At 44.2% G+C, this 71,702-nt stretch overlaps 3 protein-coding genes across 4 annotated transcripts; 2 read left to right on the top strand and 1 right to left on the bottom strand.

Moving 5' to 3' along the window:
• The first annotated feature begins 31,134 nt into the window (after positions 1-31,134).
• Positions 31,135-33,957, top strand: LOC123403079 (mitotic spindle checkpoint protein BUBR1). The gene is made up of 11 exons (XM_045097052.1): positions 31,135-31,422; positions 31,553-31,612; positions 31,760-31,904; positions 31,984-32,141; positions 32,560-32,638; positions 32,719-32,785; positions 32,871-32,928; positions 33,019-33,181; positions 33,351-33,436; positions 33,529-33,612; positions 33,715-33,957. Exons 1-11 carry the CDS (start codon positions 31,205-31,207, stop codon positions 33,773-33,775), a joined length of 1,179 nt encoding a protein of 392 aa, XP_044952987.1. The 5' UTR covers positions 31,135-31,204; the 3' UTR covers positions 33,776-33,957.
• Positions 33,958-37,303: 3,346 nt separating this feature from the next.
• LOC123404403 (brefeldin A-inhibited guanine nucleotide-exchange protein 1-like) lies at positions 37,304-45,935 on the bottom strand. Of its 2 annotated transcripts, none has more exons than XM_045098326.1 (12): positions 44,668-45,935; positions 43,676-43,993; positions 42,777-43,113; positions 42,255-42,677; positions 41,888-42,180; positions 41,529-41,802; positions 40,325-40,827; positions 39,915-40,236; positions 39,433-39,781; positions 38,689-39,338; positions 37,720-38,487; positions 37,304-37,643 (listed from the first exon to the last, which is right to left on the bottom strand). In XM_045098326.1, the coding sequence occupies exons 1-11, from the start codon at positions 45,648-45,650 to the stop codon at positions 37,879-37,881; spliced, it is 5,061 nt and encodes a 1,686-aa protein (XP_044954261.1). In that variant the 5' UTR covers positions 45,651-45,935; the 3' UTR covers positions 37,304-37,643; positions 37,720-37,878. The 2 variants fall into 2 exon arrangements, with proteins under 2 accessions (XP_044954261.1, XP_044954262.1); XM_045098327.1 differs by having other exon boundaries at positions 37,304-37,635.
• A 231-nt stretch (positions 45,936-46,166) lies between these two features.
• LOC123404404 (mediator of RNA polymerase II transcription subunit 18) lies at positions 46,167-49,077 on the top strand. Its single transcript, XM_045098328.1, has 5 exons — positions 46,167-46,254; positions 48,007-48,106; positions 48,209-48,266; positions 48,352-48,708; positions 48,811-49,077. The coding sequence occupies exons 1-5, from the start codon at positions 46,219-46,221 to the stop codon at positions 48,911-48,913; spliced, it is 654 nt and encodes a 217-aa protein (XP_044954263.1). The 5' UTR covers positions 46,167-46,218; the 3' UTR covers positions 48,914-49,077.
• The last annotated feature ends 22,625 nt before the right edge of the window (positions 49,078-71,702 follow it).

Here is a 71,702-nt window from a genome sequence, read left to right as displayed (position 1 = left end):
ATCACTGACAGAATCCTTCAATCACTGCCGCCAAGCTATAAAGGCTTTGTGTTGAACTACAACATGCAAGGGATGAACAAGTCTCCCGGCGAGTTGTTTGCGATGCTGAAAGTCGCAGAGTCTGAACTCCGTAAAGAGCATCAAGTGTTGATGGTGAATAAGACCACTAGTTTCAAGAGAAACGGCAAAGGCAAGAAGGGTAATTCAAAGAAGAGCGGCAAGCCTGTTGCCAATCCGACGAAGAAACCCAAAGCTGGACCTAAGCCTGAAACAGAGTGTTACTATTGCAAGGGTATGGGTCACTGGAAGCGCAATTGCCCCAAGTATCTGGCAGATAAGAAGGCGGCCAAAGAAAAATCAGGTATATTTGATATACATGTTATTGATGTGTACTTAACCGGCTCTCATAGTAGTGCATGGGTATTCGATACCGGTTCTGTTGCTCATATTTGCAACTCGAAACAGGAACTGCGGAATAGACGAAGGCTGGCGAAAGATGAAGTGACGATGCGCGTAGGAAATGGTTCCAAGGTTGCTGCAATCGCCGTCGACACAATTTCACTTCAGTTACCATCAGGATTAGTTATGAACTTGAATCATTGTTATTTAGTGCCTGCGTTGAGCATGAACATTATATCTGGATCTTGTTTATTGAGAGACGGTTACTCTTTTAAGTCAGAGAATAATGGTTGTTCTATTTCTATGAGTAAACATCTTTTATGGTCATGCACCCAATGTGAGAGGATTGTTCATATCGAATCTTGATAGCGATACACACATACATAACATTGAGACCAAAATATTTAGAGTTAACAATGATAGCGCCATATTTTTGTGGCACTGCCGCTTAGGTCATATTGGTGTAAAGCGCATGAAGAAACTCCATGCCGATGGACTTTTGGAGTCACTTGACTTTGATTCACTTGACACGTGCGAACCATGCCTCATGGGCAAGATGACTAAAACTCCGTTCTCTGGAACAATGGAGCATGCAAGTGACTTGTTGGAAATCATACATACCGATGTGTGTGGTCCGATGAGCGTAGAGGCATGCGGCGGATATCGTTATTTTCTCACCTTCACTGACGATTTGAGTAGATATGGTTATGTCTACTTAATGAAGCACAAGTCTGAAACATTTGAAAAGTTCAAGCAATTTCAGAGTGAAGTTGAAAATCATCGTAACAAGAAGATCAAGTTCCTACGGTCTGATCGTGGGGGTGAATATCTGAGTTTCGAGTTTGGTGCTCACTTAAGACAATGTGGAATTGTTTCACAGTTGACACCGCCTGGAACACCACAGCGTAATGGTATGTCCGAACGTCGTAATCGTACTTTATTAGAGATGGTGCGATCTATGATGTCTCTTACCGATTTGCCGTTATCGTTTTGGGGTTATGCATTAGAAACAGTTGCATTCACTTTAAATAGGGCACCATCAAAATCCGTTGAGACGACACCATACGAACTGTGGTATGGCAAAAGGCCAAAGTTGCCGTTTCTTAACGTTTGGGGATGTGATGCTTATGTCAAAAAGCTTCAGCCTGAAAAGCTGGAACCCAAAGCGGAAAAGTGCGTCTTCATAGGTTACCCAAAAGAGACAGTTGGGTACACCTTCTATCTCAAATCCGAGGGCAAAGTATTTGTTGCTAAAAACGGAGCTTTTCTCGAGAAGGAGTTTCTCTCGAGAGAATTGAGTGCGAGGAAGATAGAACTTGACGAGGTTGTCGAACCTCTCATCCCTCTGGATGGTGGCGCAGGGCAAGGGGAAACCTCTGTCGTTGCGATGCCGGTTGAGGAGGAAGTTAATGATAATGATCATGAAACTCCGGTCAAGTTTATGTCGAACCACGCAGGTCAACGAGGCCACGTGCTACTCCAGAGTGGTACGGTAATTCCGTCTTATCAATCATGTTGTTGGACAACAATGAACCTGCAAATTATGAAGAAGCAATGGTGGGCCCAGATTCCAACAAATGGCTAGAAGCCATGAAGTTCGAGATAGGATCCATGTATGAGAACAAAGTGTGGACTTTGGAAGTATAGCCTCAGGGCCGCAAGGCTATTCAGAACAAATGGATCTTTAAGACGGACGCTGACGGCAATGTGACCGTTTATAAAGCTCGACTTGTGGCAAAGGGCTTTTCACAAGTTCAAGGAGTTGACTACGATGAGACATTCTCACCCGTAGCGATGCTTAAGTCCGTCAGAATCATGTTAGCAATAGCTGCATTTTTCGATTATGAAATCTGGCAGATGGATGTCAAAACGGCGTTCCTTAACGGTTTCCTTAAGGAAGAATTGTATATGATGCAACCCGAAGGTTTTGTCGATCCTAAGAATGCTAACAAGGTGTGCAAGCTCCAGCGATCCATTTATGGACTGGTGCAAGCATCTCGGAGTTGGAACAAATGCTTTGATGAGGTGATCAAAGCATTTGGGTTTATACAAGTGGTTGGAGAATCTTGTATTCACAAGAAAGTGAGTGGGAGCTCTGTGGCGTTTCTAATATTATATGTGGATGACATATTGCTGATTGGAAACAACGTAGAGTTTTTGGAGAGCATAAAGGATTACTTGAATAAAAGTTTCTCTATGAAGGACCTAGGAGAAGCTGCTTACATTCTAGGCATTAAGATCTACAGGGATAGATCAAAACGCCTGATAGGACTTTCACAAAGCACATACCTTGATAAAGTTTTGAAGAGGTTCAAAATGGAACAGTCCAAGAAAGGGTTCTTGCCAGTTATACAAGGTACGAGATTGAGTAAGACTCAGTGCCCAGCAACTGATGAGGATAGAGAGCATATGCGCACCGTCTCCTATGCTTCAGCCATAGGTTCTATCATGTATGCAATGCTGTGCACTAGACCGGACGTTAGCCTGGCCATAAGTATGGCAGGTAGGTTCCAGAGTAATCCAGGAGTGGATCACTGGACGGCGGTCAAGAATATCCTGAAGTACCTGAAAAGGACTAAGGAGATGTTTCTCGTGTATGGAGGTGACAAAGAGCTCGCCGTAAAAGGTTACGTCGATGCAAGCTTTGACACAGATCCGGACGACTCTAAGTCGCAAACCGGATACGTATTTATTCTTAATGGGGGTGCGGTAAGCTGGTGCAGTTCCAAGCAAAGCGTCGTAGCAGATTCTACATGTGAAGCGGAGTACATGGTTGCCTCGGTGGCGGCTAAGGAGGGTGTCTGGATGAAGCAATTCATGACGGATCTTGGAGTGGTGCCAAGCGCACTGAATCCAATAACCTTGTTCTATGACAACACGGGTGCCATTGCCTTAGTAAAGGAACCACGGTTTCACAAGAAGTCTAGACACATCAAACGACGCCTCAACCTCATCCGTGACTACGTCGAAGGGGAGGACGTAAATATATGCAAAGTGCACACGGATCTGAATGTAGCAGACCCGTTGACTAAACCTCATCCACGGGCAAAGCATGATCAAGACCAGAACTGTATGGGTGTTAGATTTATTACAATGTAATTCGCATGATGATGTGAGGGCTAGATTATTGACTCTAGTGAAAGTGGGAGACTGTTGGAATTGTGCCCTAGAGGCAATAATAAATATAGTTATTATTATAATTCCTGTATCAAGATAATCGTTTATTATCCATGCTATAATTGTATTGAATGAAGACTCATTTACATGTGTGGATACATAGACAAAACACTGTCCCTAGCAAGCCTCTAGTTGGGTAGCCAGTTGATCAAAGATAGTCAGTGTCTTCTGATTATGAACAAGGTGTTGTTGCTTGATAACTGGATCACGTCATTAGGAGAATCACGTGATGGACTAGACCCAAACTAATAGACGTAGCATGTTGATCGTGTCATTTTGTTGCTACTGTTTTTCTGCGTGTCAAGTATTTGTTCCTATGACCATGAGATCATATAACTCACTAACACCGGAGGAATACTTTGTGTGTATCAAACGTCGCAACGTAACTGGGTGACTATAAAGATGCTCTACAGGTATCTCTGAAGGTGCTCGTTGAGTTAGTATGGATCAAGACTGGGATTTGTCACTCCGTGTGACGGAGAGGTATCTCAGGGCCCACTCGGTAATACAACATCACACACAAGCCTTGCAAGCAATGTGACTTAGTGTAAGTTGCAGGATCTTGTATTACGGAACGAGTAAACGAGATTGAAATAGGTATGCGGATATTGACGATCGAATCTCGGGCAAGTAACATACCGAAGGACAAAGGGAATGACATACGGGATTACATGAATCCTTGGCACTGAGGTTCAAACGATATGATCTTCATAGAATATGTAGGATCCAATATGGGCATCCAGGTCCCGCTATTGGATATTGATCGAGGAGTCTCTCGGGTCATGTCTACATAGTTCTCGAACCCGCAGGGTCTGCACACTTAAGGTTCGACGTTGTTTTATGCGTATTTGAGTTATATGGTTGGTTACCGAATGTTGTTCGGAGTCCCGGATGAGATCACGGACGTCACGAGGGTTTCCGGAATGGTCCGGAAATGAAGATTGATATATAGGATGACCTCATTTGATTACCGGAAGGTTTTCGGAGTTACCGGGAATGTACCGGGAATGACGAATGGGTTCCGGGGGGGCAACCCACCCCGGGGAAGCCCATAGGCCTTGGGGGTGGCACACCAGCCCTTAGTGGGCTGGTGGGACAGCCCAAGAAGGCCCTATGCGCCATAGGAAGAAAATCGAAGAGAAAAGAAAAAAAAAGGAGGAGGTGGGAAAGGGAAGAAGGACTCCACCCACCAAACCAAGTTGGACTCGGTTTGGGGGGGAGACCTTCCCCCCTTGGCTCGGCCGACCCCCTTGGGGCTCCTTGAGCCCCAAGGCAAGGCTCCCCCTCTTCCCCCTATATACACGGAGGTTTTAGGGCTGATTTGAGACGACTTTACATGGCAGCCCGACCACATACCTCCATGGTTTTTCCTCTAGATCGCGTTTCTGCGGAGCTCGGGCGGAGCCCTGCTGAGACAAGATCATCACCAACCTCCGGAGCGCCGTCACGCTGCCGGAGAACTCTTCTACCTCTCCGTCTCTCTTGCTGGATCAAGAAGGCCGAGATCATCGTCGAGCTGTACGTGTGCTGAACGCGGAGGTGCCGTCCGTTCGGCACTAGATCGTGGGACTGATCGCGGGACGGTTCGCGGGGCGGATCGAGGGACGTGAGGAGGTTCCACTACATCAACCGCGTTCACTAACGCTTCTGATGTACGGTCTACAAGGGTACGTAGATGACACATCCCCTCTCGTAGATGGACATCATCATGATAGGTCTTCGTGCGTGTAGGAAAATTTTTGTTTCCCATGTGACGTTCCCCAACAAGCTACTGGTACAAACCCTTAGCCCCGAGGGTGGACTACTCCCTACTCGTCATGGACTCCGCCGGGATGATGAAGATGGACATCGAAGATGATCTCCCCTACGGCAGGGTGTTGGAACGGGCTACCAATTGGTTTTTCGTGGCAACAAAGGCTTGCGGCGACGGAACTTCTCATCTAGGGTTATTTCTGGAGGTTTCTATATTTATAGAATTTTTGGGCATTGGAATCACACCAAGATTGGTCATGAGTGGCCCACTAGATACCAAAGCAAACCATGGGGGCTGGCGTGCCCTGGTGCCTAGCGGACACCAAGCTTCCCCCCCCCCTCTCGTGGTTCTTTTCTCCAATATTTTTCTTTTCTTTCAAACAAAATTGTCAAAAAAAACATTCGTCTAATTCCGAGAACTTTTATTTCTGCACAAAAAACAACACCACGATAGTTCTGCTGAAAACAACGTCAGTCCGGGTTAGTTCTAAATAAATCATATAAAGTGCATAAAAACATATAAAAGTATTGTAAACATAGGCAAACATGGCATGAATACTTCATAAATTGTCGATACGTTGGAGACATATCAGCATCCCCAAGGTTAATTCCTACTCGCCCTCGACTAGGTAAATGATGGAGGAAATCCTAGCATCATAACAGCAACTCTTTCTTATAAAACTCATCATGATAAAGTAGCAATTCAAAACAGAATTTTTGATGTGGAATGCTACCTATCATATTCATCGTATAGTCCTTTCTTTATAGCATGGACATATGGACCTGTAGATGATTCAAAGCAATAGTCTATAATTAGACATGAAAACTTTAATACTCAAGCATATCAACAAGCAACAAAGTCTTTCAAAATATCAATGCTAAAGAATGCTATCCCTAGCCCATCGTGCTCCATCATTGATCTATTCATGCAACACACCCAAATATTAGCTACATCCGATGTTCAAGTATGATAGTAGTATTCCTTAGTTGGTGCTTTTAAAGAGAAGATGGAGACTCGAATTCAAAATAGAAATTGCATAAATTAAATAGATAGGCCCTTCGTAGAGGGAAGCAGGGATTTGTAGAGGTGCCAGAGCTCAAAGTGAAAATTTTAGAGACAAGAATATTTTGGGTGGTATGCTTTTACCGTCAATGATAATGACTAAGAGTTTCCAATATATCCCATGCTAAAGAAATCATAGGCGGTTCCCAAACTGAAAATTAAGTTTATTCCTTTTTCCACCATTCTTTCACATTCCACGGCTAGTCGCATCCATACTAACATTTTTTAAGGAATTTATTATTTGACAACATAAAATAATTTTCTTTGCATTTTGGGACCGGGCATCCCTATTACCGCCATATTCTCGTGCAATGACAAGTGAATTAACACTCATCTTGAGAATAACCTATTTAACATGGAAGATACGAGCCATCCCTCGGGGCTTCATGAGAGGTAGAGGCACACAAAACAAAAATTTATTTTGAACATTAGAATTGGCCCTTGCAAATTTACTTGGAACGACGTTGAAATACCGCATATAGGTAGGTATGGTGGACTCATTTACCGCAACTTTGGGCTTAGGATTTGGATGCACAAGCAGCATTCTCGCTTAGTACAAGTGAAGGCTAGCAAATAGATTGAGAAGCGCCCAACAAAGGAACAAAAACCATCATAAGAGAACATTAAACATAACTAACACCGAATAATGCAACACAAGTAGGATGTAATTTCATACCATAATTATTACTTCATGTGCATGCATAGGGAATCACAAACCTTAACACTAATATTCTTACTAAAGCATGATTACTCATCAATACAACTCACATATCACTATCTTCATATCGCAAAACTATGGCAAATAATCAAGTTTAACATCCAATGATCTTTATGCAATTTTTTATTATATCTCCCCTGGATATCTGTCACTTTGGAACCAATTTAATTTAAAGGAAATTGCCATTGCTAATAACAAGCTCTCAAACAAATATAAGTGAAGAACGAGAGCACAAGTTTCTTTAAAATTTTCAACTCTCAAAATAATATAAGAGGATTTCTTCAAAGTTTCTACAAACTCTCAAAATAATCTAATTGAATCATGAGAGCATATTTCTTCAAAATAAGAGCACCACCATGCTCAAAAAGATATAAGTGAAGTACTATAGCAATTCAATCAAACTACTCTCAAAAGATATAAGTGAAGATCAATGAGTAGTCAAACAATTAAGTAGCCATGTGAGGACTCCCTCTCAATAAATATTTTCAGATATGATATTTTATTTAAAACATCAAAGAAAACAAAAGACTCTCCAAGAATATAACATATCATGTGGACAAATAAAAATTTGGGCTCAACATAGGCTAACCGATAGTTGTTGATGAAGAAAGGTGGGATGCGTAGCATCCGCAAGATTAGATGCTTGATACTTCTTGAAATATTTAATTAGGGTGCCTTGGGCATCCCCAAGCTTAAGCTTTTGTGTCTCCTTAATTTCTCTCATATCATGGTTTCACCTAAGTCTCAAAAACTCCATCCACACAAAACTTAAAAAGAACTAGTGAGATAGGTTAGTACACATAAAAGTAAATCAACACTTCATGTACTTCCAAGACAAGTTGCATAATAATTTTCAAACATTAGGTACTTTATACTATCGTTCCACAATTTATATCTACCAATATAAGCCATGGAAACTATAGGATAAGAAGATAACAAAACTATGACAACAATCTGTCTAAACAGGGCAGTCTGTAGCAATCTACTTAAAACTTGTAGTTATGTATCTCACAAAATTCTGAAAATTTAGGACATGATAAATAATTTGTATGACAGTACTTTTTAAAAAATTCAGAAACTTTCACATTCCAGAAAATATTATAATTCAAATCCTAGAGCAAAATTTTATATTTTTCTACAGAACACATCACACATGCAATTCAAGCATTCTAAAGGCCATTCTTGGAACTTTTTATTGAAAAACAAGATTATAAGTAACATGTACCAGAGAAAAACAAAGTAAAATTACGCTCCAGGCAAAACACATATCATGTGATGAGTAAAAGTATAGCTCCAAGTAAGATATACCGATAATGTTGGAGATGAAAGAGGGGATGCCTACCGGGGCATGCCCAAGCTTAGACGCGTGAGTATTCCTTGGATATTACCTTGGGGTTCCTTGGGCATCCCCAAGATTAGGTTCTTGCTACTCCTTATTCTCATCATATTGGATCTCACCCAAAACTTGAAAACTTCAATCACACAAAACTTAACGGAACTTCGTGAGATGGGTTAGTATGACAAATATAGATCATTCACTTAGGTACTGTCAACAAAAGATTCATAATTGTTCTCACATAATACCTACTGTATTCTATCATTCCCATAATTTATATCACTCAATATAAGTTATGGAAACACTAAAAAAGCAAACTATGCACGCAAAACAGAATCTATCAAAAGCAGAACAGTCTATGAATATTTGCATTAAGACCATACTTCCCCGACTCTAAAAATTCTTAAAAATTAGGAAAAAGCAAAGAATTATCATAAAAATACTTTTTACAAATTTCAGAATTTTTTGAAGCTCAAGTAAAATCAGAGAAATTCTGCACTAGACGCAAAAGTTTCTGTTTTGCACAGAATAAAACAAGCAAGTATGCACACTATCCCAAAGGATTTACTTGGCGCTTCATTGAAATAAAAGCTATAAAACATGAATAATAAAGTATCTTAATCATGTGAACCCTCAAACACATAAAGGGTAAATATTGGTTGTCCCCCAACAAGTGCTTTTCTCTAATGCCATTTAGTTGGGCATGATGATTTCAATGATGCTCACATAAAAAGTAGTAATTGAAACATGCAAGAGATAATAATGAAGCACATGAAAAGAACATTTAAGTATAACCCACTTCCTATGCATAGAGATTTTGCAAGAATTTTTTTATTGTAGCAAGGATCAATTTTCATATGGAGGCAAAAGAAGCATAACTTCAAAACTTTGAACACATAGGGAGGAAAATTGCTCTTATTACAATTCCTACAAGCATATGTTCCTCCCTCATAATAATTTTCAGCAGCATCATGTGGGAATTCAACAACATAACTATCACATGCAGCATGCTTTTCATGATGCACAAGCATATAATTTTTATTACTACCCACACAAGCAAAATCCTTACCATTCGTAGTAGTGGGAGCAAACTCAAAAAAATAGATATCATGAGACACTTGATTGGCATAATCCAAATGAAAATTAAAATCATGATGACAAGTTTCATGGTTATTATTACTCTTTCTAACATATATGTCATCACCATAATCATCATAGATAACAACTTTGTTGTCATAGTCAATTGAAACGTATTCCAAAATAGTGGATACATTACTAAATAAAGTCATGACCTATCCAAATCCACTTTTATCATTATGAAAAGATTCAACACCCTCCAAAATAGTGGGATAATTAGTACCTAGAGTTGACACTCTTCCAAACCCACTTTCATCAATATAATCATAATAAATAGGAGGCATGCTTTCATCATAATAAATTTTCTCATCAAAACTTGGGGGACTAAAAATATCATCTTCATCAAACATATCATAGCATACCCAAGCTTGTGGATTTGCATATCATTAGCATCATGGATATACAGAGAATTCATACTAACAATATTACTATCATGCTCATCATCCACAGAATTCACATTAAGCATTTTCATAAATTCTTCCTCTAGCAATTGAGCACAATTTCCTTTCCATCATTTTCAAGAAAGACATGATAAAGATGAACAATATGAGATCACCTCAATTCTGTTTTTTGTAATTTTCTTTTATAAAACCAAACAAGTGATAAACAAGAAACTAAAATATTTAATTTCACGATCTAAAGATGTACCTTCAAGCACTCACCTCCCCGGCAACGGCGCCAGAAAAGAGCTTGATGTCTACTACACAACTTGATCTTGTAAACTCGTGTTGGGCCTCCAAGCGCAGAGTTTTCTAGGATAGTAGCAAACTTGCCTCAAGTGGATGACCTAAGGTTTATCAATGCGTGGGAGGTGTATGATGAAGATTGTCTCTCTCACACAACCATGCAACCAAATAACAAAAAGTCTCGTGTGTCCCTAACACACCAAATACAATTGTAAATTATATAGGTGCACTAGTTCGGCGAAGATATGGTGATACAAGTGTAATAATGATATTAGATATAGTTTTTTGTAATCTGAAAGTATAAAAATAGCAAGATAGAAAGTGATAAAAGTGAGCATAAACGGTATTGCAATGCTTGAAAATGAGGCCTAGGGTCTGTACTTCCGCTAGTGCAATCTCCCAACAATGCTAATATAAGTGGATCACATAACAATCCCTCAACATGCGGTGAAGAATCACTCCAAAGTTCCTATCTAGCGGAGAACATAGGAAGAAATTGTTTGTAGGGTACGGAACCACCTCAAAGTTATTCTTTCTGATCAATCTTTCCAAGACTTTGTACTAAGATAACAAGTTATCCTTTCCGATCGATCTATCAAGAGTTCATACTAAAATAACACCATCGCAAATTAAGATTTAGAATACTCATTCCAACACAAAGAACTTCAAGGATCACACCAAGATTTCTATCGGTGAACATGGTATGAAAACGTGCAATCAACCCCTACGCCCATATTACCCCAATGTCACCTCGGGAATCCGCGAGCTCATGCCACAACATATATCAAGTGAATCACTTGAATACCCCAATGTACCTACAGGTATCCGTTGTTGGAAATATGCCCTAGAGGCAATAATAAAATAGTTATTATTATATTTCCTTGTTCTAGATAATCGTTTATTATCCATGCTAGAATTGTATTGAATGGAAACTCAGATACATGTGTGGATACATAGACAACACACTGTCCCTAGTAAGTCCCTAGTTGACTATCTCGTTGATCAAAGATGGTTAACGTTTCCTAGCAATAGACAAGGGTTGTCACTTGATAATGGGATCACATCATTAGGAGAATTATGTGATGGACAAGACCCAAACTATGAATGTAGCATGTGGTCGTGTGGTTTTATTGCTACTGTTTTTCTGCATGTCAAGTATATGTTCCTATGACCATGAGATCATGTAACTCACTCACACCGAAAGATTGCCTTATGTGTATCAAACATCGCAACATAACTAGGTGACTATGAAGGTGCTCTACACGTATCTCTGAAGCTGTCTGTTGAGTTAGCATGGATCAAGACTAGGATTTGTCACTCCGTATGAGGGAGAGGTATCTCAGGGCCCACTCGGTAATACAACATCACAATAAGCCTTGCAAGCAACATGACTAAAGAGTTAGCCACCGGATTTTTTATTACGGAACGAGTAAATAGACTTGCCGGTAACGAGATTCAAATAGGTATAGAGATACCACGATCGAATCTCGGGCAAGTAATAAACCGAAGGACAAAGGGAATGTTATACGGGATTAACTGAATCATTGACATAGAGGTTCAACCAATAAAGATCTTTGTAGAATATGTAGGAGCCAATATGGACATTCGGATCCCACTATTGGTTATTGACCGGAGAGTGTCTCGGTCATGTCTACATAGTTCTTGAACCCGAAGGGTCTGCACACTTAAAGTTCGGTGACGTTTCGGTATAGTTGAATTATGTATGTTGGTGCCCGAATGTTGTTTGGAGTCCTGGATGCGATCCTGGATGTCACGAGGAGTTCTGGGATGGTCCAGAGACGAAGATTGATATATAGTAAGGGTGTATTTGGCTTCCGGAAATATTTCGGACATTACCGGTAAAGTACCGGGAGTGAGGAATGCGTTCCAGGGTTCCACTGGGAGGGGCCACCCACCCGGAAGGGGACCAAATAGGCCTAAGGGTGGCGCACCAGCCCCTGGTGGGCTGGGAGGCCAGCCCAAGTGGGCCTATTCGGGCGAAGTGCAAAAGGGAAAGGAGTCCACCAAGAAGGAGAGTACACCTCCACCAATCCGAATTGGAGGAGGAGTCCTCCTCCTCCTTGGTGCGCCGGCCAAACCCTAGGGGTTTTACCTAGGGCGCCACCCCTCCCTCCCTACTATATATAGTGGAGGGTAGAGAGGCTAGCCACACCTCAATCCACGGCGTAGCCCCTCTCCCTCCACTACTTCCCGACACCCCATAGGTTATTCCGGTAGTGCATGGCGAAGCCCTGCCAGATTAGCTCCACCATCATCACCGTCACGCTCTCGTGTTGTCGGAAAATTTAGCTACTTCTTACTCTCTCTTGCTGGATCAAGAAGGCGAAGATCGGGATCGAGCTACACGTGTGTTGAACACGGAGGTGCCATCCGTTCGGCACTAGATGGTGATTGGATCGCGAGACGGCTAGGGATTTGGATCGCAAAGATGTTCGACTACATCAACCGCATTTCTTAACGCTTCCCGTTTAGCAATCTACAAGGGTATGTGGATCCGATCTCTCCTCTGTAGATGGTCATCACCATGGTTAGATCTTATGTGTTCATAGGAATTTTTTTGATTCCCATGCAACGTTCCCCAACAGTGGCATCATGAGCTAGGTCTATGCATAGGTGACATCTCGAGTAGAACACAAAGGAGTTTGTGGGCGTTGATATGCAGATTGCTTCCCCCTTAGTCTTTTCTTGATTCGGCGGTATTGTTGGATGAAGCGGCCCGTACCAACATTACTCGTACGCTCATGATAGACCGGTTCCATCGACTAACATCCAACTTGTTGCATAAAGATGGCTAGAGGGTGTCTGTTTCTCCTACTTTAGTTGAATCGGATTTGACAAAGGTGGTACTTGGAGAAGGCTAAATAGCAACTTGTATATCACCTTTGTGGTTTTGCGTAAGTAACATGCGATCATGCTAGATACCCATAGCAACCACGGAAAACATGCAACAACAAATTAGAGGACGTCTAACTTGTTTTGGAGGGTATGTTGTGATATGATATGGCCAAATACATGATATGATATATTTGATGTATGAGATGATCATGTTGCAATAGCCAAATATTGACTTGCATGTCAATGCTACGCCAAGTGGCAGGAGCCATAGGGTTGTCTTTAATTATTTTGCACTTGGTGATGCTTCGCTTTATTGCTAGTTCAGTAGATGTAGTAGGAACAACATAGTTAGCGCGACAACCTCGATGCCAGCATACTGATGGAGATCATGGTATGGCGCTGGTGACGATGGAGATCATTTCCGTGCTTTCAAGATGGAGATAAAAAAGCACAAGTTCATGTCCATATCATGTCACTTATGATTCGCATGTGATGTTAATCCTTTTATGCACCTTATTTTTCTTAGGACGATGATAGCATTATAAGGTGATCCCTCGCTAAAATTTCAAGATAAAATTGTGTTCTCCCCGAGTGTGCACCATTGCGAAAGTTTGTCGTTTCGAGACACCACGTGATGATCATGTGTGATAGACTCTACGTTCACATACAACGGGTGCAAGACAGTTGCACACGTGGAACACTCGGGTTAAACTTGACGAGCCTAGCATGTACAGACACGGCCTCACAACACAAGAGACCAAAAGGTCAAACATGAGTCATATAGTATATATGATCAACATAGATACGTTCACCATTGAAGCCAACTCAATTCACATGATGATCGGACTTGAGTTAGTCAATTTGGATCATGTGTCACTCAAATGACTAGAGGGATATCAATTTGAGTGGGAGTTTATTAATAATATGATTAACTAAACTCATTTATCTTGAACATAGTCTAAGTAATCTTTGCAAATTTTATGTTGTAGATCAATGGCTCGCGCAATAGCACCCTTGAGTTTTAATGCGTTCCTAGAGAAAGCTAAGCTGAAAGGTGATGGAAGTAACTTTGTTGACTGGGCCCGTAATCTGAGGCTTATCCTCCCAGTTTCCCAAAAGAACTATGTCCTTGATACACCGCTAGGTAATGCACCCCTCTTCCCGGCGGCTGAAGACATTATGAACTCTCGCAGTCGTGTGTGGATGACTACTCAATAATTCATTGTGCGATTTTGTATGGCTTAGAACCAGGACATCAAAGACGTTTCGAATGTCCTGGAGCATATGAGATGTTCCAGGAATTGAAGTTTATCTTTGAGAAGAATGCCCGGATCGAGAGCTATGAAACCTCCGATAAGTTCTATGCTTGCAAAATGGAGAGAACGGGTGTGTCAGTGAACATGTGCTCAAAATGTCTAGGTACTCTAACTTTCTAGCTGAGTTGGGAATTGTTCTCCCGCCAGAGGCAATCATTGACAGAGTTCTTGAGTCACTGCCACCTATCTATAAAAGCTTTGTGTTGAACTAGAACATTCAAGGGATGAATAAATCAGTCGTCGAGCTGTTTGCGATGTTGACAGTCGCTGAGTCAGAAATAGAAAGAACATCAAGTGTTTATGGTCAATAAAACTACGAGTTTCAAGAAAACGGCAAGGGCGAGAAGGGTAACTCCAAGAAGAGTGGCAAAGCAGTTGCCCCTCCCACGAAGAAACCCAAGGATGGACCCAAGCCGGAAAATGAGTGCTATCATTGGAAGGGGATTGGTCACTGGAAGCAGAACTGCCCCAAGTACCTGGCCTATAAGAAGGTGGCCAACGCCAAACAAGGTATATTTGATATACATGTTATTGATGTGTACCTCACCAACTCTCGTTGTAGTGCCTGGGTATTTGCTACCGGTTCGGTTGCTCACATTTGCAACACAAAGAAGGAATTACAGAATAGATGAAGGTTGGCGAAGGACAAAGTGACGATGCGCTTGGGAAATGCTTCCAATGTTGATGGGATCACCGTCGGCACGCTCTCACTTCAATTACCATTGGGATTAGTGATAAACCTAAATAATTGTTATTTTGTGTTTGTGTTAAGCATGAACATTATATCTGGATCTTGTTTATTGCAAGATGGTTACTCATTTAAATCAAAGAATAAAGGTTGTTCTATTTATATGAGTAATATCTTGTATGGTCATGCACCCAGTGTGAGGGCTTTGTTCATGTTGAATCTCGATAGTAATGACACACATATCCATAACATTGAAGCCAAAAGATGTAGAGTTGATAATGATAGTGCCACTTTCTTGTGGCACTTTCGCTTAGGTCATATTGGTATAAAACACATGAAGAAACTCCATGCTGATGGACTTTTGGAGTCACTTGATTTTGAATCACATCACACATGTGAACCATGCCTCATGGGCAGGATGACTAAGACTCCGTTCTCCGGAACAATGTAGCGTGCAATTGACTTGTTGGAGATCATACATACTCATGTGTGCGGACCAATGAGCATAGAGGTGCGCAGTGGTTATCATTATTTTCTCAACTTCACAAATGATTTGAGTAGATATGGTTATATTTACTTGATGAAACACAAGTATGAAATGTTTGAAAAGTTCAAGCAATTTTAGTGTGAAGTTGAAAATCATCGTAACAAGAAGATCAAATTCCTACAATCTGATCGAGGAGGAGAATATCTGAGTTATGAGTTTGGCACTCACTTAAGACAATGTGGAATTGTTTCACAGTTGACTCCGCCTGGAACATCATAGCGTAATGGTGTGTCCGAACTTCGTAATCGTACTTTATTAGATATGGTGTGTTCTATGATGTCTCTTACCGATTTGTCGTTATGAATTTGGGGTTATGCATTAGAGACAACTGCATTCACTTTAAATAGGGCACCATAAAAATTCGTCGAGACGACGTCATATGAGTTGTGGTTTGGCAAGAAGCCAAAGTTGTCGTTTCTTAAAGTTTGGGGATGTGCTGCTTATGTCAAAAAGCTTCAGCGTGAAAAGCTAGAACCCAAAGCGGAAAAGTAAGTCTTCATAGGATACCCAAAAGAGATAGTTGGGTACACCTTCTATCTTAGATCCGAAGGCAAAGTGTTTGTCGCTAAAAACGAAGCTTTTATTGAGAAAGAATTTCTCTCAAAGGAATTGAGTGGGAGGAAGATAGAACTTGATGAGGTTGTAGAACCTTTACTTCAACCAGCAAGTGGCGCGGCACAGAAAGAGTTTATGTGGCGCGTGTGTCATCTGAAGAGGAAGCTGTTGATGATGATCATATAGCTTCAGATCAAGTTGCTATCGAACCTCGTAGGTTGACAAGGGCACGTACTTCTCCTGAGTGGTACGGCAACCCTCTCTTATCAATCATGTTGTTAGACAACGATGAACCTATGAGCTATGGCGAAGCAGTGGTGGGTCCGGATTCCAACAAATGGTTAGAGGCCATGAAGTCCGAGATAGGATCGATGTATGAAAACAAAGTATGGACATTGAAAGTATTACCTGAAGGGTGAAAGGCTATTCAGAATAAATGGATCTTTAAGAAGAAGACGGACGCAAACGGTAATGTCACCGTCTATAAAGCTCGACTTGTGGCAAAGGGTTTTTCGCAAGTTCAAGGAGTTGACTACGATGAGACTTTCTCACCCATAGCGATGCTTAAGTCCGTCAGAATCATGTTAGCAATAGCTGCATTTTTTGATTGTGAAATTTGGCACATGGATGTAAAAACAGCGTTCCTTAACGGTTTCCTTAAGGAAGAGTTGTATATGATGCAACCGGAAGGTTTTGTCAATCCAGAGAATGCTGACAAAGTATGCAAACTCCAGCGATCCATTTATGGACTCGTGCAAGCATCTCTGAGTTGGAATCAGTGCTTTGATGAGGTGATCAAAGCATTTGGGTTTATACAAGTTTAAGGAGAAGCTTGTATTTACAAGAAAGTGAGTGGGAGCTCTATAGTGTTTCTAATATTATATGTGGATGACATATTGCTGATTGGAAACAATATAGACCTTTTGGGAAGCATAAAGGATTATTTGAATAGAAGTTTTTCAGTGAAGGACCTATGAGAAGCTGCTTACATATTAGGTTTCAAGATCTATAGAGATAGATCAAGACGCTTGATAGGGCTTTCATAGAGCAGATACCTTGACAAAGTTTTGAAGAAGTTCAAAATGGAACATTCCAAGAAAGGGTTCTTGCGTTTGCTACAAGGTATGAAGTTGAGTAAAACTCAATGCCTAATAACTGCAAAAGATAGAGAAAAGATGAGTGTCGTCCCCTATGCTTCAGCCATAGGCTCTATCATGTATGCAATGTTGTGCACAAGACCTGATGTGAGCCTTGCCATAAGTATGGCGGGAAGGTTTCAAAGTAATCCAGGAATGGAGCACTGGAAAATAGTCAAGAATGTTCTGAAGTACCTAAAAAGGACTAAGGGAATGTTTCTCGTTTATGGAGGTGACAAAGAGCTCGTCGTAAAGGGTTATGTCGATGCAAGCTTTGACACTTATCCGGATAACTCTAAGGCACAAACCGGATACGTATTTATTCTAAATGGGGGTGCGGTAAGCTGGTGCAGTTCCAAGCAAAGCATGGTAGCTGTTTCTACATGCGAAGCAGAGTACATAGCTGCCTCGGAGGCGGCTAAAGAAGGTGTCTCGGTGAAGCAGTTCATGACAGATCTTCGAGTTGTGCCCAGTGCACTCGATCCAATGACTCTGTTCTGTGACAACACTGGTGCCATTGCTCTAGCCAAGTGTGACAGCCCGATGCCGACGCCCCAGAAGATTTCCCCTTCTTTCTGTTTTCGTTGTGTGTCTATTTTTATTTTTCGCATCATCATCGCATCATGCGCATCATCGGCATTGCATCGGCATCTCCGTTGCCGCCAGTTTTCAAAACTTGCATCCGTTGTTAGTTGTCGGTTCTCGTCGTTGTCCGTTCTGAGCCCGACCGCACACGCACGCGCCCGTGGCATCGTCGAGACCTTGTTTTAAAATGTGCGTAAAACTTTCTCTGATCGGGGTGAAACTTGGCATGCGGTCATGATTAGATATAGCCAAACCGCCTGTCGAATTTCGTCGCGATCGGAGTTCGTCTCGTACCCGAACGGTCGACCGTAGCGGCACCGTCTTCGGTTATTCGTCGGACGTCTGTCGGTGATTTAAAAATCGTTGCCGCACCGCCCGTTCTCTCTTTCGTCTCCGGATATCCCCTCTACACGGCCGCGTACCCATACCCGCGTTCGGAATCGTCCGAATACGACCGCACGGTTGGATCCGAAACGAAATTCCGGTTAACCTAGCCCCCCCCCCCCCCCGCCTTGTCTATAAATAGACCTCCCCGGGCATTTAGACAGCAAACCCTAGCCATCTACCTCGTTTTCCGCGCCCACCAAACCCTAGCCACTCCCACCTGCTCTCTCCTCCCACCTCCAGCCGTCGGGCCCGCCCGAGCCCGAGTCAGGCCCGCACGAAGCCCATCTGGGCGCAACCCCGATCCCCATGCCCGAGCCCCGATCTCCTCCTTCGAGCGCCCTGCCCGGCGACCCAGCTGCCCCAGCCACCGGCCGCTCCCGAGCTGCCCCGCCGACCCCGTCGTGCCTCGCCGACGCGCCACCACCTGCCGGCGAGCTTCACCACCAGGCCGCGCCCGGCGCCCAGCTTCCGAGGCCATAGCCTCTGTCCTTAGTGCGTCTCCCTCACCTCCAACAGCTCCCCATGGCCGTCCCAAGCTCGTGCAAGCTCCCGGTCGATGCTCCCATCCTCCATTTCGGCGTTGGGAATGGGATCCCCTTGGTCAGATCTGTCTCCTCAGCACCTCGCTGCCGCCCCCCATCCATGGCCTTCGCTAGGATCTGCCGCGGCGTCGCGCCGCCGCCTCCCTGCACTCGGGCACGAGGATGGGGGCGAAGTCCTCGTGGACTCCCACATGGGCCAGTCTCGATCCAAGGCCCAGCAATCGCCCCGGCCCAGGCGCGCCAGCTCCTCCCAGCCTCCTAACTGCACCGCCTCTAGAGGCCCACTTCGCCCTCGGCCCAGAAGTGAGCACCTCAGCCTCCTTCCCCCGGCCAGCCCGACCCAAGGTGACCAGCCCCCCCCCAGCTTCTCTATTTTACGCCTAGGTGAGTTGTTAGTTATTTTACACCCCAGTAGGCCCGGTAGTTTAATTTCTTTTAGGAATTTTTGGAATTAATATAAATTCCAGAAAAATAGACGTATTTTAAAACGTCTGTATCTTTTTAACCGTTAGTCGGATCGCGATGAATTAGGTATGGTTTTCATGTAGTTTTGCGCGTAGAATCCGTTTATAAAACTTGTATAATTATTTGGCGTTGTTTGACGTGTCGAATGCATAGATTAGCGTGCTGTTCCAATAGGATAATGCCCATAATAACTTTTCGCGCAAGACCGGATTGCTCGTATGCCTTAGATAAAATGCCTACGTTTTTGGAACTATTTTTCCGTGAATTTTTAGAGCAGTCATTTGTATTTTTGCGTGTAGGGATTTGCCGGTAGTTTATTTTCCCGTGTATAGGTTATTATCTCGCATTTTAGTGTGGCTTTATTTTGTGTTGCAAACCCGACATATCTTATATGTTTCCGGGGTAGAAAAATCCATTGGATTTTCCTGTGCAATTAGTTTTAGCTTTTTAGGAAGTCAGTTCGCGCGATATTTTCCCGTGATGCTCTTTTGGTTATTTCGTAGGATTTATTCCGTGCGTCGTTTGACGGAGTTGTCAACTAGAGAGTTGATCTTGGATGTTTTGTTTAGCCCCTGGTATATTTTTGGTTGCAATAGAAATGCATGTTTAGGTGTGTTTTGCTTGCTCTCAAGTTGCTAGAAATAGTGCTGTTTTAGAGGAGCTGAAATATTTCTAAGTCTGGAATCTGTTATTATTTTGTTGTTGTCTTGTCTTGCCTGCATCTTGTGATCTGTAGCTCTTTTGAGGTTGGTCCAGTGGAGTTAGTTGTACCCCTTGTGTTTCTCTAGCATGCTGTAAAGTTTCATGCCATTTGGAGTCCTGTAGCTTAGGATTTTGCTGCTGTCAATATTGCTTCAGATCGAAAACTGCACTTTCATGAGGCGTAATTTTCACTAAGTCTGAAATAGTGTGTGAGATGCCATTTTGTGACTTCTTTCTCTAGTGATCCTTGCTGCCATGCTAGTTGTTGTTAGTTGTTTGTAGTAGTGCTTCTTGCCCTCTTCCGTGCCATGCCTTGCTTGGGCATATCGGAGTTGTGTAGCCGTAGTTGTGGGGCGTAGAAAATGCTATGTGGCTGATTTTGGCAGATTGTAGTGAGTTCTTGTTTTGCTCGTAGTTTTTGAACCGTAGCTCCGATTTGATCGTGTCCTACATGAAAGTTGCTTAGAATCTCGTGTAGTTTCATTTTCTCTTGCTGTTTGTATGTGTAGAAGTGCTCGTGACCGCCGTTGCACGCATATTGCATTCATGCCATCATATCTTGCGGTGCTTGTATCTTTTGATCCGTAGCTCCGTTGGAGATGTTCTCTACGTGTAGATTGCTTGCCTTGACGCATAGAATCACGTGAACCTATTTGTTTTGCTGTTTAACAACTAATTAAAGGTGTTAATTCAGATCTGGACAGAATTGTAAATTAACATGTGAGGTCGTTTCGGAGGTGCTATATGTCATTTCCGACCTCATTTAAAATGCCTAGGTAGGTAGATTAATTTCCGCTTCACGTCTTGCATGTTTAATCACATTTAACATTGCCGTGTACCTAATCGGGATAGAACTAAATAAATAGACGTGGAGTATCGTCAATATGCAACTCGTTGCATATTGAACTTCACTTAATGTGTAGAGTTTGATTGTGTGATTGGTCATGCCGTGACTTGCATGTATTCAGCTGCTCATGCATCATATGTGTTGTGCATAGTGTGGTGAATATCGTGTGTTGATGCTTGTTTCCGGTTTCCCCGTCTCGATAGAGTTCCGCAAGCGTGTCGGATGTGAGGACCCGTTCGACTACGTTGGCTCGTCTGCTTCACGGAGGCATTCTTCTTCCAAGTGGGATCTCAGGCAAGATGACCATTTCCCCAGATACCATTACTATCATTGCCATGCTAGTTTATCGCTTCTATCGTTTATGTCTCGTTGCCTACCACCTGTTAAATATCAGCCTCTCAACAATGCCATGATTACCTTCAACCTGTTCGACCTAGCAAACCACTGTTTGGCTATGATACTGCTTGCTTAATCCTGTTGATAGCGTTGCTAGTTGCAGGTGTAGTTGCTTCCATGTGAAAGCATGGGTTCCTTGTTATATCACCATATTAATGCTATTTAATTTAATGCACCTATATACTTGGTAAAAGGTGGAAGGCTCGGCCTTTCTAGCCTGGTGTTTTGTTCCACCTTTGCCCCCCTTAGTTTCCGGCTACCGGTGTTATGTTCCATAAATGAGCGCTCCTAACACGATCGGGGTTGTTATGGGGACCCCCTTGATAATTCGTTTTAGATTAAGGATGGTCTGGCAAGGCCCAACATTGGTACTACATTTGCCTAATCACCTAACAAAATTGCATAGGGACTTCCCGGGCCCCGAGGATAATTTAATCAACCCCCGGGCCAGTGCTCCTCATGAGTGTTGGTCGAAACAGAGCACTGTGCGGGGCCACCGCGAGGAAACTCGAGGTTTGGCACTTGTACACGTCGCTTATCCGTCGTGTCCTGAGAACGAGGTACGCGACTCCTATCGGGATCGTCGACACGTCGGGCGGCCTTGCTGGATTAGTTTTACCTTTGACGAGATATCTTGTGCATCGGGATTCCGGTGATGCTTTGGGTAATCTCAGAGTTGAGGTTTTCCACTAGGGAATCCGACGAGATCGCGAGCTTCGTGATTGAGGATTTCTATGCGACTTGTGGTAATTTGTGATGGACTAGTTGGAGCACCCCTGCAGGGTTAAATCTTTCGGAAAGCCGTGCCCGCGGTTATGTGGCAACGTGGAAGCTTTGTTTAACACTGGTTCTAGATAACTTGAAGTTAACTTAATTAAAATATGCCAACTGTGTGCGTAACCATGACTGTCTCTTTCGTAAGTTCCTTCTCCGACCGAGGACACAGTGGGGTTATGCCTGACGTAGGTAGGTGTTCAGGATCATTCATTTGATCGTCAGTAGCCACGACTGATATGCGTAGATCTTCCCCCCTCTTATTCCTGTACTCGTAAGTTTAGCCACCAAATATATGCTTAGCCGTTGTTGCAACCTCACCACTTAACCATGCCTCACCCATTAAGCTTTGCTAGTCTTGATACCTTTGAAAATGAGATTGCTGAGTCCCCTGTGGCTCACAGATTACTACAACACCAGTTGCAGGTACAGGTAAAGGTTACTTGACGCGAGCGCGTTGATTGTTCATTTGGAGTTGCTTCTTCTTCTTCTTCTTCATCGATCTAGGATGGGTTCCAGGCCGGCAGCCTGGGATAGCAAGGATGGACGTCGTTCTTATTTTTCTCGTTTGTTTTCATCCGTAGTCGGACCCTGCTCTTACTCTTGATGATTATGTAATGTACTGATGTGACTCTGATGTAACTTGTGGCGAGTGTAAGACAACTCTATATATATCTCTTCTTTTCAGTACATGTACTTGTAACGATATCCATTCTTGCGACACGACGAGATGCGCTTCTATCCCTGACGAGGCCTTCGTGCCAGATTGAGGATAGGGTCGCATCTTGGGCGTGACAAGTTGGTATCAGAGCAAGGACCGACCTAGGAGCCCCCTTGATTGATCGAACTTGGCCGAGTCGAGTCTAGTGAAAACTACTTTGAGTCTAGTTATATATCGGAGAGTAGGATTATTTTTTCTCCTCTTCTATGCTCTGGTTAGGGATCTTGACGTAATAATTTAATTCTACTCCTCTTCTCACTCAAAAAAATTTTAGGATCACGCGGATATTCTTGTGATCTATATGATGCCGATGTGAAGGAGTTCTGTCTTGGTGCCTCGTGTCTGACTTGATTTTCTTCCGGGGAGTTGAGCTCCAGGGGATTCTTGAGCACATCGTTATCATTCAGATTTCTTAGTATCTCAGGACGAAGGATGTTCGTAATTGCTTCAATACTAGTAGTGGCGAGATAACCCCGATGTCCCCAGTACTAGTGCAGATTGTTCGGAAGTACTGCCATACTTTGTATCGTTGTGATCACGAGGGTCTGTTGTAGATGAAGGTCCGAGATTCTGGTTGTGTGTTGACGGATGTGATACAGGTGACAGGTTAGTTTAGGAGTTGTGTGAAATACTCCTTGTATCTGTGTACCAGATTGCATGACCAGATATTTCGGGAATTCATAGGTGGGAATTCTAGTAGTTGCTTATAGGACAATCTTCCAACAAATGCATGATGTTAGGTTGGGGTTCGACATCTAGTGGATTCGTTTGTTCACGGTCGACTTACAGCGGTACACGTTGTGTCTTAAAGAGTCCTTGTAGCTTGCTACGACTCGGGGACGCTTCGTATGTCGGGTGCACTACCTTGCACTTGATGGCTACTGTAAAATCGAGCCCGTGTGATCCTGTCCACGAAAATATCGGACGAAATCTTTCTCATGAGTTTGTTCTGGCTTGTTTCATAAGCCTCATCCTTTGTTTTGTTGAATATGGTAATTTGTGTTGCTTCGATGTCAAGTGGTGATTTCATACCTTTCCAAGAGGTGTTCTCATATTTTTATGTGAATGCTAATCCTTTTGCTTAATCAGTTGTCTTGTCAATTCTTGTTAACCGGAGTCATCGTATCAATTCCATTTAACCGGTGTGCTTCTCTTCAGTGAATTCAATCCTCTCCAATTTTTGCAAGATCATTCTCTCATTTTATTCCGGAGTTCATCTCATCTAGTCCAAGTTGTCTTTGTTTTTCCCCGCCCTCCCGCCCCTTTCTACGATTACATCAAAGATTACATCAAAGAGGAGGACATAAATATTTGCAAAGTGCACATGGATCTGAATGTTGCACACCCGTTGACTAAGCCTCTTCCACGAGCAAAACATGATCAACACCAGAACTATATGGGTGTTAGATTCGTTATATTGTAAATCACATAGTGATGTGATCTAGATTATTGACTCTAGTGCAAGTGGGAGACTATTGGAAATATGCCCTAGAGGCAATAATAAAATAGTTGTTATTATATTTCCTTGTTCAAGATAATCGTTTATTATCCATGCTAGAATTGTATCGAATGGAAACTCAGATACATGTGTGGATACATAGACAACACATTGTCCCTAATAAGGCTCTAGTTGACTAGCTCGTTGATCAAAGATGGTTAAGGTTTCCTATCCATAGACAAGGGTTGTCACTTGGTAACGGGATCACATCATTAGGAGAATGATGTGATGGACAAAACCCAAACTATGAACGTAGCATGTGATCATGTTGTGTTATTGCTACTATTTTCTGCATGTCCAGTATATGTTCCTATGACCATGAGATCATGTAACTCACTGACACCAGAAGAATACCTTGTGTGTATCAAACGTCGCAACGTACCTGGGTGACTATAAAGGTGCTTTATAGGTATCTCTGAAGGTGTGTGTTGAGTTAGCATGGATCAAGACTAGGATTTGTCACTCCGTATCACACAGAGGTATCTCGGGGCCCACTCCGTAATACAACATCACAACAAGCCTTGTAAGCAATGTGACTAAAGAGTTAGCCACGGGATTTTGTATTATGGAACGAGTAAAGAGACTTGCCGGTAACGAGATTCAAATAGGTATAGAGATATCGACGATCGAATCTCACGCAAGTAACATACCGAAGGACAAAGGGAATGTTATACGGGATTAACTGAATCCTTGACATAGAGGTTCGCCTTATAAAGGTCTTTGTAGAATATGTAGGAGCCAATATGGACATCCAGGTCCCGCTATTGATTATTGACCGGAGAGTGTCTCGGTCATGTCTACATAGTTCTCGAACCCGCCGGGTCTGCACACTTAAGGTTCGGTGATGTTTCGATATAATTGAATTATGTATGTTGGTAAATGAATGTTGTCGGAGTCCCGGATGAGATCCCGGATGTCACGAGGAGTTCCGGAATGGTCCGTAGATGAAAATTGATACATATGAAGGGTGTATTTGGCTTCTAGAAAGATTTTGGACATTACCGGTAAAGTACCGGGAGTGACAAATGAGTTTCGGGGTTCCACCGGGAGGGGCCACCCACCTGGAGGGGGACCAAATAGGAGTAAGGGTGGCACACCAGCCTCTGGTAGGCTGGGCGGCCAGCCTAAGTGGGCCTATTCCGCCGAAGTGCAAAGGGGGAAGGAGTCCACCAAGAAGGAGAGTCCACCTCCACCAATCCGAATTGGACTAGGAGTCCTCCTCCTCCTTGGTGTGCCGGCCAAGCCCTAGGGGTTTTCCCTAGGGTGCCACCCCTCCCTCCTCCTATATATAGTAGAGGGTAGAGAGTCTAGCCACACCTCAAGCCACGACGCAGCCCCTCTCCCTCCACTACTTTGCGACACCCCATAGGTTATTCCGATAGTGCACGGAGAAGCCCTGTCGGATTAGCTCCACCATCATCACCGTCACGCTATCGTGTTGTCGGGGAGTTTAGCTACTTCTTCGTCTATCTTGCTGGATCAAGAAGGCAGATATCGTCATCGAGTTGCACGTGTGCTGAACGCGGAGTCGTCGTCCGTTCGGCACTGGATCGTGATTGGATCGCGGGAAGGCTTGCGTTGGTTCGCGAAGACGTTCGACTACGTCAACCACATTTCTTAATGCTTCTCGCTTAGTGATCTACAAGGGTATGTGGATCTGATCTATCCTCTAGTAGATGGTTATCGCCATGGATAGGTCTTATGTGTTCGTAGGAAATTTTGTGTTTCCGAGGCAACATTCCCCAACATCCGCGTGCAAGACATATATCATGTGCTCTCAAACGTGAATATTCAAGCCAACATAACAAGGTCTTAAAGACTCAATTCATCACAACAATACCATGGGACAAACACCATATGATCTAACTATATTAACAAGGCCCGTGATATAACAAGATCATGACATCTCAAGAACACGAGAGAGAGAAAGATAGATTAAACACATAGATACTCGTACAAACCCTCATCCCTGAGGGTGGACTACTCACTCCTCATCATGGCCTCCGTTGGGATGATGAAGATGGCCACCGGAGACGATCTCACCCTCCGCCAGGGTGCCGGAATGGGCTCCCGATTGGATTTTGTGGCTATAGAGGCTTGCAGCGGCGAAACTTCTTATCTACGGTTATTTCTGGAGGTTTATACATTTATAGGATTTTTGGGTTCTCGAATCACACCAAGATGGGCCACGAGTGGCCCACTAGATACCACAACGAGCGAGGGGGCTGATGCCCCTGGTTCCTAGTGGGCACCAGGGGGGCCTCTGTTGGTTCTTTGCTCCAATATATCTCTTTTCTTCCAAAAAATCGTCAAAAAGTTTCGTCCAATTTCGAGAACTTTTATTTCTGCACAAAAAGCAACACCACGGTAGTTCTCGTGAAAACAGTGTATGTCCGGGTTAGTTTTAAATAAATCATATAAAGTGCATCGAAACCATATAAAAGTGTTGTAAACAAAGGCAAACATGGCATGGATACTTCATAAATTATCGATACGTTGGAGACGTATCATCGCGCGCCAGTTGTACCCAAACTTTATCCACATAACGGTCATATCATTGGGGCATTTATGTCAAATCATGTCGGGATTGCTCCCATGCTATAAATAGCCGCCCCCATAACCACTAGCTGGTTGGCTGCTCTGCAAGAGAACTTGACACTTGTCATTTGAGAGCAACCCATTCCTCTAAGACTTTGGGAGAAAATCATCACGGAGGAAAAACCCGAAGCACCCAAACCAAAACCCAAAAACCCAAATTGATTGAGCATCACTCAAGAGGTCGTTCCTGTGTGGAACCGACGCTTGTTACCTTTGAAGACTGTGCATCTTCCAAACAGTTAGGTGTCACTGGTCTAGAGCATCCAGCAGTAAATTGTGGATTTATGGGTGACCGAGTTTGTGAGGGTTTGGAAGTTTGTCGTGAAGACTTACCACGAGTGTTGGGCGAGGACTGGTGTCCTTAGATTAAGGAGAATACGATAAGGACTTAGTGTCCTAGTAGTGTGTGTCCTTTGGTTTAAATACCAAGCCACTCCAAACCATACGTAAGACTGTCACAACAGTTGGAACTGGGACAACAAATCAGTGTCTTCATTGAGTACCTGGTTCTAATTCCTTAACCCTTCTATTTCCTAATTTATGTGTTGATGAAATTGATTATTACCATTTGAAGAATTTGACTAAAGACTTCCACAATTTCCTCATCTCAAATTGTTCACTTCACTTGTTCTGCACCTGCGTATCCTGATCACGCTACTCGCAATAAGCATCTGTTTCATTTCTTCATGACGACTATGCTTTCGTTGTGTTACGCTTACGCTTGAGTACTTATTCCGCTGCAAGCTATTCGTGACTAAGAAATTTCCTCACCAGCCAATTCCTCAGCGATGAATTCATAAAAATCGCATATTCACCCCCCCTCTAGTCGATATAACGCACTTTTACTTGGGCCCAACTAGTTTGGGACACATACTACAATGGCTCAATCCTACACGCCTCTGAACCTTGTGGTTCCTTATGGTGGCATGACCTACTGCAGCTCAACCCCATCTTTCGAGGGACTATCAATGTAAAATTCAATGTGGCACTTCGACTTTATTTTGGAAATATTGATGGAACCAAAACATCCTCTCTGAGGCATTCCCTAGAGCATTATCATACACCACCAAGGATGATTGGTTTCGTTATTTCCTCCTTACCACCGACATAACTGAAGTTTTTCATATGCCATTATCAATACAAGTACATTATGAGGTGAAACAAATACAAACAAAGGTCCTCGACACAAATATTTCTGTCTAGTCGCATAACATCTGGACATACATATGGGGGGCACAAATATTTGGACCAGCGCATAGTATGCCTTCTACTTCACAGGTGTTCAAGCTCATGATGCTTACAAGTGGTTGTGCAAATCCAGGAGCATACCATAAATTAAGGCATTGACTACTCTTATCAGATAGACTTAACACGCGAAACATGCTTAAAAGGCACCATTACAACATAGGTGAATGCCTTGACTGCCTCCTTTGTGGCTCACACATTGAAGAAACAGCGGAACACATTGTTTCCTCTACACTTTAGCACAAGGTGTTGGCAGCTAGCGAACATCGACTGATCCCACCATGGCGATAGATTACAACTCGTCAATCACGCTAAAATGAAGAGATCCACTCCCATGTTCGTGAACATTTGCTTAGGTGGTTGCTTGGAGCCTCTAGAAAGAACGCAACTACCATTATTTTCACGTCCATCCCTCGATGACCCATGTGTGGAAACAAAATTCAAGATTGATTTCGCCAGTTTATTACTACTCTTGTTAGAACCATTAATTAGTTGCAACCCTCCTGCTTTTCTTTAATCTCCTGAAACTTTCACACCCCATAGGTGGTGTTGCAAATATGTACTATCATTGAATCTTTAATACATATGCAGTAGGAGCCTCTCCTATTATTTTACCGGTCAAAAAAATTGATTATCAACACTGAGCTTTGACTACCATCCCGACCCCCTCTTGAAAAATATGTTACGGTGATGCGGATTTTCAACATTCACGATAAAATAATTAAAATGATCATTTATCAGTTTTTGTCAAAGAAAAACATTAACACATACAACTGTTATGTACAACAGTGTTTTCGGTGGGAGCTCCTAATTGGTGTTGCACGCGCTAGTTCCCCTAGCTCGCGCCCACAGACCATCACCCCGTGGGCCGGCCCATATAGGAGCGCTTGATCGATCGCTGGTGGGTTCGCTCCATCGATCGCTGGTTGTTCACTCCGGGTCGAACGCTCGTGAGCTCGCTCGAGTCAACTGTTCATTAAATATGAATAAATGAAAAAATCGCAAATAACAAAAAAATTGTGAGTTCAAAAAGTTTCTGGATTTTCAAGAAAAAATCAAGAAGTTCTAAAAAGTTCACCAAATTTAAAAAAAGTCCGTGCAATTATGAAAAGTTCGTTGAAATTTGAAAAAAGTTCATCGGATCTGAAAAAAGTTCATCAAATTTTAAAAAATGTTCATCTAATTTTAAAAAAGTTCATCGAGTTTGAAAAAAATAGTTCAGCAAGTTTCAGAAAAACTTCATTAAATTCAAAAAAGTTAATCAGATTTTAAGAAAGTTCATTGAATTTGAAAAACAGTTCATGGATTGAAAACAGTTCAACGCTACTGAAAAAAGTTCATCATATTTAAGAAAAGTTCATAAAAATGAAAAGAAAACATTAAATTCAAAAAAAAGTTCATCCATGTTAGAAAGTTCATCGAATTGAAAAAAGGAACAAAAGTTCTCTGTTTGAAGAAAAAAGTTCTCGAATTAGAAAAAAGAGAGGCGGAGAAAAAAGAAAAAGAAACAGAGAAAAATGAAATATGAAAAAAAAATGTAAAGAATAAAAAAGATAAGAAGGAACAAAATAGAAAAGATATCTAAGTAATCACAACAAATTGAGGTGGTCGAGTGGTAATCCAGTCTTAGAGCATCTCCAACAGCCGCGCAAAAAGGCGCGCGCGATAAACATCCATTTTAGCGCGCGCGGTAAACATCTATTTTAGAGCATCTCCAACAGCCGCGCGAAAAGGCGGCAGCTCGCGCGTCATTTTTGCGGCGCCGCGTCCCGCGCGCCTATAAAAGCGCAGCGCGCTGCCGCTCCCTGCGACACCGCTCCGCTCTCTCTCTCTCTCTCTGCCTCTGCCTCTCGCGCCGCCGCCGCCCCAGCGCGCCGCCCCCGACGCGCCACCATGCCGCCGCGCCGTCGTTCTGCGTCGGGCTACCGCGGCGTCCGCCAGCGCCCCAACGGCGGGTTCTACGCCGAGATACGCTCCGGCGATCTCCGGCTTAGCCTCGGAACCTACGACACGGCGCACGAGGCCGCCCGCGCGTTCGACGCGGCGACGTGGCGCCTAGACAGGCCGCGCCGCCAAATGAACTTTCAGGACGTCCACACGCTCCAGCAGGCGTTAGACGTCGCCCCGCCGTCTCGTCTAAACTCCGCACAAGACTGTGCGGAGCACACTGCGCTGCAGCGCCGCCTCGTCGTCGCCCAGGAGGACGAGCGGGTCATGGCGGAGTGGCGCCGGCGCCACCCGGAGGACGTCGCCTACGAGCAGGAATATTGGGCAAGGCGCCGCGAGGAGGACACGCGCCGGCGCCGCGAGGAGCGGTTGGACAGGCGTCGGCGGAAGGCATTGGCGAGTGTGCAGGCCGACATCGTCAATGCAGTCGGGAGGTCCTTCTTCACTGAAGAAGATGAGCGTTGGTTGGACATCTGGCTGTCAACCTCTGACGACACCAACGACAATGATGATGGTGCAGATGATTGGAGCGACTGGGATTAGTTTTATGTTTTCGAACTATCTAGAGCTATCTAGTTGCAATCTATGTAAAATAACTTTGTATCCTTTTTATTTTAATGCAATCTATTTATTAAAAAATGTTGTACGCGCGCTGCATTATAGCGCGGCTGTTAGAGCCAGCGTCTATCCTCGCGCTAAACCAGCCGAAACGTGCGCGGCAAACGCATTTTTGAACGCGGCGCGTAGCGCGGCTGTTGGAGATGTTCTTATACTGGACACCCATGTCTTTGGTTTAGAATCACCGTTGTAACAAATTGAGGTTGTGATTCGGTTCGAATCACCGTCACAACTGTTTTTTCAGTATAAAAGAAAATGTTTTTACAAAATGCACGTTAACCAGCGCCTGCAGCGTCAGATAGCATTTTCCGTTTTCGGCTGCATGAAGAAAAACATATCATACATCAGGTGGGCCGTAGATCTGGGCCCGTGCACTTTCAAGCCCAAAACTGACAAGAGCCCACCCATTGTATATAACCCAACCCTGAGCATCGTCCGCTCCTGAACGCAACGGTCTAATCGACGAGTTTGAATCCTATCCCTCGCCCAACGGTAGGCTTAGGAGCGGCACACATGGCGGCGGCGGGAGACCTAGCGGCGCTCGACGCGGAGACTCTGGCGCTGCTGGGGGGAGGGCTCGATATGGCGCCGGTGGCCGTGTGCGGCGAGTGGGAGACCTTCAAGGAGAACGTGCGGCCGCTGAAACGCGGGCGGAACGTCGGCCTCCTCAACCAGGCCCTCAAGGCGCACGCCGACCCCGCCCAGCGTGCCGCCCTCCTCGCCGAACGCAGGTACGGATCTTTCTCAGCACGGGCTTTCGTGGTTCTTGGATGTATATTTTTTTCCCTTTCTGGTCGGGGTTTCTTGGACAAGTGTCTGATAATATTGCTTGTACGGTGTTTGATGAATTGACTGATCCAGGAGGATGATCGAAGCAATCGATGAGTACCAAGGGGAAGATCCGCTCCAGCCGTGGGTAGAGTAAGTTCTACTTGATCCATCCTCCCCTTTCTGCACAGGGTCTCTTGGAAGCTCTAGCTAGAACTTGGAGTGCAATGGTTGCTCCTTGCATCGATTCCTACAAGCCCGGTGCTCATAGCTCTTCTACTCCGCTTTGCCTGTGTGCAGCTGCATCAAATGGGTTCAGGAGTCGTTCCCGGCCGGCGGGGAGTTCTCAGGGCTGGTCGTCATCTACGAGCAGTGTGTGCGTGCCTTCTGGCATGACGAGCGGTACAAGGACGACCTCCGGTACCTCAAAGTGTGGTTAGAATACGTGAGTTGCTGACTGAATTCGGCTTGATCTATTTTGTAATTCCGAAGCGTGTATATTTGACCTGCAGTTTGGTTTCCAGGCTGGGAACTGTTCGGACGCTGAGGTGATATTCAGGTTCCTAGAGTCCAACCAGATTGGTGAGGGCCATGCTGTTTTCTACATTCGCTATGCGTTGCTAATGGAGTCGAAGAACAAGCTTAAGAAAGCTGACGAGATCTTTGTTCTTGGAATAGCTAGGTGAGATTCTTCTTATGAGACACCGGCACTTCTATGTTTCGAAGGTTCTTGGATTTGGGATTACTTTGTAGATTCAAGCACCCGTAAAAATATGTCTTGCAGGATGTATTAGTCTGCTATAAGACCAATTGCTAATTTCGTCTAAAAATATCAATTGCTAATTTGATAGTCTGAGAGTGTCGATGTAGATGTTTGTTACGTATCAGTTTCAAGTCTGCAAGTGATCTATCCTGAATTTCTCGGAGTCCTGTATTTTACTGTTCTTCAGGTCCAGATCGTATGCACCATTACACACTTTACCTACATAGTACTTGACTTATTATTACCTCATCTCTCTTCCACTAACTATGCAATTGTGTATATAATTGACTGCGCTGGTGAAATTTTATCCTTGGGTTGTTCATTCTTTTTCCATCAGGAAAGCAAAGCCTGTGGAGAAGTTGGAAACTACATACAGGGCATTTCTTCGGAGATCAACCAAAAAGAAGGGACACGAGGTGCTCTATTTGTATTATTGCGACCTCTTTTTTTTCTGATCACCACTCTTCACTGAATTGTTTATTATCTCTTGTAACAGGATGATACGGCAAGTGACAATCAGCCAATACGCAAATTCGGTAGTGACTTGAACCGTGGTGACACCAGTAAGCGTGTTGTGTTATTCTGTCATTAAACATCAACTTCAAGTGACTGGCTGGGTGTAAACTAATCTTGACTTCGATGTGGCAGGAGGTCAGCATGCAGAGAATTCACACCTGTTGGCAAAGCCTAGGGTAACGCTGCAAAGGTTAGTACCATTAGCATGTAATCAGACAAGCTATCTAGCCAAACCAGGAGGGTTTCTTGACTAACACTGATTGTATTGGCAAATTCTCAGATTCGATTTTAATACGCAAATTTCAATTTACAAAGAGAACCCATTACCAAGTCAGGGTCTTGAGAGAGCTAGGAGCAAAGACAAGACCTGGAACACCCTTGGAACACAAGCAGATAGAAACAAAGAAAATAACATGATGCCTGCCAGATGGACTTCCCACAAGGTATTTTTGTAGAGCCACTAGAATTCTTCAAAGAGCAGATTCAGATTACTATTTGTGATAGTGATACTTTTCTGAAGGACAGACTACTATCCGTTCAGTAAATTTAATGGAAAAGAGACTGTCATGACCTCTTCCGTTCACAAACTGATGATGACATTTCATTGATCAGATTCCACCGAAGGTAGCAGCACGGCCAGCAGTTCCGCCAGCTCGTGTCAGCTCCATTGAGGTCTTCATAGATGACGAATGTGCCGAGTATGTTATACGACATCCTTAAGTTATCAGATTTCAGTGAGTCACTATACAAACATAAAAAGTGTTTCTAAATTCCTTTTTGATCATCTTAGGGAACCAGCCCCGCCTCAAGTGCCCAAGAGTCCAAAACCATCTGTTCTGAAGCTTAGGCAAGCAACAAGCAAAAACCTTAAGAAGTAAGAATAGTTCACTGCTGCACCTTTTGTTTCCACGCAATAAGCAACAAGCAAATGTTTTCTTTGTCAATGTGTGACCATGCTGTTTTCTTCTTTGTACAGGGAAACAGAATTGCTTAAGGAGAACCCACTGCGCAACTTCCCGCTGAGCAGCCTTAGATAAGTAAAAGTTTTTTTTTGGATGACTTGTTGTTTGAATCTGTGCCTTTATGACAAATAAGCTTTAGACTCTAAAGCTTATAGATGCACCAAGCATGTAGGCTTGATTGTTGTGATCCATGTACTAGTTTGATTGGTTAATCCCCATCGAGGTGAGGATTGAATAAATTTTCAGTGTTGCATGAATTGTTGAGGCTTGATCACAAGAGTACACTGATTTTGTTTTGTTTGGATGTCTATATGACATAGAGGGGTTCACAAAGTAATTTAATATTGCCAGCTTCTAGTGGCACCTATCTCTTTATTTTGTCTGAACATCCAGAGATGTCAAATTGATGTGGAGACAGCCTGATTATTTCCTAGCAAAGAAAGAACACTAACGGCATTAGATTCTCCAAATAATACGCAAGTGCCATCACAAACAAAACGTGACTTGATGCAAGTGGGTACATGACACATTGGATCAAGTATTTTAGTCATGGCAAGCCCCCATTCTCAACAGCTCCCATGTCTTGTACTAAGCTTGAGACATTTATTTTGGAACGAAAAAAAAAACATGATTTTCTTCCATGGATCTCCACTCCATTGCTGCAAACTTCATCGGGTCCTGTCAAGCCCCGCCACAGGGTACAGAAGAAGGCGACGAAGCCGAAGCCGATCATTGTTGCCATTTGGGCCTTGTTTCCCGAAGGATCTTGATGCGCCCAGGACGGGACGGGACAGATCAGGCGTGTCAAAACTCACAAGCCCAAGATTTTGAATAATGTGTGTGCGTGCGTGTGGTTTTGCTCTTATCGTTATTATTGTAATCTCCATCTCGCTGAACTAACTAACAAGCATGAACGAAACCGTGGAGGGGCACACGGATTTCGTTCCGATTCAGTTAGCAGCGCATTTTACAACGCATCAGCAGCAGCAGCAGCCTGCCTAGTACACGACAGGATCAAGGGCGCACAGCATGACATGATGAGAGAGCATTCCTCCGAAAGAGGATGGAGCCAAGAGAAATTTTCCAGGCAGAGAGTAGTTTTAGTTTATGCAGGCGATAACGTATTTAAAAACAGCGGGCTGGCCGCATCCTTGCGTCACACAATGTCTTACTTACTGTATATCACCTGACCGGCGCCATTTTTCATCCATAAGCTTTAAAAAACGACAAGAAAACGACGGGCAAACGCTCGGCGCTTACTGTAGAACCCTCGAACCCTTAAATGTAAAACCAGTTTTAAGGGTTAAGAATTGCCCATTTTTGACACTTTTAAGGGTTGAAAAACAGGGGCAAAGACTAGAACCCTCAAACCTATAAGGGTTGGGTTTGAGGGTTCTAGTCTTTGCCCCAACCCCAACCCTTAAAACTGTCATTTGGCATTGCATAATTTTCACAAGACAAACATAATAAACCTTCAAACAAACACGGAAATAAAGATCATTGATGCATGGTTTAATAGTTTTTACATAACACAATCATCATCTTCCCCCTCTCATCGGCACCATCACCAAAAAGTTGCACTTGGCGCCATTTCCTAGACCACTTGCACGTCCATCAAGCACCTCCATTGGAGTCATCCACACCGCCATCGCCACCACCACTTATCGAAGTGTCACCTCGAAGAGTAGAGGACGCACCACGGAATATCCTCTTCCTCTCTGCGATGTCCTCCTTGTAGTCCTTCCACCATTGCAATTGTTCTTCATCCATGTCCTTCTTCCTCAACCTCCTCGGTGAATGCCTCCTCCCCTATCTCGGCCACCTCCTCCTCGTCATCCCCTTCATCCTCCTCATCTTCCTCAACCTCCTCACCAAAGGGTTCTAGAGGCGGAGCCCCGAGGTCCACCTCCGCGTCTTGAAGGAGGTCCATGAACGAGGTTGGGGTTGCCATTTCCTCGAACACCTCGTGCGCGGCGGGAGGAGGTTCGGCGACGGCGACGGTCGGGGCCGCGGGCTTCTTCCGCGCCGCGACCTTCTTCCGCTTCGAGGATGCGTCAGCGACCTTCGAGGATGCCCCTCGTGGCCCACGCGAGGAGACCTTCGACCGGCTCTTCTTCGCGGGGGGCGAGCGCGGTAGCGGCCGGGGCGGGAGGAGGCGGTGCGAGGCCCGCCGCCGCTTGGCCCCGACGTGGGTCGCCGCCACCACGTCGGCCACGGTGGCCGGGGCGGGTGTGGGGGCGGGGGCGGGCGCGGGCGCAGCGGCGCGGCGGCCGGGGCGGGCGGGGCGGCTGGCGCGGGGGCAGCGGGCACGGCGGCCGGGGCGGGCGGGGCGGCTGGCGCGGCGGCCGGGGGCTCCATGGCAGCGGGAGGACGCGGGAGGAGCTGGGAGGCGGGGCGGTTTTCGCTCCCGCGAGATGTGGGAAGTGGAGTGCGGGTTGGGGGGAGTTTTCCCTCCCAACCCTCAGTTCTACAGGCTGGGAAGGGGTTTGCGGGTTAGACCTTTAATTTTTTTTACGGGTTTAAGGGTTTTAGTCTACGTCGTTTTGTCGACGAAAATTGTAAAAAAACGGTTATTTTTAAAGGTTTGAGGGTTTTAATAGAGATGCTCTTACCGGTGCGCCGGCGCCACGCCTATATAACACACCGCGCATACATACACAACACAAGCTCCGTTCAGGCCAAGCAGTGCCAAATACATACACCAGGCGCAAATGGTCCATCAGGCGAGGCAGGGCCGGCGAGGCCGCCGGCTGCGGCACGTCCGGCTGGGGTCGCTGCTCCGGCTGCGGGTGCGGCTGTTCCGGCTCGCCGGCCTGGTCGTCCGATGCATGGAGGAGCTCAGGTGCTGCCCTGGGATCAGGAGGCGGACCACGCCGGGATCAGCGGGACAGCCGGCGGCGCTGCGGGGGACGGAGAGCTCGGCTTCGTTCCATGCGGACCAGGCCATTGCTGACTGCTTGGAGTTCATCAAGAGGTCCTACCTGCAGCAGCCTGTGCAGGATGATGACCACCATACGACTTTCAGCTCGTAGATGGTAGTTTGTTTGTAGTTACCCCTTCTTGTGGTGGGTGCACGAGTTGACTTTGCATGTCTCACTTTTGCTACCTGCTGCCACTTTCTTGTAATGCTACCCCTGCTTATTTCAAACGTGGACAAATGTTCTTTTTTACGCCTAAAAGCAAATGAACAGATGTAAGAAAGGCATGCCTGGAACTGATTCTTGTCACATTCGTATAAGTGAAGGGAAAAAAAACTGTGAAACTCCTACCAGAATAGTTAATGTTCTATGCCATCGAAATGTCATTTTCTTGGTCAATAACTTGAGTGTTGATGGCTCGTTGGGCGGTAGTTTTCAACAAGTCGGTGAACTTAGAGTCATGGACAGTGATCTCCAAGTGTGTATATATCCAACCTTCGCTTTCCAGAGCAGTTAGCTACTTAGCCATAACACAAAAGAATTACAGGATGACGGCAGCTCGTGTCATATACCTACCCTTTCAGACATGTCTATTTCGTTTAAACCACAGATTATTCATCTAGCTAAATCTTCATTCTTATTGCCATGAAGACACGGTGATCACAATTCAACGAGGGCAGGAAGATTAGGAAAATGAAGAACTTGGTAGATGACTCTTTATTTTAGTCTTGGTTCAAAAGAAAACCCTATACAAGGCTGTTGTTAAAAGGGAAAAGGAAGGCTACATCCCAAAATTTTGGTCACTGATGAACAGACCACTCCCTGGTAGAAGTACTCCAAAGCTGTTGATGCAGGACCTCCAAGTCAGACATACTTTGTTGCAATACATCCATTTGCCTTCAATGCCAGCAGCGTCGACGATAACCCCCATGAATCGAAATTAATGTTAGGAAAAAAGGGCAAATGCCCTTCAAAAGGTCTCCTCCCTCCAGGTATCTGAGTCCATGTTACATGACGCTGCAACACTGACACAACTATATTAATATCCTGCACTATGCTTGAAAATAAGTTGATGTGCCAAGAAACAGGAAGAGGTTTTACCTTCAACACCAGAATGCTAGAGGAGCAGGTTTGAATCATTTACGGCACTGTCAAGCTGTAATCTTTTTCTTATTCCATATTTCTATGTAACCATCAACCAAGTTACCCTACCAAGATGGAAGTGACAAAATTGTACAGTTGCTGAACCATCAATATATGCTATACGGAAATTATAGGGCCTACTGATGACTGAAAGATATCATACAGTGCAACCTGAACCTCTCTAGAGCTATGCTCGCAGCGAACAAGATTAGCTAATAAAGGGAAAAGGAGAGGCAAATTCCTCCTAAAGCACTCCCTCTCTAGACCACCAAGTAAACGCATTACATGAAGGACCAATGGGGTTCTAGCAGACAGTTCCTCTTTCTTAGAGGCGCATAAAGGCAGCGCCCAGTGTACAACTGGATCTTTACAAGAAGCATCCTTCGATGGTTCCTGGCCTGCACAGTTCAGATACTTCCGTAGAATTTTCACAGAAACAAGCATAATTTGTGACTCGATGTTCATTTCTCGTGACAAAGATGGGTTGTCATGAAGCAAAGCTTGCAGAAGTTTGAGGTAGCTCTGGTAAGACTCATTCTCGAAATGGATGACTGCTGGCTCAGATATCTCCAGAAGGGAGCATGCTTTGTGGAATTTGATGTGCAGGGCAAATTCAGAATTCACTTCACTTGCATGGGACGTAATGGCTGATAGCATCTCCAAAATTATGCCCATATGCTCAGCACAGAAGGATCTCCTGTGTGTCTCATACAACTTAACGATTCCCTGCAGAGAAGCCACAGAATGGTGAGTGTGATCTTATTGGCATGGCGAACACAAATCATGAAGGCAAACTTCCTGTTGTAATTTATTTGTTCTAATTCTTGGGTGTGCAAAGCAAAGCAGAGTATTGAACAAAATTTACAAAGAAGGACATGATATACAAGCGATCAGCATCAAAGTAAACTGGCACAAGGTTTGAAGTACCTGAACAATTAAGAGTTGCAGAGACATATGGTTCTTCATCTTGACAATAGCATAAGACGATGTTTCCATATTAGCTTCCTCTTCATCCTCATTGTATATCTCAGGATCTGAATATTTCTCTGCTTCAGAGTAAGACTTGTTTCTTTCTGGAATTTCAATATTTTGCATCATCTTAACTATTTTGTCGAAAACAACCAATGTGTGTGCTGCTGATTCTTTAAAGCATAATAAGATCCCTTTCCATTCGTCCTTAGAGAGTTTGCTTGCAAGCCCTTCTGTTAAACGCTGAAAAACAGACATACCAGTGCTAGCAGATTGTCTATAAGCGCTTCTGATAAAACTGGTAACAACAGAGGTAACTCTAGTGAGTTCTGGCCGCATCACATCAAAAAATGTAACATACAGATCCACTAAACATTTCACAGCGACTGTTTTAGTTTCAAAATTCCATGAATCATCCTCGGTGCTACCACTTTGACCATTGGGTGTACAGATTTCACCATTAAATAGAGGATAAATAACAGATCCAAAGATATTGGTCCAAAAGTTCTGAGAGAACAGTTCTCCATGGTCCTTCAAAATGTCAAAGAGTACTTCTACTGCACCTTTTCTGATAGTTGGCCGTGTGTCGGTTGTCAATCTAGCTAGACCTGGAAAAGAGAAAATTCAAACAAGAACTATGTTACGGATGTGATGCATTTCCAAACTGATATACCAGTCTCTGTGGAAGAAAAGGTAGCCTACCAGCAAGCAAAGGAACCCAGAAGTAAACATGATCATCCTTGTGGGCTATGGCATTCCCCTCTGAAGAATCCAAATTATTTGATTGATGGTCGGTATCCTTGTCATGACAGACAAATCCTTCCTCGGCAAGTTTCACAGCACAGAACCGAAGAAAAGCAATAGCATTGAGACTGGCATCACTGCTAAATTTACTACTTGTGAATGTTATAAGACATTTAACACAATCAGTAAATGTTGTGGTTTCAGTCTCAGTTATGTATGGAAAATAGTCCCGGACAATCTTCTCCATAGTTTCAAATGCTAACAGAACAATACTTTTTCGATCATCAGCAGCAGCTGCAGTAAAAACCTGCAAGATGAAAAGTCATAATTATTGCGTGGTAAACTAGAAATGTTCGATTTATTTGTCGAACTAGCTTCTATATGAAGTTATGCTCAATAATCAAGGCAAACTAAGAATAACCATAGAACACCATACGCACCGTGAAAACACTTTTCCATCCTGATTTTATGTTGTTAACGCGACTCAAAACCATTTGGGAGACACATCGAACCACAAGTTCTCGTACTTCTGAAGCATTGCTCTTCTGCATAACCACCGCAAAAGGTCGCAGGAATTCATTCTGGAAATTATAATTTGCCAGTTCTTCTCTTTCAAGAAATTTCATGGCTAGCTGCCTCAAGGAGTCCATAACGAATATTGCCACAGAAAGATTTTCTGACGACCCAACAGACACAAAGAAATCAGATAGAACTTTCCAAATACGAGACCACACCAAACGTATGCGATTCATATTGTAATGCCTGCACAAATCAAGCTCTGAGTTAAACACTTCAAAAAATGTTGATGACATAACTTTATTTCTGGAGATAGGCGTTGCAAAAATCTTACGCAATTTCCACTATCTTTGTTAGGCAGAAGATACGAGGATCTGTAGGTGATTGCAACTCTGTGATTGCGACCTTGCAAAGAGCTTCCACAAAAGCAACAATTGCATTACTATTTAATCTTTGGCTATGAGCAAATATATGATTCAACTCAAAAATGCCAATCTGGTCTAACAGATTAATGTTTGATATGAAGTTGTTAATCTGGTCAGGAGTAACTAAAGGTGAGGCATTATTTTTTGCTGTCGTGCTGTCATAAGATCCGCCTCGAACAGCAGCCATGACAGCTGGATTCTGAAGAGCGTTAGTTCGTTTTGAAGCTGTGTTGGTACTTGATTTCTGTGTTTTTTCTTCTGAATCAACCAGAGGTACTGTCAAAAAGGAAGCATCCGTAGGTGCCCCTTCTCCAAGAAGATGCAAATGCTCAAACCGTGAAAGACATGTTAGCACATGCTCCCAAGCTTCCTGCAAATAATCACCATCTTCGATTGCAATGGATATTATAGCCTGTGAAAAACATAAAGTAGAAAAATTATGACTATAAAATGGACAAATAGGTCCTACTCATACTAGATTCAAGTATTACTTCATACATTCGTTGACGATAAATGATAGCTTAAGAGTATATAATCCAGTGCACAGCGCATCTATGCAAGCGTTCAATTGTTCGATAAGTTCAAGCTCCTACATACTTCTGAAGTCATGAAATCATGGCATCAATGAAATTAAGAGACTACATATGCATACACATTTTATTCTTGAAAATTTCAAGATAGTGCAAGTACGGAAAACTAAGAGCAAAGTGGTCAAAAAGAACCAAATAATGGGAGAAAAAAGCCTCTGCAGAAAACAAGTTTTAGTAAGACTTGTAATGTACTGTGGTATTCCTTCTGCTGCATAATTTTAACACATATAGTTTTAAAGCTCTGTTGTCAAATGTAGAGTGTGGGCGTAAATGTATTTATTCATTACCACCAAAACAAAGTATTCTCTATCACCTTTCAAAAGCAACCTAGATCATGTTTTCTCAGTGTTCTAAAAAATGAACCACCTCATTTATCTTTGTACAAATTCAAAATACATGCTAAACTGATCAACAGAAGGCGTGCCTGATATGCCTTGCATAATATGGTTCTTTTAATCATGTTATGGATTGGTTGAAAATTGCAAAAGAACATCAACTACTGTTTAGCCATCCAAGTTCCTACCTTCACAGCATCCACATTCTTCTGTTTCATATCAGCCACACAATGAAGGTATGTGAACTTGGCCACAGATGTCACAAAGGCATCTCTTTGCGTCTGCATGCACATTACAGAGGTGACATGCACTGCATATCTGAATCCCTGTAAACACTGCGACGTTGCAGCCTTATCATCACATTGGTCAAGCGTCATGCTGAATGCAGCCATCATAGGGGCCCAACAAACCTCCATCATGAACCGCAAAATGGTTGTATCGGTTATAACATAAAATACAGATCTGCACATAGCACAAGATTAAATTAATTAATTATATAGCAACGGATGCAAAACTATTGTCTATAGAAGACTATTGTCGGTCTTACTCTGATTTCCCGCTCTTTGCTTTGAATTTCTCCTGTATGTTCTTGATGAGTAAGTCATTTGCTCCAAGTGCCTTATCTTCAGCCTGTTTCCAGTTGACAAGGTTTATAATATTGTCTAAGCCCAAGAGCTTCATTACACTACTAGGTTGCTTATTTTGTGGAATTGATGAATCAGCGCTCATTTTGATCTCATTTTTTACAATTTGATCATACAATGTACTCAGATAAACTTCAGGCAAATCCTTCCCATCATCAATTCCTCGGTTGTTTCGAATGAAGTCAGATCTAGACATCTGCATAAGGAAAACCCTATCAATGAGCATGCATGCTATTACTGACAACAGATGAAAGTAATCATTTGGCAAACCTTATCCTTGACCATCATATTATGAGCATCAGTATTGAGCATGATTACAGAATAAGCAAGAACATATGCAGTATCTGCACTGGTAAAAGAATTTGGGTTGCACTTGCAGTATCGTTCAGCAAACTTTTCCATGACCCGGTCGATTTTCTGTGCTTCCCCAGGCAACCTGAAACCTCGCAGGTAATATCTAATGGCTTCACCAAAGTCCATACCTTCGAAATTCAGTGCATCGACATATGCATGCATAACTTTGATAGGGAATTCATCTCTTTCACCCAAATAGTCCCCAATCATTGTTGCATTTAAACCAGCAGTGTTTCTCAAGAAAGAAGCAACATCTTCTGGGGATTGACCTATTTTCTTGCTTTTAATGAGAAAATCAATACCCTTAGAAGGTTTTCTGTTAAACATGGAAATTCCTTTCTGCAGGATGAAATATAACATCAGTAACTAGGAATGTGCTCCCTCAAAACACACTACGGGTGGAGGGAATATAAACCAAGCACACAAACATTTATATACCTGAAGTTCTATTTTATAAGCACGGCGTTGCTCAAGTGAGGAAGCATCAGATGTATCTGGGCTATAAGACTCGGTTTGCAGTTCATAATCAATTCCATTCCCATCTTCTCCAATAAGAATGTTAGGACTGTCTAGCGAATTTAATGAGACCTCGGAAACTTTGGGTGAAAAATCACCAATTCTCAACTGTTGGTCCATCCATGAACCCATTGATTTGAGTATGGTAGCAAGGCACTTGACTGACTCAGTCCGAAATGTTTGGTCTTGGGCTGGGGTTAATGTTGTTGTGGCTCCAGGAGTAACCCCGAGAGCAGTCTTTAAAAGTCCATTGACAATCCTGCAAATATCTGCTGGAATTAGAAGTGCTTTAATATGTGATGAAAAGAGAGAGAACCACAATTTTCACAGGACTGTGCTCTCGCCTTAATGCAAGGCTACCCTGGCCCTCTATTGTTTATCATTTTTCTATAACTTGCAACATAAAAGGAATTTACTACTCGTCAGAAAGATATTTGCATACCTTTCGAAAACATTTGGTGCATCAACATCACAATCGTAGCTCACAGAGATATCAATAAGAACCTCGTTTTCGTGGTGGTTAAGCTAAGACTACAAGGTTCAGCTGAGGCAAAACACATATTCTTTTTTCCAGGTTCTGTGAGGGTAAACTGAGACTGAACTGCCGCTCGTTTACTTGCTGATCAAGGAGGTCATTTCCACTTACTCTAAGCATAGAAGGGAGAAGGTTGAAAAACTAACAAAAAAATTGTCTTCAGTCCTACTTACTTTGACTTGCCCCAGGAAACTAGGTTCAGCCCTCTATTGTTTTTCATTTTTTATAACTTGCAGGCTTGCAGCATAACTGGAATTTACTACTTATCAGGAAGGTATTTGCATACCTTTCGAAAATATTTGGTGCATCAACATCACAATCGTAGTTCACGAAGATATCAATAAGAACCTGAGACTCTTTACAGATGTCCTCCAATAAATTTAGAACTGTCATTTTCTGCAGAAAGCTAGGCTGATGTACATTCTCAAGAACCCTTAGGACAAGCATGGGAAAAAATATTCCAATTTCCTCTTTCAGCCCAGATCTAAATCTTGACAGCAAACCCACAAATATGGAGCACAAAAGCTGGAAAATACTCATTGCTGACAAGGCACTGTTTTTCAACAAGGACAAACAAAGATACTGCTTGATTGCTCCAAGGTACCTGCAGGAAAAGGAAAAAAAAAACTTCAGTATGTAAGTTTTTACTCACTTGTCAAGATCACCCTAAATTGGAATGTTCCTTTATAAAAAGAACTAAAGAAAACCTAGTAATCTCTCCTACATAATTTTATATTGACCAGAATTTGTGTGAATAGTGATATTCATATCACAACCTCAACCACACAGGCTTTCAATTGTTCTGTTGGAATTATTCCTTGCCATTTTCATGTATACACGTTCATAAATGTTAAAAGTTCCATGTGCGCTTGCAAGAAGTTCGCTGAACAAAGAGCATATTTTTACCACCACCACTTCTCCACCTTGTATTAGATGATGATCTTCTATTGTACTAGATGATGAACATCTTCTATTATCATGTTGATTATACGTATCAAAAAACTCATAAAAACATGTTGGGACGTACATAAGCAAACCCCACCTGGATCAGGGAAATAATACTATACCCTAATAAATGGGAAGGTGTGAATTCATGAGCTAGTACTAGTGTATGTTTCTGCATTGCCTATTTTATGCCTTCCTTGGCATAGTTGTTTGAGCCATCAACAATCTTGCAATTGACTGCAGTAGAAATACTTGTGCAGATAGAAAATGCAACAAGTTGAACTGTTGTTAAAATGCATATAATAAGTGAAACAAGAGCAATCGTGATCATACTTTTCATTGATTCTCCAGAATGGGCCAGCATTGTCCACGACCATCTTGAGCAACTCGAGAGATAACACCTTCCCCCGCAACAGCACCTGGTCCTCGGGGTTATCAGGTGTTGAGAACTTCATTGACAGCTTGCAGAGGTTCTTGAAGAGTGCTAACCCATCCTCCCTGATCTTGCTCATCCCCTCATCATCCTTCTCATCCACCTCAGCCATCGCCACCGGGGTCCCTGGCTCCGGGACGTCACTCCCCTCCATGGCATCATTTATAAACCCCTGTGCCACCTGCACGATGCCTGAGTCGTTGAGGCTGCGATCAGACACGTCCATCATGTCCGTGATGGACACCGTGGGCACGCGGACGTCCATGGAGTCCACCTCCACGCGCGCGAACACGATGACCAGCACCTGGGCGAGCGCCAGCTTGGCGCACATCTGGTTGGCGCCGCTGCTGCTGCTCAGGTATATGTTGTAGCAGGTCTTGAGCATTTGGCCGAGGCCGTCGCCGCGGATGGCGATGGAGGGGCAGCGCGCGGCGGCGACGAGCACGCGGAGGGTGGCGAGCTCCATGGCGTCGTCGTTGAGGGCGCCGCAGGAGAGGACGGCGGCGAGGAGCTTGGAGGCGGGGGAGTCGTCGGCGGCGGCGCCGAGGTCGCCGAGGAGAAGGCGGTGGTAGAGGAGCTTGGCGACGCAGTCGAGCGCGGGGTCGGCGACCTTGGGGGAGGCGGACTCGAGCGCGAGGATCAGCGCGTGGAGCGAGGCGGCGGCCGCGGCGACGGGCAGGCCGAGGAGCGGCGAGGGGTTGGGCGAGGTCGGGTCGGGCGAGTGGTAGGAGGAGGAGGAGAGGAGGTCGAGCGCCGACTTGGCGGCGGCGACGAGCGCCGAGTGCTTCCGCCACGCGGCGTTTTTGATGATGCGGTCGAGCGCGGGGCCGAGCACGCGGCCCGACGGGGTTGAGCCGCCCAGCGGCGCCGTGGGGGACGCCATGGCGGGAATGGGGCGCTCCCGGAGGGGAGAGAGAGGGTGGGAGGGAGGCCGCTACGCGCTGGTCTTGGCCGCGGCGGTGGTCATTGGAGGCAGAGAGATCTGAGAGGGACCGGGGGAGGAAGAGGTGTGGAACAAATGGGAATGCGAGGGAGGGAGGTGGTGACGGGCGTGTCCGTGCGTGCGCGTGGGGTGGAATGGAAGAGAGGAAGGAGGAGGGGTAGGACTGGGATTCCCGCCCCCCGCGAGGGCCACTGCCCAACTTTCCTGGGCGGAGCGTTACCCGAACTTAACTAGTGCGGTTTAGCACTCTGCTCCCTGCACTTTCTGGTATTCTCGTCGCCTCGGCTTCTCCCCTCCGAGAGTCAACCCCCTCGTGCCCTAACAGTAACAGCGGCCGCCGTGCCGCACCTCAGCGTCGCCGCCGACGACGCGCTCCCGCCCCCGCCCCCGCCCCCGTACCCTTCCCCAGCGCTTACGCCTCCCGCCCGTCACGCGCTTCGTCCCCGTCGCCGCGATACCCCGCTGACGTTCGCGATTTCGGGGTGCCGCCTGGATCCGCCCCTGGCCGATGGAGTGCGTGGTGCAGGGTATCATCGAGACCCAGGTACTGTGTCTCCTTTGTCTGTTTTGTAGAGATTCATTCATGTGTGCAGTAGCTATCCATTGCTGTTAGGGTAGTGCAAGTGAACTCTACTTGTTGCCAAAAACAAAAAAACATGTGATGTTTGACTGTTTCATACGGAATTGTAACTTGTCAAGGATGCTGTAATGCATGACTGATTTGAACAAGGAGCGGGAAAATCATATGTCAAAGCATAGGCAGAGCGACGATTTATGTGTGGTATTCATCTACTGTATTATGATTCGTCGTAGGATGGCACATCTTCTTGGTGCCTCTAGTGACATGCGCCAACTTTTGTTGATGAGACTTGGCCTTTTGTGCTCTCTTCTTGTATATGTATTTGATAAGAGTTTTGGCACACAGGCCCTTTGGCCTTTCAGGTTGCAGTCATGATTTTGGATATTGATTTTTTTTAGATGTATCCATCGCTTATGATGTGGTATCTAGAATTTCATCTTTACAGTTAAATAAATTCTCTTAGTTTGTTTTGAATATTGATTTGTTGGAGTTGTCACAACAACTATCTCCACACACTAATTTATTTATTATCTTCTCATGGGGAGGGGTCCCTTTAACTGTACTTATGTTAAGATTTAGGCTAGAAGGCGGCAGTTGCCGATCTCAAACCTGGTTAACCCTCCCTAATCTGTTCGGAAGAGGATAATTAACTTCTATTTCTTCTATAAACATGAAGTGGCATCAGAAATTTATGTTCATAAATAATGCTAGTATTGTTCATTGATTCGTTGTCTCCAACTCCCCATCACAAATTGTTAGTCACTTATCAGAATGAAACAACACGACACTTTTAACAAAAATGTCACAAAGTTGGTATTTAGATCATGCTGACCACAATATGTCCATTGCTCCACTTTGAGGGCACTACTTCTTGTATTATAATATATTAGATAGATTTGATGTACAGTTGGAGAAATCACATAATCTGTGTAGTTTGTTTACAGTAAAGGGAAATTCAGTTCCACATATTTGACTCCATTCATCTAGGGTATTTATTTCGGGTTGGAGTTGTCAGTATAACTATCTTTCTGCATTAGTTTATCAATTGCCTTCTCATGAGAAGAGTCTCTATAGCTGTAAGATTTATGATATCCCTTTATTAGGAAGAAAAAAGATAAGATGTATGCTAACCCTGGGTCCGTCAGCTACCTCGTGTTGAACTACAATTACATGTAAAATCCATTCACCTGCTGAGTTTATTTATCCCTCCTTAATGTGTGCTCCCTCCGTAAAGAAATATAAGAGCGTTCGGATCACTACTTTAGTGATCTAAACGTGCTTATATTTCTTTACAGAGGGAGTACTTAAGAAGATAATAAAGTTGTTATTTCTACCTTAAGTGTAAAGTGATATCTGAATTTCATGTTTATAGGGAGTAGATTTTTTATTGGTTCATCATCTCCATCTCCATGACAAATTTGTAGACACTCAGCATGAATTTCGAACACGAAAAAAGTATATCACAAAAATGATGGGTAGATCATGCAGACCACCATATATGGTATGTCAACTGTATTTCTCCACTTTGAGAGCACTACTTATGATATAATATAAAATAGTGCTGTACAGTTGGACGAATCACATGATTATATGTTGTTTATTTACAGTAAAGGGTGGTTTGATTCATCTCAACATTCATTTAGGCTGCATATAGTTTTTATATGTGAATGTCATTACTCTTAACTCTTTTTTTTCCTTTGGGTATGCACTATGCAGCATGTTGAAGCTCTGGAGGTTCTTCTACAAGGCCTCTCTGGTGTCCCAAAGGAACGTGTGAGGGTGCATGAGCTCTGTCTTAAAAGTGTGCCAATGCTAGGTTAGTTTTTATCTTTCTGTTCTCAGGATCATAAGCAACTGTTCATTTTTTAGCAATAAGCAATTGTTATTTTATATCTGCTGACATCTTTCAGTCGTACAGGAGCTGTCCCATCAGAGGTTCGTTTGTTGTGTGATTTAGCTCAGCCTACACCATCCTGGTAACTGATTGTGTAAAGCTGCTGAAATTTACCCTTCATCATGATTTTTACACTGATCTGTAGCTGGTAATGTTTGTATGTATAGGACCATAAGGCATGTTGGTGGCGCCATGAGAGGTGCCGGTGCAGAGCAAATCTCAATTCTCGTGCGTACAATCGTCGAAAGCAAAGCCAGCAGCAATGTGTTGCGTTACTTCTATGGCATCGGCTACAAGTTAGATCATGAAATTTTGAAGGTTGGCTTTGCATTTCGCTTCCAGCGAGGTGCCCAGTTCACCGTGACTGTGACTTCTGCCAACAAGATGCCAAAGCTCCATGCAACCGATGAAGCTGTGCAGGTCACTCCTGGAATACAGCTGGTGGAGATCACAGCTCCAGCCGCTGCTAACAATTACAATGATGTTGTTTCAGCTGTCACCTCGTTCTGTGAATATCTGGCGCCGTAAGTACCCTTGGCCTGAATTTTGATACTCCAGTTAGATGATCCTCACGCTTCTTCTTTTGAATAATTGCCACTCACGTGTGACCACGAACATTGTTGCAGGCTGCTGCATCTCTCCAAACCAGGTAACTCAACTGGAATCGTCCCTACCGCTGGCGCTGCCGCTGCCTCGCTCATGTCAAGTGGTGGTGCGAAAACATTGTAATCTTTGTCATATGTAATCCCTTGGGCGGCATGCTGTTCTGTACTTCTAGTCAGTTGATTACAAATTTACAATGCATGAATAGCACTATGATACCTTGGAATGGTATGATGTAAAAGTAGTATTGTTCCTCCCCACTAAAGATGGCAACCCCGTCTGCTGCTCAATCGGAAACGAGTGGTGATGTGATGGGGCCTAGCGCTGGTGATTTGGATGATTTCTTCGGTCAGCTCAATCTAGCTGAGGAAGAGTTTGACGATCTAATCATTGATGAGGCCGATCCAGTGATTAACGAACGAGTTCGCTGGCTGGCATTGGCCAAGGTGCATACGGAGAAGACCTTCAGCCATGCAGCTTTCTTCAAGGAGATGAGAGCGGCGTGGAATCCGGCGCAACAAGTGAGGTCCAGGGCGGTGGGTACGAATCTGTTTGTTGTCCAGGCGTCCTGCCTTGGGGATTGGGAACGTATGATGAATCAAGGTCCATGGATTTTCAGCCTTGGGGATTGGGAACGTATGATGAATCAAGGTCCATGGATTTTCAGATTCTGGGCTGTTCTGATGCATCCATACGATGGTATTAGTCGGACAGAAGATATTCAGATCGTTCATATGCCAATATGGCTGCAGATACATAAGCTCCCTGATGGCTATTGTGATAAAGCAATCATGGAAAAGTTGATAAAGAAGGCTGGGAAGGTGTTGGATATCAGACTGAATGGAAATTCCCGTGGTGACTATATTAGGGTTAGGGTTAAACATGATGTGAGAGAGCCCTTAACTAAAGATGTTAGTATCATCAGAGGGAAGGAACGGCAAGTTCTTGCAGTGAGGTATGGAAAACTAGCTCGTTTTTGTAAGGCTTGCAGCAAGATTGGTCATGATTTTAAAGAATGTGGTACAGGCATCCACTTAGCAAATGATATGAAGTATGGAGACTGGTTATATGCGGATTTTTCAACAAGGCCACGATCTGAAACTCGGTCTGTACCTGGTTCTAAAGGGGCTGGCCCGGAAAGCAAACCATCAAGTTCGGCAAAGAATGCTAATGGAGGAGAGGATGACCTGAAAAGTACTACATCTAATCCACAGAGAAACGCAGGTATGGATTTGGATATGGAAGCACCAAAGTGTGGTGTATAGCAGCAGGGGGATAAGATCATTCGTAAGCGCCCAGCCTTAAGTGTTGACAGTGAGGTGCCGGCCGCTGGGCTAGCCCCGGTGGTACTTGCAATTACTGATGGCTCCGGCAAGGATCTAGAAACCTCTCCAACGTCTAGTTCGAGCAGCAAAAGGGCAAAGATGGAGAAGAATAAGAACTGTGATATGCATGGATCGGCGGGCTCTCCTGAGGAGTGCCGCCGGGAACAATGAATCTCTTATTTTGGAACTGCCGGGGGATGGGGAACCGCTGGACTATTCGAGAGGTTTGGACCCTCGCAAAAGCCAATTCCCCAAAGCTTGTCTTTCTAAGTAAAACAAGGCAAGCTTCTGACAAGATTGAAGTGTTGAAGTGGCGTTTAGGTTTGAAAGGTTTTCATGGCGTTTGCAGTGATGGTCGGAGTGGTGGTCTAGCTTTATTTTGGGACGAGTCTCTTTAGGTCTCGGTTAGAGACTTGTGTTCTCGGTACATTGACGTGGATGTGATGGATGGGAACATTGGTTCAAGTTGGCGCACAACTTTTGTTTATGAAGAACCAAGGGTGGTAAACCGGCATTTGATGTGGCAGCATTTGTCAAGGTTACGTGCTAGTTCATTAGACCCATGGTTAGTTTGTGGTGACTTTAACGAGGCACTTTGGCAACATGAACCCTCATCAAGGATGCAACGAGCAAAAGTTCAGATGGCGGCGTTTCGTGATTGTCTAACGGTGTGTGAGCTGGAAGATTTGGGGTTCTCTGGCATGCCGTATACATATGATAATGGGCAGCATGGTGATCTCAATGTACGTGTGCGTCTGGATAGGGCATGCGCGGATGAGAAGTGGAGGGACATGTTTCCAAGGTCCAGGGTTGTAACGACTAAGATGTGACACTTTTCTTATTTGGAGCGAGGCATCAAAAGGGGAAAGGGTCGCATCTAAGCGTATCGCAAGCAGGATAACATTGCCATTACAAAAATAGATAGATGAGTACAAGATTCGGCTTACACTCGCCACATGCTAGATTACAATCCACACAAGCATTCATCATTCATACATAAGACAGGGTCCGACTACGGACAAGATAAACGGCAAAATAATGTTATCCCTCCTTGCTAGGCCCACGATCACGACCAAGCGCTCTAATCCTCGGGATACGTCGCGTACAGCCTGCCACTGTCTTCGTCGAACTCCCATCTCAGCTGGGTATCCTCGGGGACATCTGCATCTGGCGTGCCTATACCTGTGGGTGGTTGTAGTAAACTGTCAGTCGCGAGGACTCAGCAATCCCATGACCTTGGTATCGAGTCTAACTAAGTTAATAGGTGAGGTAGGGTTAAGTGTTTGAGTTTGCAGCATCCTAAGCATATATGGTGGCTAACTTACGAAGAACAGAATAAGTAATGGTGGACTACGTAAGACGGTCGAGGTCTAAGAATGATCACTAAGTGATCTTGAACACGTACTTACGTCATTCATAACCCCACCGTGTTCTCGATCAGAGAAGGAGCTCTGAAAGAAACAGTCACGGTTACGCACACAGTTGGCAAGTTTTTATTTAAGTTACTTTAAGTTATCTAGAATCGGATGTTAACAAAATATCCATGGTTGCCACATAACCGCGGGCACGGCTTTTCGAAAGATTTAACCCTGCGGGGGTGCTCCAACTAATCCATCACAAATTACCACAGGCCGCATAGTAATCCTCGACCACGAATCTCGCGATCTCGTTGGATTTCTTAGAGGAAAACCTCAACTCTGAGAAGACCCAAAGTCTCACCGAATCACAATGCGCAAGATATATCGTTAAGGTAAGACAAGTCCAGCAAGACCTCCCGACGTGTCGACAATCCCGATAGGAGCCGTGTATTTCGTTCTCAGGACATGGTGGATGAGTCACACTACGAGTTAAACCAAACCTCGAGTTGCCCCGCGGTTGCCCCATAGTCTGCTCATTTTGGACCAACACTCATGAGGAGCACTGGTCCTGGTTGTTGATTAATTCCTCGGGGTAGCTATTCCCTATGCTTTTTATTAAGTTGTTAGCAAATTAACACCACGGGCATGTTGTATGGTGATGTTTCTGTCTCGTCTAAGCGGGTGTCTATGGGTAGAGTTGAAGTAGTGAATGATGTGGAGGGTGTTGTCTCACATGTTGCCAAGGAGATAGAGGAGGAGGATGAAGAGTACGTGCACAAAGGGGCAGAATCTGTTGATGAAGAGAAGGAAAACTATGGCACAGCGGCGACCTTCGAGGAGGAGGACCGTCGGGCCAAATGAAAATCCTGGGATGGAACTGTCTTGATATGCTCTCAAACACGGCAGTTCGCGAGCTTTTGGACCTCCATGGGCACATAAAGGCAGAGCTAGTTTTTCTTTCAGAGTCACACTTGAATAAATGTAAAGCCAATGAGCTGCGTCGCGTCTTAAATTTTGATTCTATGTTTGTAGTGGAGAGTGATGGTCGGGTCGGTGGCCTTGTTTTATTTTACCTCAATATGAATAAAGTTGTGCTGAACTACGCATCGTCTCACTTTATTGATGTTTTATTCATGCATGAGGATATTGTACAGTGGTGTTTTACAGGTTTCTATGGTTATCCCAATTGGAATGATTGAATTTTATCCTGGGATGATATCCGTAATTTTTACAGTAAAGGCGACCACCCCTCACTTGTTATGGGTGATTTTAACGAGATCTTATTTTCTTCGGAAAAAGAAGGTGGTAGTGCGAGACCAAACACAATGATGAGAGCCTTTCGTGAGTGCTTAATGGGCTGCGGTCTAGAGGATTTAGGCTACATAGGCGATCCTTTTACTTGGAGTAGAGGTGAAATTAGAGAGTGCCTCGATCGAGCTATTTGTAATATTAGATGGGCAAACAAATTCCCTCGAGCGGTGGTAATTAATGAACAACACGTTCATTCTGACCATCGTCCTTTGGTTCTGGATATGGATTATATGGATGAAAATTTGTTCAAGTGTCCAGAGGGGCATGTGAAACAGTTTGAAGCAAGATGGTTGAAAGAAGAGACTGTTGCTGAGATTGTGAAAGCTTTTTGGGAAAAAGCCAAGGCTACTGGCATTGGGCCATCTCTTGCCGATCGTACTCGAGTTGTGCATGTTGATTTACATGCTTGGGACCGTGAAACTCTTAAGGGGTCGAAGCGGAGAATTAACAAATTAAAAAGGAACTAGAGAAATTGAGGCGTGGACCGTTATGTGCAGAATCCCTGGCCCGACAGAAGGAAATCATATTACTTATTGAGAATTTGCTGGATCAAGAGGAAATTTTCTGGCTACAAAGAGGTCGCGCAAACTGGTTGATGCATGGGGATCGCGATACTTCTTTCTTTCACAACGCCGCAATGGTCGGAAAAAAAAGAAATAATATAAAGCAACTTCTTGATGATTTTGGAATTTGGAGAAAAGAGGGTGAACTGAAGGTTCACATTACAAATTATTTTTCAAAACTCTTCACCTTGGAGATTGTGCATCCGAGTCAAGAAGTTTTATCTCTCGTTTGCAGGAGAGTATCTTCTGACATGAATAACGCTCTTCTGGCCCCTTATACTGCGGAGGGCGTTCGTAAGGCTCTGTTTGATGTTGGGGATTTAAAGGCTCCTGGACCAGATGGACTCCATGCTATATTCTACAAAAGATTTTGGCCCATGCTGGGAGAAGATCTAGTTGAAGAGATCCTGCAAGCTATTAACACATCCACTATCCCAGAGGGATGGAATGACATGGCGATTGTGCTGATCCCCAAGGTTAACGCGCCTGAGAAGGTGACCCAGTTTAGGCCAATTAGTCTTTGTAATGTGGTTTATAAGATAATTGCCAAAATGGTGGCGTCTAGGTTGAAGGCTTTTCTCCCCGAGATTATTAGTCCTATGGAGAGTACCTTTGTGCCTGGCAGATTGATAACAGATAACATTCTAGTGGCTTATGAGAGTTTTCACACCATCAAGAACAAAAGAGAAGGTAAAGAAGGATTGTGTGCGATTAAGCTCGATATGCATAAAGCGTATGACAGAGTTGAGTGGCCTTTTCTGAAGGGGATTATGTTGAAGTTGGGATTCCATCAAGACTGGGTAAATTTCATTATGCAATGTGTCTCAACTGTTAAATATAAGGTACAAATTAATGGGGACGAGAGTGAAAGATTCACACCAACTAGGGGTTTGAGGCAGGGGGTCCGTTGTCACCTTATATTTTCCTTTTATGCACTGAAGGTTTGAATGCATTACTTACACATGGTGAGGAGGGTGAAAATATATTGGGAGTGAAAGTATGTAGAGATGCCCCACCCATCACAAACCTACTCTTTGCGGATGATTCCTTGATTCTTATGAAGGCCAATAATCAGAGTGCGATAGCCCTCAAAGCAGTACTAGATTCATATTGTGCGGCTTCGGGACAATTGGTTAGCGCGGAAAAATCTAGCATTTTCTTCAGTCCTAATACGAAGGTGGAAATCAAAGAACAAGTTTGCACTACTCTGAATATTTTGATTGAGGCCCGAAATGATAAATATCTAGGATAGCCAGCACATGTGGGATTAGACAAAACACACTATTTTCAATTTCTGATTGAGAGGATAGTTAAAAAAATAGTGGTTGGAAGGAAAAACTTCTTTCTGTTGGAGGAAAGGAGATCCTGCTCAAGGTTGTTATCCAAGCCATACCCACCTATGCAATGTTGGTCTTTAAAATTCCTAAAAAAATGTAAAGGAATTATTGACGCGATAACGCATTTTTGGTGGGGAGACGAGGAGAACCAGAGAAGGATGCATTGGATGGCCTGGTGGAAAATGTGTGTTCCAAAAAATGAAGGAGGAATGGGTTTTCGTGAAATTCACTGTTTTAATTTAGCAATGCTCGCGAAACAGGCGTGGCGCCTCCTTGATAGCCCTGATTCTTTGTGTGCTACTATCCTTAGGGCCAAATACTACCCTGACGGTGACCTCCTAAATACCAAGTTAAGGAAAGGTTCTTCCTTCACGTGGCAGAGTATTATAGCTAGGGTGAACACCCTAAAAAATGGTTATATCTGGCGTGTGGGGAATGGACAGAACATAAGTATTTGGGATGACGCTTGGATTCCAAATTCTGCAAATAGGAAAATTGTAACACCAAAGGGTAGACTTCTGCTCTCTGAAGTGGTTGATTTGGTTGATCCTGTTAAGAATAGTTGGGACGAAGACCTTATTACACAAACAATGTGTCCCATTGATGCTCAGCGGGTTCTCTCAATTCCACTACCACAAAATGACATGCCAGATTTCATTGCGTGGAGTCATACGAAGAATGGTATGTTCTCAGTTAGGTCTGCATACTTGGCGGAATGGAATCATCAGTATGAATGTAAACTAAGACATTGTAATGGGATGGGTCTTCAGCGGTAAATCCTATTTGGGAAAAGATTTGGAGGTTATCTTGCCCGGCAAAGGTTAAAATTTTCATCTGGCGTACGCTACATGGCACTCTTCCTTGTCGTGTTACGCTTGCAGATAGGCATATGAAAATTTCACCAATTTTCCCTATGTGCTCTCAGGGTCTTGGAGATACTGAGCATTTTCTCTTGCTGTGTTCTAAAGCACAGGAAGTTTGGAAGAGATTAGGGATGGATGGTATTATCAAGAAAGCTTGTGAGATTGATCGGGATGGTGAGGCAGTATTGGACTATCTACTTCTTTTACCAAACCAAGAATTGAGGATTATGGTACGCCATAACGTCCATGAAATGATTGCCATCTCTGCATGGTATTTATGGTGGGAAAGGTGAAAACTGGTGCACAAGGAGAAAATTCAGAATGCTCATATGATCTCTATGGGAATTTTAGCTCTAACAACAATTTTTGTCAATGTATCATCCCCAAAGGCCTCAATGAGAAGGGAGGTATGGTCTTATCCCCCTAGGGGTTTTGTAGAACTTAACGTCGATGCTTCTTTTGATCATGATCTGTTACGGGGCACGACGGGGACGATCCTTCGAGATGGTAAAGGAAGATTTATTGCTGGGGGAAACAACAAGATTGACCACTGTGCGGATGTATTGATGGCTGAAGTACTAGTGCTCAAATTTGGCCTAACTCTAGCGCAAAAAGTGGGTTGTAATCGTCTCATTATTAACTCGGACAATATGGAGGTTATCGAGACAATGAAGGATGGAGGACGATCTGTGAGTGCGGCGGCGACAATTTTTGATGACTGTTTCCATTATGCTTGTGATTTTGTAGCTACCAGATTTGAACACTGTAATAGAGAAACAAATAAAGTAGCTCATGAACTCGCTAGATTAGCTAGATTTTCTCGGGCTTCTGACTGGTTTGAAGAACCACCAGTTGAAGTTGTAACGTTACTCTTAAACGATGTTTTGATTATCTCTAATGAATAAAGTTCTTGCTTCCCTAAAAAAACACCAAAGTTGGGTCGTGTCAGACAAGCCTTAACACTGAATGATTTATCAAGGGGGTCACCATAACAACCCGAACATGTTAGGAGCGCTCGGTTATGGAACAAAACACCAGTAGTCGATATAAGGCGGCAACAGCGAAACAAATCACCCAGCAAAAGGCTAGGCCTTCCGCTATTTACCAAGTATATAGGTGCATTAATTAAATAGAAATTTAAATATGATGATATCAAATGCCCATGTTGTCACATGGACCAGCTAGCACGTGCAACTAGCAACGCTAATAAATTAGTGGTTGAGCAAGCCTAACTTAGCCAAACAATATTTGCTAGGAGGGATGTGTTTGAGGTTTCATGGCAATGTTTGATGGCCTATATACCATGTGGTAGGCAGCGGAGATGTAACGATAGAAACGGATCACTAAGCATAACAAAGCTAGAAATGGTGTCAATGTCACGATCATCTTGTGTGTGATTTCTTCAGCGTGCAACTGTTCCTGATCTTCCTGCACGAGCTCACCGGACTCTTCAAACTCGTTTTCGGCCCCAGAAGCTACCCAAAAGAAACAAACATCTAATAAACACCAGCAACAGATGATGCAACACACAACATGATGCATGCATGCATGCACAACTCCAAACATGCACAGAAAACAATCCTACTAGGATAAACAAGTGCCACCTCACCACAAAGTAACTTTTACAAAACTGCTCAAAACTGAATTACAGTACCACCATTGGATTCCTTGGGATTTTCTAACACAAATCCATATATCATACTGCCATATTTGCATGCATAAAAGCACCACAAACAACAAAGGAAATATTGCACACAATCAAATTACAGTATAGTCAAGAACATGAGTTGTTCCTGAATGTGCCAAATTTGGCATATATATGTCAGAATAGGCAAATTCCATTTTAGGAATTATTCCCAAGATGGAATTTATCACATCAACAGAAAACAATAAAGGAAAAAAATATCAACTAAACCTAAACAGACAAGGGCCCACTGGTCATAGATATCAGGGTCCCTATTGCATGACATGTGGGCCGTGGCCCCACTGTCAGTGCCACACATAGCACAACACAAACATAGAAAAATAAAAGGGCATGGTGGCGAATCGAACCCACCACCTCTCAAACCCACACAACACACACAAAACCACTACCGCTTGGCTACTACACAGTAGCTGAACCAACACGGGAGCTAAACCACATGCACTACCGCTAGTGACAAGCGCAATAGAAGGAAAAATCACCATATAAAAAGGGCTCGCGAGGGACTCGAACCCTGGACCTGTCAGCGCGGCTGCGCTCGATTGCCACTTCGGTAGAGTCGATCACTTGCTATAACAGGGGCAGAAATCCACATATACAGATATCACCGCTAGAACCACCGAAGGAAACGACGAATGCGCGGGGGGATTCGATCCCGTGACCTCTCGGTCACACGAGCGGCGCTCGAACCAGTAGGCTAGGTGGATGGATCTGACCCAAGAGGGGGTCGACCCTAGTCGACACCGATAAAGGATCCACCTTCTCTGATCCACAGAGAGGCACCGACTGACACTGCTCGCTGGTGCAATTACCTAGTCGACCACGCCCTATTATACACGCAAATGCGTACAGCCAAGCTCAAGGACTCACGGGAAGATATCACAACACAACTCTAGACACAAATAAAACATACAAGCTTCATATTACAAGCCAGTGGCCTCGAGGGCTAGAATACAGAAGCTCGATAAACACACGAGTCAGAGGAAGCAACAAATATCTGAGTACAGACATTAAACATGAGGTGCCTTAGAGAAGGCTAGCACAAAAGATACAACGATCGAACGAGGCGAGGCCTCCTGCCTGGGAGCCTCCTAACTACTCCTGGTCTTCAGCAGCCTCCACGTAGCAGCAGGCTTCGTCGGGGTAGCAGTCGTTGTTGGTAGGATACTCCATCTCGTGGGCTCCATCATCTGGTCGCAGCAACGAATCAAGGGGAAAAGGGGGAGCAAAGCAACGGTGAGTACTCATCCAAAGTACTCGCAAGACTTATATCACAACTATGCCAAGTATGCATTAGTATCAAAGGAAGGGGTTTATATATGTGGACTGACTGCAGCAATGCAAGAATAGAGAGAGAAGGCCTAGTCCTATCAAAGACTAGCATCTTCAGGGGTATTGCAGTAATAGACAAGAGTAGAGCAGGTAACAAAATTAATAGTCATATTGTTGCAACAATAATTAAAATGAGGTCACGCCCAAAGATTCTTCCTCGACTCCCCTGCGAGGAAGCAATCCCAGAGCAACTATTCCAGTTAAGTAACAGTTGTAGTTGTATAAGATCAGGGCACAACTCCAAGTCGTCCTGTAACTGTGGACACGGCTATCCGAATAGTTAATTTTCATCCCTACAGGGGTGCACCAAGTTTCCCCTCACGCTCGATAACACTCTAGCCGGACACGCTTTTCTGGGTCATGCCCGACCTCAGAATATCGACATGTCACATCCCCACCTACACTCAACAGAGAGGCCAGCACGCCGGTCTAAATCCTAAGCGCGCAGGGGTCATGGGCCCATCACCCTTTGCACTCCTGCACGATGTGTGGGCGGCCGAGGTCAGTCCTAACACCCCCTTATTACAAGCGTGATGCTTATACGGACCACTCGAGCGCGCGCCCCTCCATTGCTGACGTCTGAAGAGCTTCGACTGATACCACGAGGCCGGGTACCCATAACTTCTCCCGCGTAGCCGGTTAGTGCAAAGAGGTCTCCGACCAACCGAGATCAAATACCCAAATCCATTAACATTTTCATTAACTCATCGACACATCCATGCGGGAATCCACCCGCCTAACATTTACTCATCAAAGATCCCAGTAATACGGTTGAGTAACTATGTATTTGTAACATCAGGGGGATCTGAGGTATCACCCTTGTTGGACCCCGAACGATGTAACCGTCAAGGTGGACTTATAGGAATCACCCTCGAGGGTCTCACACTTGAGGGGTTGCATGACAGAGTCATCGTCGGGAGTGGTGAAGGAGGAATCACCCTCGATAACCACGACCGACTAGCTATACTACAAAGGTATCATCATGAGTACTTCGCGAGGTGTCACCCTCGGTACCTGATAGTAGCTGTGTAGCGCCGCACAACTAAGGGGGGTGTAACTGCTGTGTCGGGTCTTGGCTCGTCGATCAGGGATCGAGACTCGACAATAAAGCGGGGCAACTGGACTAAGGGGGCAGAGGGGATGACTGCTCCACCTATACTAAGCAGTTTAAAGTGCAGTACTGAAAGTAGCAGTTCATCAAAAACAGGCTATGCATCAGATATAGGAGCTGACTACAACAATAGAAAAATTCTAATGCAAGCATGAGGGAGAAAGAAATGGGCGATATAGGAAGGATCATGGGGGGTTTGCTTGCCTTGTTGCTCTACGACAAAGGGGTGGTCGACGGGAGAGTAGTCGTACCCGGCAGCAACGTCAGTCTCGGAGGCTACTGGAGAGAAGATGGGGAAGAAACAATAAATACAAGCAAATAGGTGCAACACGATGCATGACATGGCAATACACAATGCTCGGGGTAGTCTAATGCAGCACTACACGTATCAGACGGAATGGCAGAATATCTGACGATATTTCCCGGGTCTTCGGATTTATCGGACAGACGATCCGGAGGGAAAAGATACATGTTCATCATGCTAGGAGCATGTGACAGACGAACGGACAGCGTATTTGGATTCGTGTGATTTTTCTGATCATTATTCATATAGAAAGTTTCTCAGTCCGAGCTACGGTTTAAAAGATATGAATTTCTAAAGATTTTAGATTTTTGTGAAATTATTTTTAATAATAGAAATGAGTTAATGCGTCAACACTGCATCAGCATGACATGAGCAGTCGGTTGGCCAGCTGACCAGTCAAACTGACAGGTGGGACCCACCTTCCAGCCTCAGTGAAACTAATAGTGCTTAGTTTTAGACTAACAGAACTAATTAAGGACATGGGCCCTAGGTGTGAGTGGCTACATTAGTTAACCGCTTAATTTTAAATGCTTAATTAACGAAAGGGGTCCACATGTTAGCCGCCCCCGTTGCCCAGTTAGCGGGGTTGACCTAGTCAACCCTGACTGGTGGACCCATAGGGCCTGCGGCCAGTGGCACGGGACGAGGCCCAGAGGTGCCAGGTCAGCGGGCGGCGCAAGAAACGCGCCAGCGAGCCGTTCCGCGTCGGGGGCTCGCCGGACTTGGCCGGAAAAATTGATACGGCGATCCATTTGGCGTGCGGTTGGGCTCGTCCAAACGAGCGGAGCGAGCCGCATTGAACGGTGTAGGTCTACCGAGCTGGGGTGGTCGGGTTCGTCGGCGGCGAGCTTGCGGGCGGCGGCCGGAGTACGGGTCCGGGCGAAAGCCTAGCTAGAGGTGTTGGGGGGTTGTGTGCATGCAAGCGTTCGGCTACTGGGAGCCCCAAGAGCTCGGTAGCGAGCTCAGACGCAAGCTGCGGCGACAGAGGCCACGAGGGTGAGGTACACGATGGCGGCGACCACGACGTCGACAAAGATTGGAGCTAGAGGGCACCACGGCTAGCTAGAGGAGGGGAGATGATGTGCAACTCACCTAGGGGGCACACGGAGGCCCGCCGAGTGCACGGGAGCGCGGGGGTGCGGTGAATCGACATTGAACCCCGTCGTGTCCGATGGTTGAAGAAGAGCTCGAAGAGGGCGCTGTAGTGGCTCCCATCTTCGGCTAGTTGGCATAGGCGGCGTAGTCGAGCTCGGCGGTGACGCTGGACATGTCGGAGAGGCAAATGGGGCATGAAGAGCGCGGATCGACGGCGGCGGCGATGGGAGCTTTCGGGCAAGCTCGATGTAGAGCGATGGAGGGAACGAGAGGGGTTCTAGTGAGCTAGGATTCGCGGGGAAGGGAGAGGTGGGTCCGCAGGGTCATTCTTATCCCCGAGGGAGCCACGGGATGGTCGACAGCGCGACATGCACTGTGTGGACGGTGCACGCGCACGCGGACATTGCCATGGCTTCTGGCTAGCGGGAGGAAGGGGAAGACCGGTTGGATTGGGCCGGGCCAACCTGTAGTACCTAGGCCACACTGCCCAGTAGCTTCTTCTTTTTATTTCTTTTTTTGTTTTCCTTTTATACTCATTGTTTTATTTAATTTTAGTACCTTATCACTTTTGTAAAAAGTGCCACCTAGTCAAATATTAATGTTGTAATATTTGGCAAAGCCATAAAAAGTTGAGGATCATTTGAAAATGTTTGAAACTCTCATAAAGCAAAAGGAATTTAAATAATAGTTTTGGCCTTTGTTTCCAATAATTTAGGGCATTACAATACTTGAAAAAATGTTGATTTCACATTGAAAATCACTTAGGGAATATTTTCAACCCAATCATGATTTTTATTTTATAGTTTGAAGAAATAATTTATTTGACTTTATTTTAAATTTGAATTTAGTTTTGCCTTTTATCAAGTGGCAATTTGGCTTAGTTAATCTTGATAACATGGCACTATTAGTGTGTGATTACTGTAGCATAACTACATTGGTTACTGTAGCTTAACCCGGAGATGTCACAACGTCTACGCGTCTAAGGAGCAGAAGACAACTACATGGCCTACGCAACTTGCAAGCGTGCATGCGGGCTACATGCGAGCGGCTGGCACCGATGCAACTCCGCGTCCTTCGGGTCCAACTAGGGAAGAAGGGGTGGTAGACGATCAACAGCGGCGTCGAGCTCACTACGGCCGATCATGGCGGTGACGGCACTGGGGCTCGCCCCCGACGGTGCTAGGAGGGGGGATGAGGGGAACTGGCGAGGGTTAGGGTTAGGGAAGCACCGGGGCGGCTTCTATCCCTCGAGCTACATGCTTGGGACCGTCAATCGAGGGGAAAGCAAGATCGGCGGTGGTCCTCTGCTTATACAGTCCGTGACGTCAAAAGGTGGACGAAGAGGGTCGCTCGTTGGGCCTTGTGCAGAAAGTATCCGCTACTGGGCCACTCTATCTTTGTGGCACTCTTGACAATAAAACAAACACAACTTTTAAAATATAGCTAGAGGCCAAAAGAAAAGGATAAAAAAAATTAAAAAATATTTGGGCTTGTAAAATAATGCTCCAATTTATAAAAATAAATTGGGAATTTTTAAGAGTTCAAATAAAACCTTTTTATTTAAAATAGGCTCTATTTTTAAAATAAAACCAAAAGGAAAAAATAAAATAAAACCATAGGGCTGCATCCACATTTAATAAGAAGAGTTTTAGAAAAAGATGAACATTTTTATTGGGGCAAAACACAAACTTAAAATCTGCCTCAAAAGAAAATAAGAGAAGGGTTATTATCCCATGGTGCAACTTGTGTTTTTTTTTAAATGCACTTGTTGCACCCCCACCTCAACACACACAAACGCACCTCCACACATGCACTCACACACCGAGGTTCACCCACATCAACACAAAAAAAACAAAACGAAAGATGCAAGATCGCCTCTCTTGCCAACAATTTTGGAAGGACCAACAAAGCGATGAGCGAGATTTCCTTTGATGCCGAAGCGCTGAGCGCCCTTCATGGGAAACACCTTGATATACACAAAATCATCGAGCTGAAAAGTCATGTCACGATGCTTGCTAACGTAGTAGCTCTTCTGACGGGACTGAGCTGCTTTGAGATTATCTCGAATGACACGACACATTTCTTCTACTTCAGCAATCATGTCATTCACAAGAATCTGACGCTGACCAGTGTGTGACCAATTGAGCAGGGTACGACACTTCCTGCCATATAGAATCTCGAATGGGGCTTTGCCTGAGCTTGCTTGAAAGTTGTTGTTGTATGAGAACTTGGCAAATGGTATACAATCTTCCCACTTCATTCCAAAAGAAATCACACAAGCTCTGAGCATATCTTCAAGGATCGGATTGACTCTCTCAACTTGCCCACTTGTCTGAGGATGGAAAGTTGTACAGAAACGGATCTTAGTACCCATCGCGGTCTGAAAGGAATCATAGAACTTGGAAGTAAAGACGCTTCCATGATCTGAAGAAATGAGCATGGGAACACCGTGCAATGAGACTATCCTTGACGTATACAACTCTGCCAGCTGAGCTGCCGAGATAGACTCTTTGACCGGTAGGAAATGAGCAACCTTGGTCAACTTGTCGATGATGACGAAGATGGCATCGTTGCCTCTCTTGGACTTCGGAAACCCAGTGAAAAAATCCATTTCCACATGATCGAATTTCCACTCGGGTACAGGCAAGGGATGCAGAAAACCTGCTGGACGTCGATGCTCTGCCTTCACTCTGCAACACACATCACACTCGTTCACAAACTGAGCAATCTCACGTTTCATGCGAGTTCACCAGAAGGTCTGCTTCAGATCCTGATACATTTTGGAGCTTCCTGGATGTATCGAGAGAAGGGAGTTATGGGCTTCATCCATGATAACTTTCCTGAGATCTCCTTTCAGAACGACAAGGTGGTCCTCAAAGAACAAGCACTACAGGAATCAGCTTCTTTGCCGTCTGCCATCACAGACGGCAAAGACTAAATCTCGAACGGCAAAGAGAATACCACAGACGGCAAAGAATCTCACGACCGGCAAAATTTCTGCGTCATCCTACAACGGCATCGTACCTTCTTTGTCGCCTGTCCCCCCAAAGTGGACGTCAAAGCTCTTTGCCGTCAGCTTTCCATAGGAGCAGTCGGCAAAGTGCTCGAGACGGCAGCCCACAGGCGTTGCCTCCGTTAGGGGTTAAGAGAGGCTTTGTCGTCTGCCTCCCCCTTATTCTTTGCTGTCTGCCTCCCCCTTATTCTTTGTCGTCTGCCTCCCCCTTATTATTTGCCGTCTGCCTCCTCCTCCCCCATCCACTCTTTGTCGTCTGCCTCCTCCTCCTCCCTCCTCTGTGCCCTCTTCTTTGCCGTCTACCCACCCTGGAGGCAGACGGCAAAGAGCCTATATAGACACCCCAGGATGCACAGCTGGGTGCCATGTGGCACCTTTGCCATCTGCCAGCTGATGGCACAGGTCTTTGCCATCAGCTGGCAGACGGCAAAGAGCCCATATAGTACCTGTTTTTTTGTTTTATATTATTTCACAACACACATATATATATTTGACATCACATTTATATAATTCACCACACATATATGATATATAGTTCACCACACATATACTTGCCAACACATATATATAATTCACCACACATATATGATATACATATAAATCAATGTACATCCCCATATATCAAAAGAACCAACATACAAAGTATTGCACTGTTTATCCATATATACATATACATATAGTTCGACATTGTTCATCAACTCAAATGAAAACTAGATGATATACATATAAAGTTCATCCATCGACATTGTTCAACTCCATGAATGCCAGCTTCCATGCATGTAGTATATCCAATCTGCAAAAATGTGAATAAGAAAGTCAGAAGAAGAACAAAATATGATGTTAGCGGAAAACAAGCTAAGAATATAATATTCATGAGCTAACCAAGGTTCTTATGCCATTTTTAGCTTATTATGGCATTTTGGAGCTAAATGGGTTAATTATGTCATTGTTGGGGAAATTAAAGCAAGGATAATATGAAAGAGGAGAAGAAAGAGGAGGAGGAGGAGAAGAAGAAGAAATCAAGAAGAAGGAGGAGAAGGAGGAGGAGGAGAAGGACTAGAAGGTCCTTGGCCTTCTCCTCCTCCTCCTCCTTCTCCTTCTTCTCTTCTTCTTCTTCTTCTTCTTTCTTTTCATTTTTCCTATTTCTTCTCATCTTCTCCTCTTGTTGGAGCTAAATTACCTAATTATGTCTTTTTGGAGCTATATGGGCTAATTATCCCATTTTAGAGGAAAACAAGCTAAGAATATAATATTCATGAGCTAACCAAGGTTCTTATGCCATTTTGAGCTTATTATGGCATTTTGGAGCTAAATGGGCTAATTATGTCATTGTTGGGGAATTTAAAGCAAGGATAATATGAAAGAGGAGAATAAAGAGGAGGAGGAGGAGGAGAAGAAGAAATCAAGAAGAAGGAGGAGAAGGAGGAGAAGGAGGAGGAGGAGAAGGACTAGAAGGTCCTTGGCCTTCTCCTCCTCCTCCTCCTCCTCCTTCTCCTTCTCTTCTTCTTCTTCTTCTTCTTCTTCTTCTTCTTCTTTCTTTTCATTTTTCCTATTTCTTCTCCTCTTCTCCTCTTGTTGGAGCTAAATTACCTAATTATGTCTTTTTGGAGCTAAATGGGTTATTTATCCCATTTTAGAGGAAAACAAGCTAAGTATATAATATTCATGAGCTAACCAAGGTTCTTATGCCATTTTGAGGGTATTATGGTATTTTGGAGCTAAATGGGCTAATTATGTCATTGTTGGGGAAATTAAATCAAGGATAATATGAAAGAGGAGAATAAAGAGGAGGAGGAGGAGAAGAAGAAGAAATCAAGAAGAAGGAGGAGAAGGAGGAGGAGGAGAAGGACTAGAAGGTCCTTGGCCTTCTCCTTCTCCTCCTCCTCCTCCTCCTCCTTCTCCTTCTCTTCTTCTTCTTCTTCTTCTTCTTCTTCTTCTTCTTCTTTCTTTTCATTTTTCCCATTTCTTCTCCTCTTCTCCTCTTGTCGGAGCTAAATTACCTAATTATGTCTTTTTGGAGCTAAATGGGCTAATTATCCCATTTTAGAGGAAAACAAGCTAAGTATATAATATTCATGAGCTAACCAAGGTTCTTATGCCATTTTAAGGTTATTATGGTATTTTGGAGCTAAATGGGCTAATTATGTCATTGATTGGGAAATTAAAGCAAGGATAATATGAAAGAGGAGAAGAAAGAGGCGGAGGAGAAGAAGAAGAAGAAATCAAGAAGAAGGAGGAGAAGAAGGAGAAGGAGTAGGAGGAGGAGGAGAAGGACTAGAAGGTCCTTGGCCTTTTCCTTCTCCTCCTCCTTCTCCTCCTTCTCCTTCTTCTCTTCTTCTTCTTCTTCTTCTTCTTCTTCTTCTTCTTTCTTTTCATTTTTCCTATTTCTTCTCCTCTTCTCCTCTTGTTGGAGCTAAATTACCTAATTATGTCTTTTTGGAGCTAAATGGGCTAATTATCCCATTTTAGAGGAAAACGAGCTAAGTATATAATATTCATGAGCTAACCAAGGTTCTTATGCCATTCTGAGGTTATTAGGGTATTTTGGAGCTAAATGGGCTAATTATGTCATTGTTGGGGAAATTAAAGCAAGGATAATATGAAAGAGGAGAAGAAAGAGGAGGGGGAGGAGAAGAAGAAGAAATCAAGAAGAAGGAGGAGAAGGAGGAGGAGGAGAAGGACTAGAAGGTCCTTGGCCTTCTCCTCCTCCTCCTCCTCCTTCTCCTTCTTCTCTTCTTCTTCTTCTTCTTCTTCTTCTTATTTCTTTTCATTTTTCCTATTTCTTCTCCTCTTCTCCTATTGTTGGAGCTGAATTACCTAATTACGTCTTTTTGGAGGTAAATGGGCTAATTATCCCATTTTAGAGGAAAACAAGCTAAGTATATAATATTCATGAGCTAACCAAGGTTCTTATGCCATTTTGAGCTTATTATGGCATTTTGGAGCTAAATGGTCTAATTATGTCATTGTTGGGGAAATGAAAGCAAGTATAATATGAAAGAGGAGAAGAAACAGGAGGAGGAGGAGAAAAAGAAGAAATCAAGAAGAAGGAGGAGAAGGAGGAGGAGGAGAAGGACTAGAAGGTCCTTGGCCTCCTCCTCCTCCTCCTTCTCCTTCTCTTCTTCTTCTTCTTCTTCTTCTTCCTCTTTCTTTTCATTTTTCCTATTTCTTCTCCTCTTCTCCTCTTGTTGGAGCTAAATTACCTAATTATGTCTTTTTGGAGCTAAATGGGCTAATTATCCCATTTTAGAGGAAAACAAGCTAAGTATATAATATTCATGAGCTAACCAAGGTTCTTATGCCATTTTGAGGTTATTATGGTATTTTGGAGCTAAATGGGCTAATTATGTCATTGTTGGGGAAATTAAAGCTAGGATAATATGAAATAGGAGAAGAAAGAGGAGGAGGAGGAGAAGAAGAAGAAATCAAGACGAAGGAGGAGAAGGAGGAGAAGGAGGAGGAGGAGAAGGACTAGAAGGTCCTTGGCCTTCTCCTCCTCCTCCTCCTCCTTCTCCTTCTTCTCTTCTTCTTCTTCTTCTTCTTCTTCTTCTTCTTCTTTCTTTTCATTTTTCCTATTTCTTCTCCTCTTCTCCTCTTGTTGGAGCTAAATTACCTAATTATGTCTTTTTGGAGCTAAATGGGCTAATTATCCCATTTTAGAGGAAAACAAGCTAAGTACATAATATTCATGAGCTAACCAAGGTTCTTATGCCATTTTCAGCTTATTATGGCATTTTGGAGCAAAATGGGCTAATTATGTCATTGTTGGGGAAATTAAAGCAAGGATAATTTGAAAGAGGAGAAGAAAGAGGAGGAGGAGGAGAACAATAAGAAATCAAGAAGAAGGAGGAGAAGGAGGAGAAGGAGGAGGAGGAGAAGGACTAGAAGGTCCTTGGCCTTCTCCTCCTTCTCCTCCTCCTCCTGCTCCTCCTCCTCCTTCTCCTTCTTCTCTTCTTCTTCTTCTTCTTTCTTTTCATTTTTCCTATTTCTTCTCCTCTTCTTGGAGCTAAATTACCTAATTATGTCTTTTTGGAGCTAAATTTGCTAATTATCCCATTTTAGAGGAAAACAAGCTAAGTATATAATATTCATGAGCTAGCCAAGGTTCTTATGCCATTTTGAGCTTATTATGGCATTTTGGAGCTAAATGGGCTAATGTCATTGTTGGGGAAATTAAATCATGGATAATATGAAAGAGGAGAAGAAATAGGAGGAGGAGGAGAAGGAGAAGAAATCAAGCACAAGGAGGAGAAGGAGGAGGAGGAGAAGGACTAGAAGGTCCTTGGCCTTCTCCTCCTCCTCCTCCTCCTCCTCCTTCTCCTTCTTCTCTTCTTCTTCTTCTTCTTTCTTTTCATTTTTCCTATTTCTTCTCCTCTTCTTGGAGCTAAATTAGGTAACTATTTCTTTTTGGAGCTAAATGGGCTAATTGTCTCATTTTAGAGGAAAACAAGCTAAGTATATAATATTCATGAGCTAACCAAGGTTCTTATGCCATTTTGAGGTTATTATGGCATTTTGGAGCTAAATGGGCTAATTATGTCTTTTTGGGGAAATTAAAGCAAGGATAATATGAAAGAGGAGAAGAAAGAGGAGGAGGAGGAGAAGAAAAAGAAATCAAGAAGAAGGAGGAGAAGGAGGAGAAGGAGGAGGAGGAGAAGGACTAGAAGGTCCTTGGCCTTCTCCTCCTTCTCCTCCTCCTCCTCCTTCTCCTTCTTCTCTTCTTCTTCTTCTTCTATCTTTTCATTTTTCCTATTTCTTCTCCTCTTCTCCTCTTCTTGGAGCTAAATTAGCTAACTATGTCTTTTTGGAGCTAAATGGGCTAATTATCTCATTTTAGAGGAAAACAAGCTAAGTATATAATATTAATGAGCTAACCAAGGTTCTTATGCCATTTTGAGGTTATTATGGCATTTTGGAGCTAAATGGGCTAATTATGTCTTTTTGGAGCTAAATGGGCTAACTATGTCATCGTTGGGGAAATTAAGGCAAGGAGAATATGAAAGAGGAGAAGAGAAACTTACCGTAGTGGTCATCAAGGAGGAGAAACACGTGAAGAAGGGTCGTGCGATGCCGCTCGGGAGTTATTCTGCACAATAGATATTTTGCAATGTCTCAGTTAGCATGATGGCACTCAATTATTAATACTAGTTTTTAATGAAACTCACCGTGCCAATCGAAGAGAAGACGGGCATCGGCGGAGGGACTTGACCGCTCTTCTCGCACAGACCCTCAAGAGTGGGTCGTATTAGTTAGTAATGAAACAGGCATTACACACATTATTTGGCTAATGTGAAAAAAAACTTACCACAAAAAGCTCGTACAGGGCCTGTTGACCCACCTCATTCCGTGACATCTCCTCCTCAATCAATCGTGATGTGGTCTGGTTCCTCTCATCAAGAGCAGCCTGACTTGCCAATCTCTCTTTCTCAAGAGCAGCCTGGCTTGCCAATCTCTCTTTATCAAGATCATCCTGGTTTGCAATCTCTCTTTCTGAAGAGCAGCCTGAAACACCATTCCTCGTTACCACAGTAATGATCTATGGTGACACACATAATGAAATGGATGGAAGTGTTATTAGTCCGTACAACTAACCTCGATGGCAAGTTCGACTGGCCGTGGACGACGCATTATCTCAGGACAGCTGCTCGACTGGCGCGCCTTGATCTCCGGGAGAGTGAGTGGACAACGTATTATCCCATCTCCAATGGCTATCGAGCCATGGGGCCTCCCGCCACCATATATCATCACCAGCTCTGGATCCAAAGGTTCCTGGCTAGGGTTAAAGTCATCCCCTTTCGTAGCCTTCCCCGCGTCCCTGTATGCCACGAACTTCTGGTGGGATGATATGTTGGTGAAGTTATTGGGATCATCCAGGTCAGACTCAGAGAATGCCTTCGGCTTCTTGTACGAGGCAATATGGGCCATGCCATAAAGGTCGTACAAGTGTGGCATCTCCGTCTTATTGTGATGCGCCTAAAAGAGAGGAACAAAATATTAGCATCAAGAATGAATTGCATGAATCATGAAGCAAATCACATACCCAGTTTCGTCCAAACTGAAGTAAGTTGGCGCTACCTTGATGGTGTGGCACACCAACCATTTGGCTACGCCGACCCTTCGCATTCTCATGGACGGCTAGCCAGCTGCCTGTGCACCACTCATCAACCAACGCCTCCCAACAATCCATCTTATCCGCACACCATCTCTGGGGCACGTGTAAGTTATTAGAAAGAATTTTCAGCGCTACGCCTATGAATGAAATCAAGAAAACTACGTAGAAGGACTTAAGAATAGGTAATTACCTTCATGTATTGCTCCTTCTTCAGAAACTTTCCGTGGCAATCCTTCTTTTGCTTCTTAATACCACGCGTGGTGTAGTAATCTCGAATAGCCTGCGGCCGAGCCTCGTGGCACAAGTTCTGTAGTAACCGCCTACACTCGGCCTCGAGAACCCTGGCCGCCTCCTCCTCATATCCATCCTCACACCTATAGAAGGTCTGCAATCAAACGTGAAAACACCGATTAGTACAATAATTAGCTATATTGTTAATTTTAGATTCTGTAAAAGGATAATTTACCCAAAAGCTCTTGATCACCATCTCGGCCCTCGTGTGGCACAAGACACCATCTATAATCTCCTCCGGCGGGGCCTGCGCAGCCTGGTAGTGCTCCCAGGAAAATCCTAATGTAGGAACCTGACCCTCACCAGGCAACGTGACAAACCCCGGGAAATTTGTCCGGCAAAGCACACCAAGGACGGAGTTCGGCCTGCGGACTCCAAGAGGGTGTACCCATCCCCTGCAGTATGATAAGGTCAACGCATTAGATATTTGAACAAACTTGAAGGCAAAAGCTAAAAAAAGAGTAAATGTACTTACCTATCTCCTGCAGGTTTAATCACCGGCCTCTGCTCGCGGGTAGCCGGCGCGACCGGGAGACGTGTACTACCACGCTTGTACACGGTGGCCCCGTCCACCTACACATCGACCTCACTATCCGTAAGCTCATCCCCGCCCCGTGAGCCACCCAGACCCTCGGTCCAATCCGGCAACTCGGTACGATCCGGCCAGGTCTCCCATCCGGGCTTCTCCACGTCGGGTGAAGCCTACGGAACCGTAGTCTCCTCTGGCTGCTCCTGGGCCGAATGCACCTCGACCCGAGGCTGCTCCTGGACCGGAGTCTCATGGGACGAATGCCCATCAACAACAGGCTCCTGGAATGGAGTCCCCGTAGCCTCCTCCTCAAATGGGTCGACCATAGTAGTCTATGCTCGGGTGAATGAGCTGGTGGTGGTGGCGAGGACGGCTCAACAGTCCTCCTGGATCTTCCGCGGCCACCACCTCTCCCTGTACCCTTCCCCTTCTTCCCTACCCGACAAGCACCTCTCCCAGTGGGCAATGCCGCCGACGAAGAAGAACCCACGGGTGGTGTCGACAGACTGTCTGCCAAGGCTCTACGGAGAGATAGGGGTGGAAGGGAAGTACCACCCCTCGTGCGGGGCGCCTGGGAAGAACCCGTCGAGCGATCTGGACTAGCGCCCACCATCTTTCCACACCTGGTGACCTGCCATGATAAAGATTAAAAGAAATTAGTACAACATA

This window comes from Hordeum vulgare, chromosome 6H, assembly GCF_904849725.1.
Source record: "Hordeum vulgare subsp. vulgare chromosome 6H, MorexV3_pseudomolecules_assembly, whole genome shotgun sequence".
In the NCBI taxonomy this organism is placed as follows: Eukaryota; Viridiplantae; Streptophyta; class Magnoliopsida; order Poales; family Poaceae; genus Hordeum; species Hordeum vulgare.
This window is presented reverse-complemented; position numbering and strand designations above follow the sequence as displayed.

Coding starts and splice junctions, on each gene's coding strand:
- LOC123403079 (XM_045097052.1), top strand. CDS start 31,205: ATGGCGGCGGCGGGAGACCTAGCGGCGCTCGACGCGGAGACTCTGGCG. Junction 33,182..33,350: donor CCAGATGGACTTCCCACAAG/GTATTTTTGTAG, acceptor TTCATTGATCAG/ATTCCACCGAAGGTAGCAGC. Junction 33,437..33,528: donor ATAGATGACGAATGTGCCGA/GTATGTTATACG, acceptor TGATCATCTTAG/GGAACCAGCCCCGCCTCAAG.
- LOC123404403 (XM_045098326.1), bottom strand. CDS start 45,650: ATGGCGTCCCCCACGGCGCCGCTGGGCGGCTCAACCCCGTCGGGCCGC. Junction 43,114..43,675: donor GCACCAAATATTTTCGAAAG/GTATGCAAATAC, acceptor AGATATTTGCAG/GATTGTCAATGGACTTTTAA. Junction 39,782..39,914: donor GATGGAAAAGTGTTTTCACG/GTGCGTATGGTG, acceptor TTCATCTTGCAG/GTTTTTACTGCAGCTGCTGC.
- LOC123404404 (XM_045098328.1), top strand. CDS start 46,219: ATGGAGTGCGTGGTGCAGGGTATCATCGAGACCCAG. Junction 46,255..48,006: donor AGGGTATCATCGAGACCCAG/GTACTGTGTCTC, acceptor TGCACTATGCAG/CATGTTGAAGCTCTGGAGGT. Junction 48,107..48,208: donor TAAAAGTGTGCCAATGCTAG/GTTAGTTTTTAT, acceptor TCAGTCGTACAG/GAGCTGTCCCATCAGAGGTT.